At 42.5% G+C, this 72,089-nt stretch overlaps 3 protein-coding genes and 1 long non-coding RNA gene across 6 annotated transcripts in view; 1 reads left to right on the top strand and 3 right to left on the bottom strand.

The window, feature by feature from the left end:
- LOC110145322 (small integral membrane protein 10-like protein 2A) overlaps nt 1–1,953 on the top strand; it is a 3,991-nt gene extending 2,038 nt beyond the window's left edge. The window contains exon 1 of the mRNA XM_070463239.1: nt 1–1,953. This exon is cut by the window's left edge and continues 2,038 nt beyond it. The gene's annotated coding sequence lies outside the window, so the exon portion shown is untranslated.
- A 19,356-nt stretch (nt 1,954–21,309) lies between these two features.
- Nucleotides 21,310–34,401, bottom strand: ZNF449 (zinc finger protein 449). Its single transcript, XM_070463258.1, is given in 9 exon segments — nt 21,310–23,979; nt 23,982–24,108; nt 24,110–24,545; nt 24,733–24,846; nt 29,107–29,163; nt 29,166–29,310; nt 30,962–31,061; nt 31,063–31,413; nt 33,668–34,401. Coding segments are annotated over 8 exon segments (1,542 nt in total). The 5' UTR covers nt 31,314–31,413; nt 33,668–34,401; the 3' UTR covers nt 21,310–23,667.
- Nucleotides 34,402–39,126: 4,725 nt separating this feature from the next.
- Nucleotides 39,127–43,412, bottom strand: LOC110140991 (uncharacterized). 2 transcript variants are annotated; one of them, XR_002314948.2, is made up of 3 exons: nt 43,328–43,412; nt 41,595–41,671; nt 39,127–39,149 (listed from the first exon to the last, which is right to left on the bottom strand). It is a non-coding gene; the product is annotated as an uncharacterized lncRNA (long non-coding RNA). The 2 variants fall into 2 exon arrangements; XR_011486224.1 differs by lacking the exon at nt 39,127–39,149 and adding an exon at nt 40,141–40,227.
- A 10,870-nt stretch (nt 43,413–54,282) lies between these two features.
- ZNF75D (zinc finger protein 75D) lies at nt 54,283–66,325 on the bottom strand. 2 transcript variants are annotated; one of them, XM_020899680.2, is made up of 6 exons: nt 66,062–66,325; nt 63,710–64,234; nt 62,337–62,526; nt 61,291–61,382; nt 60,834–60,960; nt 54,283–55,226 (listed from the first exon to the last, which is right to left on the bottom strand). In XM_020899680.2, the coding sequence occupies exons 2-6, from the start codon at nt 64,154–64,156 to the stop codon at nt 54,517–54,519; spliced, it is 1,566 nt and encodes a 521-aa protein (XP_020755339.2). In that variant the 5' UTR covers nt 64,157–64,234; nt 66,062–66,325; the 3' UTR covers nt 54,283–54,516. The 2 variants fall into 2 exon arrangements, with proteins under 2 accessions (XP_020755339.2, XP_020755340.2); XM_020899681.2 differs by lacking the exon at nt 66,062–66,325 and adding an exon at nt 65,962–66,053.
- Between the last annotated feature and the right edge of the window lie 5,764 nt (nt 66,326–72,089).

Here is a 72,089-nt window from a genome sequence, read left to right as displayed (position 1 = left end):
GGGGAGGGGAGCACAGTCTCCCAAGGGACCTAGAGAGAAAGGCCCGTGGTAGGGAAGGTGGGGTGTGTGGCAAGTCACAGGGAAGAACCGGGGGACAGTCTGAGCTGAGATGGTCACAGGAGAGATGAGTTTCAGAACCCCTTGGGGAGCAAGGCCCTCACACACGGTCAGGCCTCCCCACCCCAACCCAAGCCCCACCCAAGGCTTAAGCAGGAGTCCCTTGGTGTTGAGTGGCATAAACCTCTCAATTTGGGTGGGGGTGTTGGCTGGCTCCTGGGGCCGAGTGTAACAGGAGGGAAGGGACACATGTGGGTGGAGTGGAGCTGAGATCCACGCATGACCCCGTGTCTCTGTCCCCAGGCTGCCCCTCCTGCTAGGATCACCCAGGAGCAGCTGCTCTGGATGGGCCTGCAGCGGTCCTGGCTGTGCTGCTGACTGGTGCACCAGGAGTGGCACTGAGGGGAGCCGGGAGAGGCCCTGGCCCTCACCCCCCATCCCAGATCCACATCTGCTCCCTCACTGATTGCTCGGGGTCCTGGTCCTCAGTTCCTGGGACTAAGAACCACAGCAGCCTGGTTGCCCCAGCACAGAGGGGCAGAGCCTCACACCATGTGCCCTCCTCAACCACCCGGGTCTCGGCTGAAGATCTCTGCCTGCCTCACCCCGAGGCCTGAGGCTGCACCCAGGCCACCACATGCCCCCCGCAGATTCCCACAGACGGAAGGGTCCTGATGGCTTCCTCCCTTGTGCCAAGTTGCCTGGAAACCCCTGGTCTTGGTGGCCCCTCCTCCACCCCAACTGTGTCCCTCCAGGACCACTTCTGGGAGACTGCCAGCCTTTGGACTGCATCCCTGGAGCTCTGGGGACAGCCTCTGAGAGACTGTGACATGGGGCTGCAGGGGAGGAGAGGAGCGGAGGACCAGGGGCCTCCTTGGGGCTGATGCACAAATGTGTGCGCTTTTCAAGTTCACATCTCACCGTCTGGGTTACTGTATCCCCAGCTGTAACCTCTTCCTGGGCCATTTTGAGAGGGTCTGCAGAGGGCACTAGGGAGGGTCTTTACTTAATATGTGTGTGCCTGTGTGTGAATGTGTGTGTGAGTGCGCATGTTGAGTGCATGTGTGAGTGTGGGGATGTGTGTGCAAGTTTACATGCACATGCGTGAGGGCTTGAGTGTGTGAGTGTGGGGATGTGTGTGTGGGTGTGTGAGTGTGGATGAATGTGTGGGTATGAGTGCAAATGCATGAGTGCATGGATGTCTGTGTGTGAATGTGCAGGTGTGAGAGTGTGTGTGTGGGTGTGAATACATGTGTCAGTGTGAATGCATGTGTGTGAGTGCACTAGTGTGTGAGTGCTTATACACACAGGAGTGGCTGTGCATTGCAAAAGGCGCTGAGCTGTTTAGTGGGTGTGCTCTGGGGGACGGGCATCCTGTCCTCCCCAGGCTCCCAGCTCTGTTGGAGCTGCCTGGGCCGTGGGAGGCCACTTCCCAAAGTGGAGAAAGTATGTTGGAGATTCAGGGGCCCCAGGCTCAGAGACCCATCATCATCTGCAGAGAATCCCCTCTCCCCATGGGGCTCTGACTGGGGCTGTCTGCCCCCAAAGGTATTGGCCGTGGGAGGGGCAGGGACATGTCCTCAGCATGTGTTCCTGCCACTGCTTTTCTTACCATTTTGATCTTGAGTAGTTTGCTGCTTCTGCTTTCCCGCTTCTTCCTCATCTCCTCACTGGGCCTCTGCTGCTCTCTATGCACTTTATTTATTTGCAGTCTCTTTTTCAGGCAGTGGAGGTTCTACGCCATCACCGACTTGAATAAGACAGCTTTCCCTTTTATGTGTGTGTTGAACTCTGCACCAGTCAGTGCAGTCTGGTCAGAGAAATGTTCTTGTTTCCAGTGTTATCAAATCTTGTGTCTATCTAAGTTAATAAAAAAATTATTTGAGTTCAATGAAAAAAAAAAAAACAGAGGCCTCTTATTTCTGGTGTGGTGCCCCCTTGGAGGAGAGGGGCTGTTGGTGAGCTCACCCCACTCTGGTGGCCAGAAGCTGGGGGAGGGGAGCATCCTGAGGGCTATAATCGGGTGGGGTCATGGCAGGAAACAAATGAATGTTATACTTCATATTAATAGAACAAAGGGGTAATACATAATCATTCCAAAAGATTTAGAAAATGGATTCAGTGAAATTCAATACCCATTCATGATTTTAAAATCTTTTAACAACATTGGAATTGTTAGGAACTCATTCTCCTGGCCAATAGTCTATAAAAAACCTCAGTGTACATAATATTTAATGGTAAAAGAATGTTCCTAATATTGGGAACAATTCATGGTGTCTACTATTGCCATTTCTATTCATCATTGTACTGGAAGCTTGAGCAAATGGAATAAGCCCCCTACCCTAACAAAATAAATCCATCCTGATTGGAAAGGAAAAAATAAAGCTTTATTTATTCACAGATCATCCTGTATGGAGAAAATATCAAGTAAAGCACAGACAAAAAAGCTACTAGACCCGTAAACAAATTTAGCAAGGCCAACAGGACACAATATCAACATCAAAATATCAATTATACTTATACATACTAGCACCAAAAATTCCAAAAATGAAATTAAGAAAGCAAATGGATACACAATAGCCTTCAAAAGAATAAAACATTAGGGATAAATCCCATAAAATATGAATAAGACCTGCAAACTAAAAATTACTAAAAAATTATAAGACATAGCTGAGAAAATTTAAACTTAATAAAGATAGTTCATGGATTGGCAGACTCAGTGTGGCAACCTTCCCCAAGTTTATTTGTAGATTGAGCTCAATATCTACCAAAATCTCAGCTGAATTTCCTGTAGAAAATGGCAAGCTGATCTTAAAATGTATGCAGAATATACATTTATATCACCTTAAACAGCCAAAACATTTTGAAAAAGGAAAACAGAGTTGAAGGATTTATCATACCTATTTCAGAAGTCATAAAGCCACAGTAATCAAAACAGTATGAATCTTGTACAAAGATAGTCATGTAGATCAGTGGAACAGATTGAGAAAGTATGAACAAATCCTTAAATTGATGATGAAATGGGTCTTCTATAATGGCAAAATACACATAACAAATGTTGCCATTTTAACCATTTTAAAGTATAGAATTCAGTAGCATGAAGAACATCCCCAATGTGTAACCATCACCATTATCTAATTCTAGAACATTTCCATCACCACAGATGAGAACACCATGTGCATTAAGTGTCAGTCTTCATTACCTCCCTACCCCACTCCTTGGCAAATACAAATATGCTTTCTGTCTCTATGTATATGCTTTTTATGGGTATTTCATACAAATGGAATAATATGATATGTAACCTTTTATGCCTGGCTTCTTTAACTTGGCATAATATTTTGTAGTTCATTCACATCATTGTATGTTCCTTTTAATGGCTAATATTCCATTTAATGGATATACGACATTTTATTTATCCATTCATATGTTCATGGACATTTGTGTTGTTTCTACCTTTTCACCATTGTGAATAGGGTTACTATGGACATGCAAGTACAAGTTTTGTTTGAACACCTGATTTCAATTTTGGGGGTCCACAACTAGGAGTAGAATTGCCGGATCACATGTTAATTCTATGTTTAACTAATTGAAGAACCCACCAAACTGTTTTACATACAGGCTGCACCATTTACAGTCCCACTTAGTAATGTATGATGATTCCACACTTTCTCCAACAGTTGTTATTTTTCTTTTCCAATTTATGGTTATCCTAGTATGTGTGATAGAGAAGGCAATGGCACCCCACTCCAGTACTCTTGCCTGGAAAATCCCATGGACGGAGGAGCCTGGTGGGCTGCAGTCCATGGGGTCGCTAAGAGTCAGACACGACTGAGCGACTTCCCTTTCACTTTTCACTTTCATGCATTGGAGAAGGAAATGGCAACCCACTCCAGTGTTCTTGCCTGGAGAATCCCAGGGACGGGGGAGCCTGGTGGGCTTCTGTCTATGGGGTCTCACAGAGTCGGACACGACTGAAGCAACTTAGCAGCAGCAGCAGCAGCAGTATGTGTGAAGCAGTAATTTTCATTTGCATTTCCCTAAGGCTAATGATGTGAAATTGGACTTCCTGGTGGCTCAGACAGTAAAGAATCTGCCTGCAATGCAGGAGACCAGGGTTTGATCCCTGGTTGGGAAGATCCCCTGGAGAAGGGAATGGCTACCCACTCCAGTATTCTTGCCTGGAGAATTTCATGGACAGAGGAGCCTGGTGGGCTACAGTCCATGGATTGCAAAGAGTTGGACATGACTGAGCAACTGACACTTTCAACTTCCAATGATGTGGAACATCTACTCATTTATTTGGTAGCCATTTATATGTTTTCTTTGCAGAAATATTAGTACCTTGGGATAAATTTGACAAAATTTCTGGAAGACCTGTATACTGAAAATTACAGAAGGAATTAAATAATACAAACATAAATAAATTGACTGATATATCATGCTCACAGATTTGAACACTCAATATTGCTGGATGTGAGCTCTAGAAAACTGACCTATAGATTCAATGCATTCCCAATGAAGCAACAGTTCAGTTCAGTTCAGTTCAGTCACTCAGTCGTGTCCGACTCTTTGCGACCCCGTGAATCACAGCACGCCAGGCCTCCCTGTCCATCACCAACTCCCGGAGTTTACTCAAACTCATGCCCATCGAGTCAGTGATGCCATCCAGCCATCTCATCCTCTGTTGTCCCCTTCTCCTCCTGCCCCCGATCCCTCCCAGCATCAGGGTCTTTTCCAATGAGTCAACACTTTGCATGAGGTGGCCAAAGTATTGGAGTTTCAGCTTCAGCATCAGTCCTTCCAATGAACACCCAGTACTGGTCTCCTTTAGGATGGACTGACTGGATCTCCTTGCAGTCCAAGGGACCCTCAAGAGTCTTCTCCAACACCACAGTTCAAAAGCATCACTTCTCCAGCTCTCAGCTTTCTTCACAGTCCAACTCTCACATCCATACATGACCACTGGAAAATCCATAGCCTTGACCAGGCGGACCTTTGTTGGCAAAGTAATGTCTCTGCTTTTTAATATGCTATCTAGGTTGGTCATAACTTTCCTTCCAAGGAGTAAGTGTCTTTTAATTTCATGGCTGCAGTCACTATCTGCAGTGATTTTGGAGCCCCAAAAAATAAAGTCTGACACTATTTCCACTGTCTCCCCATCTATTTCCCATGCAGAGATGGGATCAGGTGCCGTGATCTTAGTTTTCTGAATGTTGAGCTTTAAGCCAACTTTTTCACTCTCCTCTTTCACTTTCATCAAGAGGCTTTTCAGTTCCTCTTCACTCTCTGCCATAAGGGTGGTGTCATCTGCATATCTGAGGTTATTGATATTTCTCCCAGCAATCTTGATTCCAGCTTGTGCTTCTTCCAGCCCAGCATTTCTCATGATGTACTCTGCATATAAGTTAAATAAGCAGGGTGACAATATACAGCCTTGATGTACTCCTTTTCCTATTTGGAACCAGTCTGTTGTTCCATGTCCAGTTGTAACTGTTGCTTCCTGACCTGCATACAGGTTTCTCAAGAGGCAGGTCACAGGACTTTTAAGATAAATTGACAAAGTGATTCTACCTTTCCATAGAAATACAGAAGACTAAGGAGAGCCAAAATTTTTGAAAAAGAACAAAGATGCAGGATTTATACTACTTCATTTCAAAACTTGGTATAGATCAACAATAATCCAGTGTGATCTTGGTATAAAGATAGCTTTATAGATCAATGGAACAGAACAGAGAGTTCACAATATAATCAAAACTATATGGACGATTGCCTTTTTAAAAAATTAATTTATTTATTTTAATTGGAGGCTAATTACTTTATGAAGTGGATGAAACTGGAGCCTATTATACAGAGTGAAGTAAGTCAGAAAGACGATTGCCTTTTGACTGAAATGTAAATTCAGTACCACAGAGAAAAATAACATTTTCAGCAAAATACTGGAAACATTGGAAAAGCACATCTTTAAAATAAAAAAACTCACATAACATACAAAAATTAATTAGATATCATGACATGCATATGAGAAAAAGCCAAAATACATGCCACCTGCAAAGTACTGCAGTTCATTGTCCCACTTTGGGTTGCCTGTTCTTATAATAAAAAGATTCTATCACCCTGGGAATCACAGTGAAATGGCTAAAACAGAGGCTCTACAACCTCACATTGACATCTACTCCCCCTCCTACCTTCCTGTTCCCCAAGACTTCTCTTCTCTTTCTTCTCTTGCCCTTAACAAAACTATCTGTGCGTGGTGACTGTCCTTGTCACTGAAGGCCTTGGCAACACAACACCCCTAGGGCTTTCTGATGTAGTTCAAGTAATCAACCAGCAGAAGGCGCTGCTCCATTAGCATAGAAATCGGAAGCGCATAATCAATTCATAGGTTCTTAATCACTCAATATTGCACCTCGTAAAACTCGATAACCTAGTGGATCAGCCAATTCTGTAGTCCATGCTTGCTTGTTACTCAAAGTGTGGTCCAGGGACCAGCAGCATAAGCATCACCTGGGAACTTGTGACTCTGAATCCTCCACCAAAGACCTATTGAATCAGGACTTTCTCTTTCATAATACGTCTAGTGATTCCAGTGCACATTACAGTTTGAGAAACACTACTCCCTGGAAGCTTTAGGGCCAAGAGGTTGACGTAAGTGAACTGTGTTTTACAAACAAACTAAGGAAGATTCATAACGATGTATCCAAAGCTACAAAACCAGTGGGTGGGAGATCAAAGGTAGCAGCCAGGTTTCCTGACTTTCGGCTTAGGCTTTTCTGCACTATTATGGTCAGTTGCACCCTGTGGCAGATTCCCCTCTCATCCCAGAGGACAAGTTCATGCCTTGTTTCTGGGACAAAGCCCCTGTCACATGTCCTTGCATCTAAATCCATGACTTGTGGGACTTTCCTGAAGGTCCAGTAGTTAAGATTTCACCCTCAGGGGCTCCCCAGGTGGTTCATTGGTTGAGAATCAGCCTGCCAGTGCATGACATGTGGCCTCGATCCCTGGTCCGGTAAGATTCCACTTTCCACGAAGCAACGAAGCTGGACTCCACAACTATGGAAGCCCTGGTGCCCTAGGTCCTGTGCTCTGCAACAAGAGAATTCATGGCAATGAGAAGTCTGAACACTGCAAAAAAGAGTATCCCTGACTCACCGCAGCCAGAGAAAGGCCCCCCACAGCAACAAAGACCCAGCACAGCCAAAGTAAATAAATAAATAAAAAATTATAAAGAACCTATGAACTGATTATGTGCTTCCGATATCTATGTTAGTGGAGTCATCTGCTGGTTGATTCCTTGAACTACATCAGAAAGCCCTTGGGATGTTGTGTTTCTAAAGGCTTCACCACAGACACAGTCACTGCTGCACAGCCAGTTTTGATAAGGTCAAGAGAAGAAAGAGAAAATAGCTCTTGGGGCACAGGAAGGGAGTGGGGGTGGTGGTGGATGTCAATGTGAGGCTATAGAATCTTGTATAACTCGAAAATATATTTGAGCAGCATCTTCTACTGGTGGATTCCTTGAACTGCATCAGAAAGGTCTGGGGGAGATGTGTTCCCAAGGCCTCAACAACAGGGACAGTCACCTGAGAAGAGCCAGTTTTGATAAGGGCAAGAGGAGAAAGAGAAGTGAGGTCTTGGGGCACAGCATAGGAGTGGGAGGAGCGGATGTCAATATGAGGCCGTAGTGCCTAGTATAACTCGACAACCTAGTGTAACAACGCCATCTGCTGGTGGATATCATGAACTACACCAGAAAGCCCTGGGGAGGTGTTGGCAACTCATTTTACATCAATGAACACTGACCAAGGGGAACACTGACCACGTGGAAGCAGTCTATCTGCTAGGATCAGTCTTTGTTAGTGATCAGCTTGATTCAGAGCTGATCAGACGAGCTCCACAGTCTCAGAACCTCAAAAGGCAAGGCACTGGCTGAAGCTTGTGAGGGTGTGATGAATAAAGTTCTGCCTCTGACCTTCCATCCACACCAGCAGTGAGAGCCCTTGAGCCACTTTTGTAGTGTATGCTTGCTTGCTACTCAAAGTGTGGTCCCGGGACCAGCAGCATTAGCATCACCTGGGAATTTCTGACTCTGAGGTCTCCATCACAGGCCTATTGAACCGGGACTTGCACTTTCATAATGTACCTGGTGATTCCAGTGCACATTAAAATTTGAGAAGCACTTCTCCCTGGTAGCTTGAGGGCCAAGAGGTTAACATAAGTGAACTGTATTTTACTCACAATGATGTACAAAAGCCATAGAACTAGTGGGTGGGAGATTCAAGGTTAGCAGCCAGATTGCCTGATTTTCAGCTCAGGCATTTCTTCACGATTCTGGTCAGTTGTACCCTGTTCATGCTTTGTTTCTTGGACCAAGCTCCCGTCATATGTCTTTGCATCTAAATCTATGACCTGGTGGGACTTCCATGGTGGTCCAGTAGTTAAGACTTCACCTTCCAGGTCTTCCCTTGGGGTCCAGTGGTTAAGATTCCACCCGCCAGTGCAGGGGACAGAGGTTCAATTTCTGGTCCAGGAAGACCCTATATACCATGGGGGAACTAAGCCAGGGTGCCACAACTATTGAAGCCATCACACCGTAGGGCCTCTGCCAGGAAACAAGAGAAGTCACAGCAATGAGAAGCTCATGAAATTGAACCAAGAGAAGTCCTGGATCACTGCAACTATAAAAAAGTCCGCTGAAGCAAGGATGACCCATCACAGTCAAATAAAAATACATAAGTAAAAAATTAAAAAGAACCTATTAACTGATTATGTGTTTCCAATTTCTATGCTAGTGGAGAAGAGCCATCTGCTGGTGGATTCCTTGAATTACATCAGAAATCCCTTGCAGTGTTGTGTTGCTAAGGTCTTCAGACACAGACAGTCACCCTTGCACAATTTTGATATGGAGAAGAGAAGAAAGAGAAGAGAGGTCTTGAGGCACAAGAAGGGAGTGGGAGTAGATATCATTGTGAGACTGTGGAGCCAAGTAGAACTCGAAGAGCTAGTGAATCAGTGCCTTCTGATGGTGTATTCCTTGAACTAAATCTGAAAGCCATGGAGGTGTTGTGTCAACAAGGCTTTCAGCGACAGGGAGAGTCACTCCTGCACAGTCACTTTTGATTAGGGCAGGAGAAGAAAGAAAAGACAGGTCTCGGGGCACAGGAAGGGAGTGGGAGAGTAAATGTCAATGTGCGGCTGTAGAGCTGCATAGAATTCAGAAAATGTAGAGGAGCAGCACCATCTGCTAGTGGATTCATCGAACTAAATCAGAAAAGCCTGTGGGTATTGTGTTTCCAAGGCCTTCAATCACAGGGACAGTTCCTCCTGCACACCCAGTTTTCAGAAGAGCAAGATAAGAAAGAAAAGAGAGGTGTTGGGGTACAGGAAGAAAGTAGGGGGAGTATATGTCGATGTGAGACTGTAGATCCTTATATAACTGGAAAAACTAGTGGGCAGCGCCATCTGCATGTGGAATTCTTGAAGGACATCATAAAGCCTTGTGGGTGTTGTGTGTCCATGACCTTCAGGTACAGGAACAGTCATCCAGCACAGGCAGTTTTGATATGGGCAAGGTAAGAAAGAGAAGGGGGATGGTCCCAAGATGGTGGAGGAACAGGATAGGGAGACCACTTTCTCCCCACAAATTCATCAAAAGATCATTTGAATGTTGAGCAACTTCCACAAAACAACTTCTGAACACTGGCAGAGGACACCAGGCACCCAGAAAGGCAGCCCAATCTCTTCAAAAGGAGGTAGGACAAAATATAAAAGATGAAAACAGAGACAAAAGATTTAGGGACAGAGACCCATCCTGGAAAGGGAGTCGTGAAGAAGTTTCCACATAGTAGAAAACCCTTTCATAGGTGTGTCTGTGGGGAGTTTTGGGATCTCAGAGGGCAACGTAACAGGATGGGGGGATACCCTACAGAATATGCACCTAACCACAACTACAAGCAGAGATGGAGAAGTGGCACAGACATTCACTTCCTCCACCAGCAAGTGGGGGCTGGGCTGGGAGGTATGGGCTGCATCATCGGTCCTTAGGGTAAGGACCAGTCCTGAATGCCCCGAGGACAATCTGAGGAAGCCAATGTGAGATAGCTACCTAAACCATGGGATTGCTAGAGAGATGAAAAAAAAAATCTCTCCTGTGAAAGGCTCTAATGCCACACAATGACCTCTGGTGTGCTCACAGAAGAAAGAATTGAGCGAATACCAAATGAGAGCAAGCCAGCTGCCGTTTAGGGCCCTCCCTCCCCAGAGGCAGAGAGGCAGGTGTGTGACAGCCAGAACCAGAAGGCAAGGGGCTGCTGCAATCTCAGCCCCAGAGACTGCATCTTCCACCAAACTGTGAGCAGGCTCCCAGTTGCTAATCATGTCTTCCTGGGATCCTGGAGGTTGACATCTGCCAGGAGTGTCACAACCTGAGATCAGCTCCCCAGAGGAGATACACAGCATACCTGGGGCTGTGCTCTCACGGTGCACCTAGGAAACCAAGTGGCCAGGACCAGGGAGGTGCATAAGATGCATGGCCCACCTGGGACAGTGCGCTCACCAAGCACTCAGTCACCCGAGCTGCTCGGACCTGGGAAAGGCACAAAACGCACAGCCCATCTGGGTCTGTGCCCGTGCAAAGCACCCAAGAACCTGAGCGGCTTAGACCTGGGAAGTGCACAAAATGCAGGGCCCACTTGGGACAGTGCCCTTGCAGAGCACCCTGGAGCCTGAGCAGTGTGGACCCAGGAAGTACACGCTGCCTTGAGCTGTGGCAAACCCAGTGTGGTCCATACACTGCAAGCACTCCCCACACATGCCAGTGGTATTTGTTTGCAGTGTCCCTCCCTCCCCACAACACAACTGAACAAGTGAGCCTAAATAAGTGGCCACCTTCACCCCCTTGTGTCAGGGCAGAAATTAGACATGAAGAGACTTGCAAACAGAGGAAGCCAAAATAAACAAAGAAGGGGGAACCACTCTGGAAGTGACAGTGCAACAGATTAAAACCCTGCAGTTAATGTTGAGACTGTGCACTTGAGAGACACCTATAGACCTTGAAAACAAGGTCTCAAGCCAGAGATAAGCCAGAATATATATAAGATATATATGCCAGATATACAAGCCAGAATAAGGGGTTATCTGACACTGAACTGACCCCACACTGCCCACAAAAGCTCCAGAGAAATTCCTAGATATATTTTTACTATTATCACTTTTAATTTTTAAAAATTTTAGTTCTTTATTACTCCTTTAACTTTCATTTTTATAGCCTACTATTACCTTTCTTTTTTTAAAAAAAACTATTTTTAAAAAACAATTCCATATATATTTTTTTAATTTTTGTGATTGATTTTGTTTTGTATTTTTTATATTGTATTTTTGAGAGTCTAACCTCTATTCTAGGTTTTTAATCTTTGCTTTTTGATATTTGTTATCAATTTTGTACCTTTAAGAATCTAATCTTCAGTATCCATTTTCACTTAGGGATTTGATTACTGGCTTGATTGCTCTCTCCCCTTTTGACTCTCCCTTTTCTCCTCCTGGTCACCTCTATCTCCCTCCTCCCTCTTCTCTTCTCTATATAACTCTGTGAATCTCTCTGGGTATTCCTGGCTGTGGAGAGTTGTTTCACCATTAACCTAGGGGTTTTATCTTCTGTGCTGTATGGATGGAGAAGTCTTGAGGCTACTGTAAGAGGAGGACCAAAACCCAGAGGCAGGAGGCTCAACTCCAGAACTTTAGAACATCAGAGAACTCCTGACTCCAGGGAACATTAATAGACAAGAGCTCACCCCAAAAGTCTCCATACCTACACTGAAACCAAGCTCCACCCAAGAGCCAACAAGTTCCAGTGCAAGACACACCATGCTAATTCTCCAGCAAAACAGGAACACATGCCTGAATATTTAAAGATGGCCTGCCCAAAGCATACCAAACCCATAGACACCCCCCCCCCAAGCTCACTACTGGACACTTCCTTGCCTCCCAGAGAGAAGAGATCCAGCTCCACCCACCAGAACACAGACACAAGTTCCCCCAACCAGGAAACCTTGACAAGCCACTGGTCCAACCCCACCCACAGGGAGCAGACTCCACAATTAAGAGGAACCACAAACTTCCAGCCTGCAGAAAGGGCACCCCAAACACAGCAATCTAAACAAAATGAAAAGGCAGAGAAATATTCAGCAGGTGAAGTAACATGATAAAAACCCACCAAACCAAACAAAAGAGGAGGAGATATGGAATCTACCTGAAAAAGAATTCAGAATAATGATAGTAAAGATGATCCAAAATCTTGAAAACAAAATGGAGTTACAGATAAATAGACTAGAGACAAGGATTGAGACAATGCAAGAAATGTTTAACAAGGACCTAGAAGAAATAAAGAAGAGTCAATCAATAATGAACAATGCAATAACTGAGATTAAAAACACTCTGGAGGGAATCAACAGTAGAATAACTGAGGCAGAAGAGAGGATAAGTGAGGTGGAAGATAGAATGGTGGAAATAAATGATAAAGAGAGGAAAAAAGAAAAAGGAATGAAAATAAATGAAGACTACCTCAGAGGCCTCTGGGACAATGTTAAATGCCCCAATATTTGAATCATAGGTGTCCCAGAAGAAGAAGACAAAAAAAAAAGGGCATGAGAAAATACTTGAGGAGATAATAGTTGAAAACTTTCCTAAAATGGGGAAGGAAATAGCCACCCAAGTCCAAGAAACCCAGAGAATTCCAAACAGGAGAAACCCAAGGCAAAACACCACAAGACATGTCACGTATTAATCAAACTAACAAAGATCAAACACAAAGAGGGAATATTAAAAGCAGCAAGGCAAAAGCAAAAAAATAGCACATGAGGAGATCCCCATAAGTATAACCATTGATCTTTCAATAGAAACTCTTCAGGCCAGAAGGGAATGACAGGACATAAAGTGATGAAAGAGAAAAACCTACAACCAAGATTACTCTATCCAGCAAGGATCTTGTTCAGATATGAAGGAGAAATCAAAAGCTTTCAGTTCAGTTCAGTCACTCAGTCATGTCTGACTGTTTGCGATCCCATGAACTGCAGCATGCCAGGCCTCCCTGTCCATCACCAACTCCTGGAGTTTACTCAAACTCATGTCTATCAAGTTGGTGATGCCATCCAGCCATCTCATCCTCTCTCATCCCCTTCTCCTGCCCCCAATCCCTCCCAGCATCAGGGTCTTTTCCAATGACTCACTCTTCGCATGAGGTGGCCAAAGTATTGGAGTTTCAGCTTCAGCATCAGTCCTTCCAGTGAACACCCAGGCACTGATCTCCTTTAGGATGGACTGGTTGGATCTCCTTGCAGTCCAAGGGACTCTCAAGAGTCTTCTCCAACACCACAGTTCAAAAGCATCAGTTCTTCAGTGCTCAGCTTTCTTTATAGTCCAAATCTCACATCCATACATGACTACTGGAAAAACCATAGCCTTGACTAGATGGACCTTTGTTGGCAAAGTAATGTCTCTGCTTTTTAATATGTTGTCTAGGTTGGTCATAACTTTTCTTCCAAGGAGTAAGTGTCTTTTTATTTCATGGCTGCAGTCACCATCTGCAGTGATTTTGGAGCCCCCCAAAATAAAGTCTGCCACTGTTTCCACTGTTTCTCCATCTATTTGCCATGAAGTGATGGGACCGGATGCCATGATCTTTGTTTTCTGAATGTTGAGCTTTAAGCCAACTTTTTCACTCTCCTCTTTCACTTTCATCAAGAGACTTTTTAGTTCCTCTTCACTTTCTGCCATAAGGGTGGTGTCATCTGCTGCATATCTGAGAGGTGATATTTCTCCTGGCAATCTTGATTCCAGCTTGTGCTTCATCCAGCCCAGCATTTCTCATGATGTACTCTGCATATAAGTTAAATAAGCAGGGTGACAATATACAGCCTTGATGTACTCCTTTTCCTATTTGGAACCAGTCTGTTGTTCCATGTCCAGTTCTAACTGTTGCTTCCTGACCTGCATATAGGTTTCTCAAGAGGTAGGTCAGGTGGTCTGGTATGCCCATCTCTTTCAGAATTTTCCACAGTTTATTGTGATCCACACAGTCAAAGGCTTTGGCATAGTCAATAAAGCAGAAATAGATGTTTTTAAAATTAATTAAATTTAAAATCCAATTAATCAGTCAACAAAAAAGAATTTTTTGATGTGGACCATATTTAGTCTTTTTTTCATTTTTCAAGACTTTTTAAAATTTGCTATGATATTGCTTCTGTTTTATGTTTTGGTTTTTTGGCTGCAAGGCATGTGGGATCTTAGCTCCCTGACCAAGGGATCGAACCCACACCCCCTGCACTGGAAGGCAAAGTCTTAACCACTGGACCACCAGAGACCTCTCTAAATGTTATTTAAAACCAGTGCTATCCATGGCAAAGGGGAAAGATGGGACCCATGCACCTAATGGGGAGTGGGGACCATGCTCTGCAAGTCTCCCCCTGAAATGGTGTGGTAGGCATGTGGTTGGAGTCCTGAAGGCACAGATCAACAATCAAAGTACTATATACATCAGTATTACTCCACATCTTTACCTTTGATACACTGTTGTCCATTCTTGCTTTGCAGACATTGCTGAGATCACAAACCATGTCCATCTATGAGTCTCCATTATCTGAGTTGGAAATGAAACAGAGCAGTACCCTATGGTCCTTCTCCCCATGTCCTCCACCTGCCTTTTGTCTGTGGAAAAACTTTAGCCAAAGAATAAGTTTAATCAGAGAAGTGAGAAAATGCAGAAACAAAGGAAAACAGTCAAACAGGACAAAACAATAACAGTTTAGTCAGTAAGCAAAGTCAAGGACCTTTAGTTCCTTCTCAAGGGCTACAGATAATATTCTGAGCCATATCCTGTGAGCTGTCTTGTAGATACTGAAACCCCCACCAGGTGGAAGAAGTTAACTACATGATGACCAGACTGTAGCCATAGCATATGCATGCTAAGTCCGTTCAGTTGTGTCCGACTCTTTGCGACACTATGGACTGTAGTCTGCCAGGCTCCTCTGTCCATGGGATTCTCCAGGCAAGAATATTGGAGTGGTTTGCCACACCCTCCTCCATGGGTTCATAACATAAGCTGCCACAGGTCTGAGAAATGGCCTCGAGGAAATGGGAACAAATCGACCCTGGAACTGAAGATTGCGTACTAAGTCACTTCAGTCATGTCCAACTCTTTGTGACACTATGGACTGTAGCCCACCAGGCTCCTCTGTCCATGGGGATTCTCCAGGCAAGAATACTGGAGTGAGTAGCCATTCCTTCTCCAGGGGATCTTCCCCACCCAGGGATCGAATCTGTGTCTTTTATGTCTCCTGCATTGTCAGGTGGGTTCTTTACCACCAGAGTCACCTAGGAAGCCTGGAACTGAAGATTAACTATACTTAAAACAATCAAGATGATGCTGGTCAGACCACCATGGCCAATTTCAAGATGACTGTCAGAGCTGACTGTGCTGTTTCTGCATGTAGCTCCTCCCTCCATCTATAAAAGCTCTTGCCCACTGGTTGTCAGGGGAGGGGGAAGTCAGCCTTTGGACAGACAGATATCCACCCTTCCCCCATTCCCACCTCCCCCACTCACCTATCTCCCCACCTCCCACCTCCCATTGACAGCATCCAAAATAAAGCAAACTTCCCTTTCTACCCACCTGTCCTCTTTATTGGTTTTTGATCAGCGAGCAGCCAGACCCCCCAGTTTTGGTAATAGAAGGACCTTTGGCTCACTCTCACTAAATCTAATCTTCAAGCCTGAGTTTCCTCAGCCACAAGATGGGAACCATACTTTGCCATCAGTGATGTCCTGAGGATCAAGTGCTATTATCTTTATAAAATGCTCAGCACACAGGAGATGCTCAAGGGATTAGTACGCTATATCCTTATTTTGGAGCAGAACATTATGGGGCTTGTTTTAGCATTTCTTCGTATCTGATTGTCTCCCCATCCCTCAACTCTCTTCCCACTTCCTTCCAAGCTTTCTAGACTTTTTCATCATTTCCTTTCATTGTTTTCTTTCCCAGAACAGCAAATTTCCTCAGAGATTACATGGGCTTCTCTTTGGAAATCACGTGTATTCAGTCCTGCTGTGAAGCAAGAGGCAGCCCAGGACACCAGGCTTTTCCTTGCTGGGAGCGACGTTCTGCTCTGGTCAACTCAGACACCTTACGTGGAGGCTGACATGGCTTCACATCCACACCTGTGAGAACTTTTCAGAGTGTGAACTCTGTGCAGGCCAGAGGGTGCCTGTTACCTGGAAGTGCTAGAAAGGTCTCTACTCTTTCTCTTTTTATATAAAGTTACTTTGTGACACTATGGACTGTAGCCCACCAGGCTCTGTCCCTGGGGATTCTCCAGGCAAGAATACTGGAGTGAGTACCTATTCCCTTCTCCAGGGGATCTTCCCCACCCAGGAATCAAACAAGCATTTTTTATATCTCCTGCATTGTCAGGTAGGTTCTTTTCCACCAGAGTCACCTGGGAAGCCTGGAACTTTTCCAGGCAGTGATTAATTAGTTGAAGACTGGGTGAAGATTTTTGCCAACTTGGGGCAAAGCCATTGACTTCAACTCTCTGGATTATCTATGTAGAATGCAATTTTGCTAGTACTTGAAAAAGCAAAACACACAAAAAAGGCTGGATGTGTTCAATTTTTATTCTTTTTGAAACCACTTGTCTAACTATAGATGAAATATGTACTTATGTGAAAGGTCTAGAGATTTTGAAAGTGTATAAAGACATTTCAAATCACCAAAAAATCCATCCACCTAGAATATACCCACTGTTATCATTTTAGTGTATTTCTTGTTAGGTTTTCATAACTCCCTGACTAGACAAAGAAGAAGGTCTAGTTGTCTCTGCTGTACTGTTGTATAAAGTGGCACAGACTAGCCTAGGAACCACTAGATTTCCAAAGAGCAGAGCTGTGAGCTTCTGTTAGAGCTCTCCTTCCAGTCCGACCTGGCTTGTATTCTTCTCCATCTGATGACAGTGATTGATGTCTGTGCAACAACTTCACTAAAGGAGACAGGTAAGACATGTCAGCTGGAAGCATGGTGGGAAAGGAGTAGTGAGAGAAGCAGGACTATTCATATTGCACAAAGGACTCTGTGCAGCCTCCCACTCAGAGCGTAGCTTTGTTCCTTGTCTAAATGTACTGTGTACACAACAGACCCAATTTATCGTTTTAACTGTTGGCTGCTCAGTGTCTGTCTCTCTCAGGATCCTTGTAAAGTCAGGATTTGTGTATGTGTGAGCAACAGAAAGTGAAAGTGAAAGTCGCTCACTCGTGTCCAACTCTTTGCGACCCCATGGACTGTAAAGTCCATGGAATTCACCAGGCCAGAATACTGGAGTGGGTAGCCGTTCCTGTCTCCAGGGACCTTCCCTATCCAGGGATCGAACCCAGGTCTCCTGCATTACAAGGTAGATTCTTTATCACCTGAGTCACCAGGGAAGCCCAAGAATACTGGAGTGGGTAGCCTTTCCCTTCTCCAGGGGATCTTCCCAACCTAGGAATCGAACTGGGGTCTCCTGCATTGCAGGTGGAGGGAGAAACCTTAATTGGAAAAAGAAATTAGAGATAGGGAAAATGTACCCTACCCTACCCTCAATCCCTGCTGGAAACTTCATGCCTCTCCTTCCCAACTTGAACGCCATCTTCAGTCCTCCAAGGGACTGTGTTGTTTCTCTGGAGCCTAAGTTCTGACCACAGATGGGAGTCATTAGCCACTGAAAACAATGTAACTGTGTGTCTACTTTCCTAAAAGAAGGGTTCTTGTTAAATCCAGCCAATAGAGGAATGCAGGCGGCAATAGTCATTTTGAAAGAGGCACCAGTTTGCTGGCACTAACCACTGTGATGGTGCTATTGGTGGGGGTGGAAGTGATGATCCTAAGAAAATGATGACTTAAAACTTACTAGGACTAAGATCTGTGCTCAGCTTTTTTCATCTATCTCACTTAATCTTCTCAAACATCCTCTAAGTACTATTAATACTTCTATCTCCACCTCTACAGATGAATTGATTATTCCAGCATTCATGATCATATTTAAAGTCACAGCTTATTGCTGACATTTTCCTGCTTGTCACACACTGAAACTTACACTTCTCCAGCAGTCACCTTCTTGTTCATAGCCCCACAATGAACCTAGAAATCATTCCAGTAGCCATCTTCATGCTTATTACATTACACTGAACCTTCACCTTATCCTAGTCTTCATTGTCATGTTGGTCATTTCACATTGAATCTTAACCTTATTTCAGTAGGCATCAGCATGCTTTTTGTCTCACACTGAACATTATCCTTACACAAGTGGTCAACATCATGTTTACTGTCTACATTGACCAGTGACTGTATTCCAGGAGCCATTGCTCTTCTTGTTAGCTTGTTGTTTAGGACACCGAACTTACACATTTTCCAGCTGGCATCATCATGCTTGTTGTCTTACACTGAACCTTGACTTTATTGCAGTGGGAATCTAGTCTCACACTGCAGTATACTCCTTCGAAGTTGTCATATTCATGCTGCAGACACGACACAAAGATTTTAACTTTTTTATTTCTTCTGCAGCTGGAAGAAGGATAAGCTTGAAGTCGCATGAAGAAGGGTGGTATAGTTTCTCTATTTCATGCTTTTGAATTCTCTAGAAGCATCCATTCTGGGTCAGTTTATGTAGGAGTCAGGGAAATGAATAATTGCCTTCTATCAGCATTCATCATCATCTTGTGGCCATATATATGCTAAAATGTAAGCTTACTCCAGTGGTCATCTTCAGGCTTCTTTTTTTTTAATTAAAGCATAGATAATTTACACTGCTATTTTCAAAGGGAGTATGAAGAAGCAAGAAGTTTAAGGGCTATAAAGTGTGGTGTGAAGTACAGAATATTATCCATCCTGCACAGTCTTCTTGTAAGCAGCTCTTTTGTCCCTTTTCTGTCTCCCCTCAGAACTTAATTAGAAAAATGAAATCACTGGGTAACATTTAACTTAACTCCTGACTTATGCTCTACTGAATGTACACAATGCCTTTCCTACCTTGGTGAGCCCTTTCCCAGATTATAAGGAGTAAGAATGAAGAATTAAATAGTTGAGGAATGACTGACTTTCTATCCCTAGTATCCCCCTTTGCAAATTTGCAGGCAGACCATGTGGGCAAGATAGCATTCAAAGGAAGAGCATGAATCAGCAGATTTGCACACAACAGAAAAATGACAGAATCCAATGCCCCTACCCTAATGATTAACTGAGATTGTTTCCCCTTTATCCCTTTAAAAATTTTCATGTCCAAGCTGAATCTGGAGTTGATTTTGGAATATGAATCCACCCTCACTCTGGGTAGCTGGTTTCCTGATGAAAGCAACTTTTCCTTTCCAACCAACACTTCTCTCTCGAATATTGACTTTCTGAGCAGTGAGCAGCCAAACCTGAGTTTGATAACATTTCCTTTAGTACTAAGCACTTCAAAATGAAGGCCACATTGAAAGGTGAAGATAGCAGTAGGATTATGCTAGAGAGAAGACCATGGACAGACTCATCATCATCATATTGAAAGAAAACTCTCAGTGCAGCAGTAAGTTGTTGCGTACAATCCACACAGACTACTAACATCATTTATTTGTAATAAACTTCTAGGGGAATTCTTCAGTGACTCAGGTGTTATATCTTTTGAATGTAAAGTGGTTCTCCAATATATGAACCAGGTTTCCAGGTACTCCTTGGAGATAAAATATTGTTTTTGTATCATGCTGGGGATTATAATGGATTTCACTCACTCAGAGGAACGATATGTAATATTTTAATACCTGTGAATCCTTAAAAAATGTGAACTTAGGTCATGCTAGACCTCTGAGAAGTCCTGTCTGACAATGCAACCTGGAAAAAGCTAGACAGAGACTAACTTTTACATTACTCTGGTAAGAAAAGAATCTACCAACCCCACCTCAATACCAGTAGTTAAAATTCCAGAATTAGGGGGTTGAGTAAACTGATTATTAATCCTGAAGAAAGACTAGGAGATGAGTTGTCTTCTCATCTGTTCCATATCTGTTACAGAGGACTAGAAAAGAACCAGGAGAATCTGGATTCTCTAGGGTCTTAGGACACTTTGCAAATTTTATTAAATATGTGTCTTTAAAAAAACCTAAATGAACTTTAAAAGTAGAAATAAAGTGAACTTCATTTTCTAATCACAGTGCAAGAAAACCAAAAATTAAGAGGAAAATGGCAATTCTGTACAGTTCTTAGGTCAAAGAGAAATTATAATGAAAACTGTGATAATAACTTTGAATCATCAATAACAACATGGTGATGGTTAATTTGATGTGCAATTTGACTGAACTAAAGGATGCCCAGATTGCTGGTACAACATGATTCCTGGGCATGTCTGAGTGTTTTCAGAAAAGATTTGCACTCATTCAGTGAACTGAGTAGCGTTTCACCTTCACTGATATGTGTAGGCATCATCCAATCTGTTGAGGGCCTGAATAGAACAAAAAGGAAGAGGAAAGGCGAATTCCCTCTTCAGCTGGAATGTCCATCTTTTCCTGCCCTTGAACATTGGAGCTCCTGCTTCTCTGGCTTTCAGACTCAGGGATCTACACCTGCAGCTCCCCTTGCCTTGCCTCCCCCCATCTCCATTCTCAGGCTTTTGGCTTCGGACTGAGTTAAACCATTGGCTCCCCTGGTTCTTACATTGTCATACCTGGAATGAATTACACGACCAGCTTTCCTTTTTCATCTGCTTGCAGATGGCAGATTATGGGACATAAGCTTTGTAACTATATGGGTGAATTTCTATAATAAATCTAATTATATATAAAATATATATTATGTATACACAAATTTTATGTATACATTTCCATCTATCCATCCTCCCTATTTCTCTGGAGAATCCTGGCTAATACAAGCATTATATATAAAATGTATGGAATGTGACCAAAGCCATATTTAAAGGAAAATTCATAGCCTTAAAATACTTTTATCATTAAACAACAAATACTTAAGATACAATATGCTGGATATTTATTGCAAGTGTACACTGTGCAGGGCCTGAACAAAATATATTTTATCTTCATAGTACTTAGGAGGTGGGTACCATGTTTTGCCCTTCATAATACTTAGGAGGTAGGTACTATATTTTGCCCTATTTGAAATGCTCAGAAGTATAATTAGGCATATCCATACCATGTTCTAACTATGACATGTTTCTAAGAGTTCTTAGAATTTCACATAATCCTTGATCCAATGCCACAAATATTTATTAGTGCTTATTATACACAGGATACTATGACAAAGAGATGAAGAATAGATGTTCTCTACCCTATAAAATCCAGTCATGTGTGTTCCTGATGTAGATGATACAGCTCCATTTATGATTGCAACTAACTCTACTAGCTAAAATTGATTGCATTAAATGCTAAAACTGATACATAAACCCATGGTTGCAGAGAGTAAAGATTCCAACTGAAGTCGGGGCAGGAGTCCATTGTGGTGCTTGTTGCCACTGCTCAGGGAAGCATCTCTAAGTTCAAACAATTAGTTAATGTGATCAAAGCAGGAAGAGCACATACGTTTTCACTTTATTAAAATATTGCATAGATACAGAGCATTTGGGCACATCCATTCTAAGGCACTGTCCTGGTTTGAATGCAATTCCACAAGAGAGAAAAGAGAAGCCATTACATTCAGTATTATTTACCTCTACATTCAGACTCCTCCCGTGTTCCATGTTTATTGCTACTGGGATCTCAATTTTATCCCCAAACTTATAGCAGCATCATACTGGGACCTGGATGACAAAAATGAAGGACACATCCTGGCTCTAGTACTTGGTATGAATTGACACTTAACTACAAACTCTCTTGCACTGCCCTCCATTTGTTTCCCAACTCTTGTTTAACTAAAGATATTATAAACTCTTTATGAATTAATTTTTAATAGTTTCCATTAAGCCTAGAACAGGACTAGTTAGGTACATAGTACATACCCCCACAATGCTTATATTAAACATCAGTTGCAAGAACTTTAATGGAATAGAAAAAATATATACTTTCCCTAATTCAAGTTTAAGGAAAGGATGACTGGTATCTTCACAAAGGAAAATACTTGAATGTCCTATTGCTTGCATTTTTTAACAAGGAACTAGGCTGAATGAATATTTTCATGTATTAATAGCTTTAACTGACAAAGAGAGTTCTTCCTTTGCTATAGGAACTTGAGTCATTACCACTAGTATATGAAAACATTTATATAAGTAGCAATGTGTGTGAGATTATAAGTAAAATTCAAAGAGGTTACAAATCAGTGAGCAACACATAAATATCTGAATTACTGACCCTCACCTCCTTAAATGATGTGTTTATGTTACATAAAAAAAATAAGTGTAAAGATTTTTTCATAACACCCTTGAAGCAACTGGAAATAGCTAGGCTTGGGAACAATCAGGTTATACAGATAGCTTTAGAAATATGTGTTAAAGGCAGTGTGTTCCAAGAATATTTGCAGAATATGAGCTCTGTGGGTTATTATTGGGTATACATGAAAACAGGTCCTGGGGTCAAACAGGATTGCAAAACACTGAGCCAAAAGAGGTACTTTTTCCACCTTCATGAGAGGACCTCTCAGAATCCTCATAGGCTGATGTGCACTGTGAACCTACAAAGCAGAAACAGCAGGAAGGGATTCCCAAAGTTATTTGCAAACTATCTTATAGAAATAGGTGTTCTATGACACACACTTATGGAGACACTGAATTAAAGAATGGGTAAAATTTTAAAGCACTGAGAGACACACAGTTGAATAGCAAAGGAGAATGAAAAGCAATGGATACTGGTTCCTCAGTCAGTGTAAATTAAATTAGAGTCTACTTGTATGACTTCAACTGGCAAATGGGTTCTTCCACAAAGAGTTGACTTATCCTGGGAACAAAATAAATCATCAAACCAATACTCAGCTCTGAGCAGCATCACCCCAGACTGCCAACTAAGCAGATTAGTCAACTTTGCAAAATTCAAAAGTAAAGATTAAAATTCTAATTTCTTCAAAAACAAAAATTTCAATGGAAAGAACCCAGTTCATAGCAGGCAAACGAACTTCTCTTCATCCATGTCTTCCTAACACATTTTTATTATTTCATAAAATACACTGTCTCCTTTGTTGCCACTTGGGACACACATGAAGTGTTAAACTAATATAATCACTTTTAATAATGACAGCAGAATAATTATGGTAATACTGTAATAGATATGCCAGATAAATATGATAATCCATTATGTTGACCCTACCCTGAAAAGGATTGCCATTATTTTTATGCTGACATTTATGATATGGTTGGCTTGGTTCACAAAAATTGTCAATGTAATAAAAAATGAGTTGCAGAGACAGAATAAATCAAATCTATGAAAACTGAAAGAGTAGGTAGATACTCTAGAATTCATATAACTTGGAAGATGGGTTTTTAAAGTAGAAAAAAAAAGCTTTTCTTTTCTTACAAGCTCAAACAAAAGAATTCTTCCAAGACAAAGAGGCTGCGGCATGTTTAAGGTTTTGTTTTGGGGTTAGTTATCAATCTCTGTAGGATTTGTTTCCTTTAACAATCCTTAAAGACGTCCTCTGAAGTGGGTGACCTGGTGCATAGTAAGGCCTGCTCTCTCTCTGAAGCTTTTAGAACAATGACTACACTTGTGTGGCTTCTCCCCGGTATGAATTCTTAAATGAAGAACAAGGCTTGGGCTCTGTCTAAAGCTTTTCCCACAATAATTACATTTAAAAGGTCTCTCTTCAGTGTGTGTTCTCTGGTGCAAAGTAAGAGCTGTCAGCCTACTAAAACTCTTCCCACAATTATGACATCTATGAGGTTTCTCACCCGAATGAGTTTTCAGATGTCTCTTAAGACTTGATCCATGACAAAAGGGCTTTTCCCACACTCAAGCCATTTATATGTTTCTTCTTCGGAATGGGTTCTCTGGTGCCCTATAAGGTGTGACTGCCGACTGAATCGCTTTTTACACACAGTGCATTCATAGGGTCTCTCCCCTGTGTTGGTGTCTGTAAAGGTCTGAACTGCGGAGGAATCTCTCTCCACATTCAGGGCACTTATGAGTTTCCTCTCCTGAATGAATTCTCTTGTGCCCTGTAAGTTGTGACTTTCGAGCAAAACATTTCCCACACTAACTTCGGTGAGGTTTGTTAACCGGACTCTTCTTCTTATGGGGTCTTGGGTTGAGAGGTTCTTCCAAGTTGGAGCTCTCAGGTTTCTCTCCTGCTGAGGGGTTCTGATGCTCTACAAGTTTTGTGAAATCTCTCTGTAAATCCTCTGGAGGGGTTTCCCATTGATTTTCTAACTGTACATAGTCTTTTTGCAAAATGGGGCCATGAAGAGCATTCCCCTCTGAAGTAACAATAAATGGATACATATTCTCCAGTTTTTTCTGTTTTTCTGAAGTATCTTCTTCATTTTCTATTCCAATCTCAAAACCTGAGAGAAGAAACAGAATACAGATCTCACCATGTCCCACATGGAAAAGAACATGAGGGAAAATGAAGAGTTTATATTAAACCATTCATAGAAATAGAGACGTTCCTTAGTAGAATCCAAAACTCTTTACCCTGATCAAGGTTGATTTCTTTTCTTTCTTGTGTGGTATCAATGAACACTTACTTACCTAACTTGGAATCAAGTAATTGCTTAATTTCTTTGGAATCTTGCAGTTCCTTCACCCATGCCTCTTCTCTATGTTCCAATGGAAAGCTCACGTCAAGTTTTGGTATTGGGTATCCTTGCCAGAAGAAAGATGAGAAGCATAATAGTTTGGGTTATCAAAGGTTTTTACAGAGTTAAACATGATATCTTGGACATGTGGCTGCTTAATATTCACTTCCTCCTCAATTACTATTACATCACCTGGAATCTCTTGCAAGAGTCTTTTTCTTTAAAGATAAGAACAAAAAATGAGAGAACAACCTTTTGTGTTCAACTTAAGGCACTCTTTCTTTAACCTATGGAAGGGGAGTGAATCAATTCTGTGCTGAAATCAATACACTAAATTGCTACTTTATCTATTTTGATAATAGAATTATTTAGGTTAGAGCCAAGAGAGTGAAGTGAAAGTGTTAGTCACTCAGTTGTGTCTGACTCTTTGTGACCCATGGACTGTAGCCCACCAGGCTCCTCTGTCCATGGAATTCTCCAGGCAAGAATACTGAAGTGGCTTGCCATTTCCTTCTCCAGGGGATCTTCTCGACCCAGGGATTGAACCTAGGTCTCCCACACTGTGGGCAGACTCTTTACCAACTGAGCCACCAGGGAAGACCCTAGGTTAGAGCCAAAATATGAAATAAATCTTCATAAAGTTGGTATTAAAACTGAGAAATGCTGATATTGAGTACTACATGAAGAGAAAGAGGTAAAGCCAGAAGTTTTGCAACTGCTTATTGGAATAATTTCAATTGAGATTTCCAAATTATAATGGAAACTGACTTGGCTGACAACCAGAAAAGCAGTTTATGTTTGCTTCAGCTGAAATCTGGAAGTGGATTGATTCTCCTGAAATTACCCCAAGTAACCATTAAAGAGTGTTTCTCACTATCAGGCTAAGGACAACCGAAGAAATTTCTCCATCCAGTGCCCCCTCCCCATGTCCTATTACCCTCTCCTTACTGAGAGCCTCTCTGCTCACAGTCTCTCTCCACACCCCTTCCTCGCCTCCTCTGCTCTGCCCAAGTTAACTGGTCCGTCATCAAGTGTGGGTTGGAAGTAGCTCATTTGAGATAGAAATGCAGCAGGATGTTTAAATATTAGCACCATTAAAATAATATTAGCAGGTTAATTTGATGAATTTTAACCATTATATCAAAACATAGGAAGTAGAATAAAACATCTTATTTTATATTTTCATGGAAAAAAAGATCTTTAAAGATTAAGAAACAAAAATGTGCTTCATATAAAATTCTGTTTAAATTCACTATATTTTTTGGGGGGGTTTCAAAGCTAAGAATAGGATGAGAGGGCAATGAGACCAAGGTCAAGTAAACTGGAGGTCACAGGTCAAAGGAAAGCTGCCATTATGTATTAAAAATGGAAGCAAACTGAAACTTGAAATAAGCAGAGAGAGTAGCAAAGGCCTACTTGTGAAATACTGATGTATAACCTAAATGCAGGAAGGGAGACAGATTTCCAGTATGATACCATGAGTAGCTCTGTAGACCTATTTCCCAGTTTAACTGGTGAAAATTATTAAAAATAATACAAGAAACATTTAAAGTCTAGAAAATTAAGAAACATCTATATTTAATACACCCAGAAGGGGGAAAATGGAATAGAGTTACATACAAGAAATATTTCTACATCTCACTGACATTAAGTCAGTATAAATCTGAAGCTGATTATAAGTCAAGATGTACATGTTAACTCTAGAGTAACCACTAAGGGAATAACTAAAAATTGTGAAAATTCATTAAAGTCAGTAAAATGTTACATTTAAAATATTTACTTGGTGTCAAAGAAAGCAGTAAATGACAGATAGAGGGACAAAAAAAGATATGAGACATAGATATGAGACATATCCAAAAATGAAAACTAAAATAGCAGATATAAATCCAACCATATCAAAGATAAGATTAAATGTTATGAACTAAACAACTCAATCAAAAGGCAGAGATTGTCAGCCTGGATTTTTAAAAATCCAACTATATGCTGTCCAAGGAAACACACTTTAGATTCAAAGATACAAACAGATTGAATGTAAAGGAACAGAAGAAGATATGTCATGCAAGCAGCAAGCAACCATAAGACAGCCAGAATGACTATATTAATATCAGACAAAATAGATAGTAGAACAGGAGAATCACTTCATAATGATAAAAGGATCAATCCACCAGGAAGATGTAACAATTATAACCATATGTGCACTTTGCAGTAGCAAAATATATGAAGAAAAAAATGTAAAAAGAAATAGATAATTGATAACAATAGTTGTGGACTTCAATACCTCTTTGCACTACTAGATACAAAATTTAGGCAGAATATCAACAATAGAAGACTTAAAAATACCATAAACCAACTAAACATCACAGACATTTACAGACAACACTCCACAGCGAACAATAGCAGAATATACATGCTTCTTAGGTGCCGAAAAAATTGTACAGGACAGTCGAGATGCTATAACATAAAACAAATGCTCAAAAATGTTAAAGGATCACAGTTACAAAGTACATTCCCCCACTAAAATGACATCATAAATAAGTAACATAAAGAAAATTGGGAAAGTCACAAATATAAAGAAACTGAACAACACATTCCTAAGTAACCCATCAGTCAAAGAAGAAATCAAAAGGGAAACTAGAAATAGTCTGAGGTAAATGAAAATGAAAACTTTGGGAGGTAATACCAGTGCTTAGTTAGAGGGAAATTTATAGCTATGAATGCCCATATTAAAAAGGAAGAAAAATCTCAATAACCTAACTTTACACCTTATACCATACCCTGGATGCAGACAGGAAATGTGTGCTCAAACTTGAGCTTCTTCCTGAATGTTAACTTCATGCAATTTTTAATTATATACCAACTCCAACCCTACCCACCTCCATTATCCTGCATAACACACAGATCCTTATGCCTCTGGGGCACTCAGTCTCCTCTTCCTGGACTCTCAGAGCCCTGCTTCTGACACTATCACCAGTTTGTATTCTCCAACCTATGCTCAAAGCCCATGTCAGTAGAGGCCACTAACCATTCCCCTTGATCTGTCTCCCACCCTTCTGACCTGAGTTCCCATCCTCAAGTGACTGCAGCCATGAAATTAAAAGATGTGTGCTCCTTGGAAGAAAAGCTATGACAAATCTAGACAGCATCTTAAAAAGCAGACATTACTTTGCCAACAAAGGTCCATATAGTCAGAGCTGATTTTTTCAGTAGTCATATATGGATGTGAGAGTTGGACTATAAAGAAAGCTGAGCACCAAAGAATTGATGCTTTTGAACTGTGGTGTTGGAGAAGACTCTTGAGAGTCCCTTGGACTGCAAAGAGATCAAACCAGTCAATCCTAAAGGAAATCAATCCTGAATATTCATTGGAAGGACTGATGCTGAAGCTGAAGCTCCAATACTTTGGCCACCTGATGCGAAGAGCTGACTCATTAGAAAAGACCCTGATGCTGGGAAAGATTGAAGGCAGGAGGAGAAGGGAGCAACAGAGAATGAGATGGTTGGATGGCATCACTGACTCAATGGACATGAGTTTGAGCAAGTTCTGGGAGATGGTGAAGGACAGGGTAAGCCTGGCGTGCTGCAGTCCATGGGTCGCAAGAGTCGGACACAACTGAGTGACTGAACTGAACTGAAAATATAGAAGCAACCCAAGTATACATTTATGGAAAATGGATAAGCTAAATGTGATATATACATACAAAGGATTATTATTCAACCTTTAAAGGGATGGAAATTCTGACATATGCTACAACATGGATGAACTCTGAGGACATTGTGCTAAGTGAAATAAGCCAGTCATGAAAAGACAAACACTGCATTATTTTACATGAGGTACACAGAGTAGTCAAATTCATTAAAACAGAAAGTTGAATGGTGATAACCAGGAGCTGGTGATGGGGTGGGGGGCAGGGTGTGGAATGTAGAAATAAGAAGTTGTGTAAATGGGTATAGAGTTTCAGCTTTACAAGATGAAAACAGTTATGGAGATGGATGTTGGTAATGTCTTCACAAAATTATAAATGTATTTAATACCTCTGACCTGTACACATAAAAATGGCTGAGGTTGCAAATCTTAGGTTGTGGGTATTTTATCATAATAAAAAAATTGAAAAGAGAAAAATAGGCTTCCTGAGCAGGGTCATTAGATTAAGGGATTTTCAATCCCACTCGATCTAAGGTGCTTTGTGACCAGCTATTCCCAGAGAGATATTTCCTCCTTCTACTCTTGATCAGAGTGGCCCATTTCCATCAGGCATTCCCCAACCCTAGAGAACTCTTGAGCTCTCAAAACAGAAACCAAAGAAAGGAAATCAAACCCTTGCCTTACCAGGGTCGAGAAAGGGCTGGCCTTCCCCAGCAGCACTGAAGTTCAGCTCCTGTGGCCGGCTTGTGGGATCCATGCCTCTGCCACTGGGACTTCTGGGGCAGGTCCCATTACTTGGAGTGGGGGTGACTCCAGGTAGATGTTTGGTGGTATGTGTGCTATTCCCACTGGTGCCAGTTCTTCCAAGAGCATTTCCTGCCTATCGAGCTGGAGGAAATGCCAAAACCATCACTAAAAGTCCAGACCAGCCCTGCCCAGTAGCAATATAATGCAAGCTACCCATGTCCTTTTAAATTTACCAGAGGCCATATGAAACAAAAAAGGAAACAAAGTTAACCTTAACAACATAATTTAACCCAATATATCTAAAATATCATGATTTCAGAATGTAATCAATATAAACAATTGTTAGTGAGATATTTTACCTACTCTTATTATTATTTTTTTCATTTATTTTTATCTCTTGTTTCATATTAAGTTTTCAGAATGTGCTGTGTATGTTATACTTAGAGCATATTTCAACTTGGAATAGCCACATTTCAAGTGCTTAAGAGCCACACTTGGCTATTGGCTACTGTGCTGGGTAGTGCATGATTAGACCATACAAAGATAAAATCTTATATGGTAAGCTAAACCAGAAAGACAGAGAAAGGGAAACCATAAATTCATCCTATCCTAGGAGGCAGGGAACCTTGGATGACTTCTGCTCAGGCAGGCTAACAGCAGAGCCCCATTGACAACCCCTGCTGGAGTGCCCCTAATGCCCACCCACAAGTACTTCCTGCCTTCTCCCAAAGATTCTGCCTCTGCTCAGCTATGGGTTTCACTCGATGGTTCTGAACAGAGACCAGTGCCACCACCCCTATAGGGCATTTTGCCTAGGATGGTAGGTGGTGGCTATCAGAATGTACTGAGCCAGAGATGGGAGTCAATATAATTCACAGGGAAGAATCACTCCACTTCCAAAACCATTTAGGAATGTTCCCTCAAACACTCACGTAGGTAAAAAGAACCTGTCAAGGATCTCACCCTGTTGGTTATATAAACACAAAATATTTTTGCATATTTTAGCATGATTTGGATTTTCTAGAAAAGCATTACTTTGGCAATCAAAGAAAGACTATACTACATATTGTTCCAATTGACCAAGAGTTGTTTGTCACTTTGAGAAATCATATGACCAGCAGCAACACCACTCATAATGTTTGAGTGTACCATATCACTCAGAAGTTCTGGCTGTCACATTCCCAGTGTATCTATGCATAGAGTCAAGCAAATGATAACTCCCTAAAGTTTTGGTGCAGTCAAGCCCAAATACATGCACAAAAATGCTTATTAGTTCATAAGAAATCACATTCCTTTTCCTTTATATTCCTTCTAGACTCTACTCAACTCAGGGTTGGCAATATGTTTTTGTAAAGAGACAGATAGTAAATATTTTAGGCTTTGTGGGTAGTACTCGAGTACTGGTCTGTTGTCTCTTCTTTTTTTAATCATCCTTCAAAAAGGTAATAACCATGACTATTTCGTGGGTTGTATAAAAATAGGCTTTGTGTAATATTTGGCCCACAGGGCACTTATTATATTGATTTTTTCCATAATTTTGTATATGTAATTTATATTATTCATAAATTTCATTTTAGGATAGTAAAAGGGACATTACCAAATATTTGTTATAGAAGTGGAGTTGGGTTTAATAGTTGAGACTGTCTGGAGCCTATGCTCATTCCAGCAGAAGGAAAAATTGGAAAGCTCCAGCAGGGAAATTCTGTGGTACCAGTCAGAAGGTCTGATCCAGTCCCAGCTGCCTTGCTACTTCTTTGGGTCTAATTACCAAGATTCCAACCTCTTTTCTCACCTGCTGCTCTGGTATCTCAAGTTCTCTCTGTAAGTCTTCTATCAGTGACACAACTCTTTCTCTGTTCTCTGGGCAATGTTCCCTCACCCAGGTCTCTATCTGTGGGGAGAATCGTTCGGAACTGCTCCAACACCAGCAGCTCCAAGATTTGTTCCTTAGGACGCATCTTTGGCTTCAGCCATTGACAGCAGAGCTCCCAGAGTTTGTTGAAAGCTTCTTGAGGCCCAGCTGCTTCTTTGTACTGGAACTGCTGGAAGCGCTGGTGGAAGACCTCACAGTCGGTATCATATTCTTGAAACACTGAGCCCTGATTCAAGGAGGCCTGGATTGCACAACCCAGGGCCACAGCCATTGCCCTCTTCCAGCAATGTGCAATTTATATGGAACTTGAAGTGGCAGATTCCAATTTCTTTACTTCTGTTATTCTCCAGGTGGAGCCACCGATGTATATGCTGAGGTCGGGACAAAATGAGAAAAGAGAAACAGTAGTGGTTACCAGAGGGCAGATTTACCTCCCTTAACTTGCTTACTTTTCTCTAAAGCCCTGAGGAAGCAAACCAATCTTTGAGGGGGGTGGAATTGAGAATCTGATGAAAGCCATGAACTCTCTTCTAGAAAAATACACATCACATGAAATTCTGCATTTAATTTCAATAAGGCTACAAAATCTTTAAGAACATCTATGGATTCTCTAGAAATGTACTCTCCAATCTGGTATTCAATAGTCCCATGTGAGTTGGGGGGAGAGATAAATTAGGAGTTTAGGATTAACATATACACATTACTATATATAAAACAGATAAACAACAAGAACCTACTGTATAGCACAGGGAATTATACTCAATATCTTGCAATATCCTATAACACAACATTGTAAATTAACCACACCTCAACAGAAAAAGTGGGCTTCCCTGATAGCTCAGTTGGTGAAGAATCCGCCTGCAGTGCAGGAGACCCTGGTTCAATTCCTGGGTTGGGAAGATCCACTGGAGAAGGGATAGGCTACCCACTCCAGTATTCTTGGGCTTCCCTTGTGGCTCAGCTGGTAAAGAATCTGCCTGCAATGTGGGAGATCTGGGTTCGATCCCTGGGTTGGGAAGATCCCCTGGAGAAGGGAAAGGTTACCCACTCCAGTATTCTTGCCTGGAGAATTCCATGGGCTGTATGGGGTTGCAAACAGTCGGACACGACTGAGTGACTTTCACACTTTCCCTTTCAACAGAAAAAAGCAGGCCTACATGGATGCTTAAATTAATTAAACTAAAAATTCAATTTCTCACTCATACTAGCCACATTTCAAGTGCTCAAGTGACATCTTTGTGTGGTACATATATATACAATGGAATATTACTTAGCCATAAAAAGGAATGAAATAATGCCATTTGCAGCAACATGGATGGATCTAGAGATTGTCATACTGAGTGAAGTAAGTCAGACACAAAGACAAATATCATATGATATCAAATGCGGAATCTTAAAAAATGATACAAATGACTTATCAACAAAACAAAAAGTTACAGATGTAGAAAGTAAATGTATGGTTATGAGGGGGTAAGGGGGGGGATAAATTGGAAGATTGGGATTGACATATACACACTACTATATATAAAACAGATAACTAATAAGGACCTACTGTACAGGGAACTCTACTCAGTACTCTGTAATGGCCTATATGGGAAAAGAATCTAAAAAAAGAGTGGATATATGTATAACTGATTCACTTTGCTGTACATCTGAAACTAACACAACCCTGTAAATCAAATATATCCCAATAAATTTTTTTTTAAAAAGGAGAGACATCTCTGCAGAAAATTCTATTGGACAGCTCTGCTCTAGAATTCCATGGACCTAAAGCAAAGAAACCCTTCCCTTAAATGAACCCCTCCAGATTCAGTGGCTTCTGAACCCACTTCCACCTAATTCCCACTGTCTTGTGGTTTTGCATACAGCTAGGCCACAGAAGAAATGGCAAGCAATATTTACAATGGTGAAGAACCCTAAAAGTTCATCTACCTTTGAGGAGCCCTTAGTCATCTTCAACCATGGGGATCTGAGCTAGACTCATGCCTTGCAAAGAGAGTAAACCACCAATCCCTTATTCCTCCCCGCTAGGGGTCACCTGTAGTTCAGCCAACACCACAATGACCCTCACCCTGAAACAGCATTCTAAGTGACTTTCTCATGAGGAAAATACAGGGCAACAGGGCAGGCCAGCAGGAATCAGGTCTGCATTAATAACCAAGAACATTTCTCACATTTGTCACGTCTTGTGCCAGGTACTGTTCTACGCCTCCCACACATACTGGTTCATTTAGCCCTTACCCAACATCAGGAAGTGGGCTCTAGTACCGTGTCCTGAACACAGGTGAGAGACTGAGGTAAGGATGAGGAGGACTGAATAACTTATTCCAAGTCACACAGTAAATGCCAGAGGGGAGTGGCAAAGAGTATGGAACCGACCTACTACTGCAATGCTAAAGTCTAAAAACATCCAAATGTTCTCAGTGTGATCTCTGAGGTCACAGAGGCCCTCACATACATGTCTCCACAGATGCCAACCCTAGTACCCACCCGGGCACTGTGGCTCTTCTCTGTCTGTATTTTCGGGGGCACCTCATGTGCCTCTCCTCCTTCTTGGAGTGGGACAAGGAAAAAATACTCATGATTCCAGTCAGTCATCCCAAATGGACACAGTCCCCATCTCACCTTTATCTTGATGGTAGTCTGGGTTTTGGCGTCAGACCCATCTAGTGATAACCTGCTAGTTGTGTGATGCTGACACCCAGGGCTTCTGTCGTTAACATGAGAAAATCATAGCATCTCTTTTCTAGAAGTTCCCTCAGCAGAGCCCACTGCAGGGAACAACAGCATGCTTGGCACAGAGGAAGCGCTCAGGAAAGGTCATTTCCTAGGAAGCTTCTATTTAACCTCCACCCTGCCAAGACACCTAAATATCTCGGGGGCACCCAGGGACGTGCCTTGAACGTGCTCCAGCCTCGCAGCTGGGCAGCCCTCCCCCGCCGGTCCCAAACCTTACACCACGTCGACCAGGGAACTGACCCTCCGGGTTTCCCCCGCGTCGGCCCCTCCGGAGAAAAACTTCACTCCATCCCAGGGCGGATGGCTCCTCCCCAAACCCTCCTGAGTGAACCCGGGCCCACAGGGCCCGTGGATGAATAAGGGTGTAAAGAGAGGGCACTCGGGAAAAGGATCGGGGGACAAGCCAAAAAGCGGGTTGAAAATCGGGTACCCGCGGTGCGGCGCGGCCCCAGCGCGCTCCCCGGAGAGGATGTTGCGCTCCCCGCCCCGGAGAAGCCCGGGAAGGCCCGGTGGGTCGCAGGGGACGGCGGCAGGGACCCGGGCCGGACTTGGGCCCTCTGCCTGTCGCTCCTTCCCGCGCCCGCCGCCCGATCGGGACTGGAGGCGGCGGGTTAGCTCAGCCCGAACGAGATGGGAGCCCGGCTCCCCGCGCCCGCGCCCGCGCCCCAGGGACGGCCACGCCCTCTGGCCGCTTCGGGACTCACCGCCTCAGCGCCCGCGGCTCTCCCAGGCTCACCGGGTGCAGCTGCCCATGGCGCAGGCGCGTGGTCGCGCTGCGGACTACAACTCCCGGCAGGCTCCACGCCACTCGCCCAGCGATCTCAGTCTCTAAGGATGCTGACGCGGGAGAGGCTGGGATTTTCCTTGGCCTCCCTCGGCCCTGAGGCCGCTTTGGAAGCGATCCCATTTCCGGTCTTAAACGCCTGTACATTCCCGGGGATTGGGTGGGGCTTGCCGCTGTTCTAGACCCTAGCGGTGGCTTCTCTCCCATCAGCCCTAGAGTAACTAGAGCGGCTGGGGACTTCCTGAAATCCGTTATGACTGGATCAATGCTTCTCAAACCTCTTTTTAGGAAGAATTTCTTGTGAGGACCTGTTAAAAATTCAGCTTTCTGGGCTCTCCCCCGACACCCGTACGCACTGGATCTCGCCCCCGACACCCGTACGCACTGGATCTCGCGTGAGCTGGAGGATTCGTATTTTAATAAGCTTTCCTGGGGATAATGACCCTGATCTTTCCCTTCCGCATCATAGTGCCGTTGAGCTATCTTTGTATTTTCCTCTTAAAGAACTAGGATTTGAGGAAGCTCAGTTCAGTTCAGTTCCGACGCTCAGTCTTGTCCGAATCTTTGCGACGACCGCAGCACGCCAGGCCTCCCTGTCCATCACCAACTCCCAGAGTTTACTCAAACTCATGTGCATTGAGTCGGTGATGCCATCCAACCATCTCATCCTCTGTCGTTCCCTTCTCCCGCCTTCAATCTTTCCCAGCATTGGGATCTTTTCAAATGAGTCAGTTCTTCGCATCAGGTGGCCAGAGTATTGGAGTTTCAGCTTCAGCATCAGTCTTTCCAATGAATATTCAGGACTGATACCCCTCTCTGATTTCGGCCGCCACCAGAGAGCTCTTGGATCTTTAAGTCGCCAACATGGCCCCGCCTCTTGTCTTCCAATTGGTCTTTCGCCGTTCCCGCCCCCGGAGTCAAATTTTCACTTCTGGGAGGTAAGCGGTGAATTTTGGCCAGGCCAGAGCCAATGATGTCATCCGGAAGATGTAGTCCTCACATTTGACCCGAGCTAGTTTGTATGTGTGTCCTCACATCTGACCTGAGCTAGGGATGTGTGTGTGTGTGTGTGTGTATGTCTTTGGACGCCAAACTTTGGTGTTGGTCCAAGACAGAAAAGAGCTGCTAGCAACTGTGCCTCCCAGAGGCGCTGGTGGGAGCTAGGCTGGAGGCAGGTACCCCACCATCCCGAACCCACAGAGGCCAAAGCGCTTGAAACAGCTCTATCTGAGCTGGAGTTGGGCTCATGGACTGGGACTTGGCATCAGGAACACTCTGACTCCTGCAGATTTTGTGTATTGTTGCATGGGGCGCCAGGTGCCTTCACCAGCTATTTTGGATGGTTTCCCGGGCAAGATGGTCTGCGTTTGACCCCAACTCCCAAGAACAAAAAGTGGTCCTCATTGTGAAACCAGAGTAGTTTCTGTGGCTAGAGCCAAAGGAGGCCCAGCTCCAGGGCCTCTCATCTGCACTTCTATGGATTCTGCTGCTGGTCCCCAGAATCACTCAGGCGACTCCTTGAGCTTTGCCATGGATGTGTGCCTTTGGCTGGAGAAGCGCATAGAGCAAGTCCTGAAGCTTCTGGTGATGGAGCAGTTCCTGACCATCCTGTCCTAGGAGACCCACAGCAGGGTGCACATGCAGCTTCTGCACCATGCAATAAACTTACCAAGAAGCTGTGACTCTTTTAAAATGCATACAGACAGAACTTTCGAGAATGAGGGAAGAGGTGACTGAGAGAGAGGTGTTTTATGTGGGCTTTGGTGGCCCCGACTGGAACATCACAATGTCTTACTTCCCCTCAAGAGTCTCCTGAGTAGAATGACATGGGCAAGTGACTTTGTAGTTTAGTCTGGAACTTTCACCCTACAGATTCCACCCCCAACCCAAGCACACAGAGGAACGGTGTAGAGTGCCTGTTTCCACAGGGAGGCAGGTCACTGCTGCAAATAGTCAGTGTCATGTTGGATCAGAGGGATTTGGATCCTGGCTCTGCCTGCTGCTCAGTGGCAACGTGACTTGGGGCAAATCACTTTCCTCTTTGGGCCTCAATTCCCTTTTGGTAAAATGCCATCTGGGATTTTGAGGATTTAAGGGAGACCAGCGTGTACATTTGGATCACATAGTCGATGCTTAAAACTGAGCAGGCCTGGTGTGATTTCTGCTTATGGCACATCCTGCTGCTCCTGAGGCTGACACAGGAGATCCTCTTGAGCTCAGGACTTCTGGGATCCAGGGCACTCTGTGATCGTCCACAAGGGAACATCCCAGCAGCAGGGGACCACCAGGTGGCCTATGGAGGGGTGAAGCCGCTCGGGTCTGAAATGAGGCAGGTCAAAATTGCCCTGCTGATCAGTACCACATTGTGCCTGTGAGTAGCCACTGCCCTCCAGCCTGGGCAAAATCGCAAGACCCTGTCCCCCCCACCCCCAAACAAACAAACGAAGTTGTTAGCTGTTGTATTAAGGTCAGCAGTCTGTGGAATGGCCTCCCTGATGGGCAGGATGGAGCATGACTGCTAACAAGAGAGTTTCTGAAGTCTGAAGTCAAGGTGGAGTGAGTGTGGAATGAAAGACCTCAGAAATGGTGGTTTGGGGTCTTTCTGGAAGGGAGGAGCATGTCTTAGAGTCCCTCTTTTAAATTAAACTTTTCATTTTGATGTTACTGTAGATTGACAGGCAGTTGAAAGAAATAGAGATGTCTCTTTCCCCTTTCCCTCATTTCCCTAGTGATGTGAAGTGAAAATCGCTCAGTCACGTCTGACTCTTTGTGGTCTCGTGGACTGTAGCCCACCAAGCTCCTCTGTCCATGGGGATTCTCCAGGCAAAAATAGTGGAGTGGGTTGCCATGCCCTCCTCCAGGGGATCTTCCCAACCCAGGGATCAAACCCACATCTCTTATGCCTCCTGCATTGGCAGGCGGGTTCTTTTTTTTTTTCCATTTATTTTTATTAGCTGGAGGCTAATTACTTTACAGTATTGTAGTGGTTTTTGCCATACATTGACATGAATCAGCCATGGATTTACATGTGTTCCCCATCCTGAACCCCCCCCCCACCCACCTCCCTCCCTATCCCATCCCTCTGGGTCATCCCAGTGTACCAGCCCCGAGCACTTGTCTCATGCATCGAACCTGGACTGGCAATCTGTTTCACACTTGATAATATACCTGTTTCGATGCTGTTCTCTCAGATCATCCCACCCTCGCCTTCTCCCAATAGAGGCCAAAAGTCTGTTCTATACATCTGTGGACAGATGGGTTCTTTACCACTAGCACCACCTGGGAAGCCCCAAACAAGCTGGTATGAACATTTAATTGTTTGTTAAATTCTTTTTATGGTTGTTGCTTTAAAATCACAGTCAGATAATTCTGATACCTAATTCATTTTGTAGTTAGTGTCACTTGGTTGTCTTTTGTCATTCAAGTTGTGAATCTCCTGCTTCTTTGTATGAAGGGTAGTTTTCCATTGTGTCCTGGACTTTTGGCGTCATGTTAGGAGACAGTGGGTTCTGTGGAAGCTTGATAGTGTAGCAGGCAGTCTCCCTGTTTGGGTTTGGAGAGCAGGCCCTGGCCTCCTGCTGTGGGCTGCGGTTGTGAAGACAGGGTGATTTTCAGAGCCTTTGTGGGGCCTTTGCCTTGCTTGGTTTATTGCAGGCTACTGGGGCTTCCTTGAGTTCCTGGGGAAATGGAAGGAGTTTCCCCAGGCCAGCCCACCTTGGGATTCTAGGTGAGGGAAAGGATTCCCCCTGCTGCCCCCAGACACAGGAATGCTTGCTGTGTGGGGAGCTTCTGGAGGCAAAAGGCAGGGACCAGTAGGGATGGGGAGTATTTCCTGGGCCTGGGCTCTTTGTGGCCTGATTCCCTTTGCTGGTGCCTCCTAGCAGCAGAGTGTCTCTTGGGGGAGTGGGGAGGGCAGTTTCAGGCCCAGCAGAGAAGCAGTGCACTTCCTTGGCAGTGAATGGCAGTGAATGTCTTTCCTAGGGGACAGGAGTCTTGGGTCCTTGAGTGACCTAGGACTACCCAACTATTGCCTTGATTGTTTTTTTCAGATTAAAGCTGAAAGAAGTCTGATATGAAGTGTGATCTCACCATCTCCATTGTGTCTGAGAGCCCCTGCAAAGACTGTTAGAATGAATAGAATTTCCTCTCCAGTGTAACCCAGGAAAATTATATCAACATAAAAACATATCAAACTAGAAGGACTGACAGGCATCTTTTATTTTAACCAGTGAAACAAGGGAGGATTTTGTTATTTTACTTTTTTTTTTTGCATTTTCCAAGATTATGGACAGGCATAAGCAGGTAGGTTATATGACTTTTTGGCAATGGCCAACTCCACCCTGGTGCAGCTCGTGTCAGCATCCACAGCCATTTGGACAAATCCAGATCATTTCTGTGCCTCCCCAGTTGCCTACCAAGTAAAAAATTCACTGTGTTTTTGGAAGTCAGTGTGGGTTTTAGGTATTTATCTGCCAGCCTTCTGATGATTGGTATGGGCGTGTTAGGACTGACTTTAGAGGTTCCTTTATCCATGACTGGTTGATTCCATAGACAGCTTTCAGAAGAGAGCACAGCTGAGAGGGCCTGAAAAAGATGAGGAAATCCACTTAATCCAGTGAACCTAGGGACTTCTTGCCCCACACCCCTGCCACCTCCCTGCTACACACACTTGCTTTCAGGAAGTGGTCATAAGATATTGCTTTGGGGCATAGTATAATTTGAAATGTCAACCTTATCATTTCCTTCATTCTGTCATATACATGGGTCTGTATTGAGACTCTCTGTTCCGTTGACATATTTTTGATTCTTGTTTTAATTGCTAAATCTATAGTGTAGATCTTCACATCTTGAAACAGCTCACAATCATGGCTGTTTCCACATGTTGTTTAGTTGCTCAGTTGTGTCAACTCTTTGTGACCCCATGGACTGTAGCCTGCCAAGCTCCTCTGTCCATGGGATTCTCCAGGCAAGAATACTGGAGTGGGTTGCCATTTCCTCCTCCAGGGGATCTTCCTGACTCAGGGATCAAATGCGCAAGAGGATTCCTTATCACTGAGCCACCTGGGAAGTTTTCACATAGATTTTTTTTATTTGATTGAATAATATGTTCATTTCATGGCAAAATCCTGTTGAGGTTCATGACTGTGCTTGCACTGAATTCAAATATGTATTTTGGGACAAACTGATAGGATGGCAGTAATTAATTTTCCTGTCATGCAAGAAATGGTATTTTTAGTCTTAAAACAGAAAACAAAAAGCTTCAAGCACATTTCTCTCTAGTTTTAAAAATTATATTCATGTGTGTTTTGTAGTCAGTGTGAAACTGACACATCATTTCTGCTATTTCATATTTTATTGTTAGAGCACATAATATCTTCTTTTATGTATTTAACTTATATCCAATAGTTTTTATAAAATATATGGGTTAATGACTTGTTATTCCAAAGAGACACCCACTTAAGACAAAGGCAATTTTTCTAATTTCCTTATGTAAATAAATTATAGTATATCAATAATATGATATAAAATGCAGCTATTGAAAATGGTGAAGGGGTCCTCTATGTACTGACCTGGAAAGAATATCCAAGAAATGATAGTTGAAGAAAGAAACTTGAAAAACAATATGTGTCTTAGTATCACATTTGTCTTTCTTCAGAGTCATCTATTTTGATAAAAATAAATGCAAAGAATAAAATCTGAAATGTTTACAGCAAGCAAATGGCAGTTCTTCTGGGGTAGGAGTGTAAGATGGGGGAATAAAGAAAAGGGGTGGAAAGATGGATTACTAGTTGATCTCTGTAGATGTAATTCTTGTATTTTCTACAACAAGAATCTAAAAATGTGAGTCAATTCTATAAAATTATTTAAATAAAGAAAGCTTCCTAGAAGCATAAATTTGAGACACAGAGAGGTGCAAACATCAAGGCAGGTTGACGCAGATTCAGCCTGTTTTCTCCAAGAAAAGAGCACTGGGGCTCAGAAGAAAGATATCATCAAAACCCCCAAACAAACAAACAGTGAACCAGCCTGTAACTAGAGTTCAAAGCAAGGGCACAGACTTTGCCAGGGAAGACTCTCTACCAGTCTGTGGCTTTAAGAGGGTCTCATTCAGGAGAGAAAGAGAAGATGATGATATGCATTCTCCAGTCTCAGGCTTCCATTTTATGAGGAATACATTCCTGATAAGAACAGTGGCAGCAACAGCAGACCTCTGCTCAGGGTGTCTGTCTGCCAGGCACTTCTCCAAAGGGCTTAACATACTCTGGCTCATGTAATGTCATAACAGTTTTGGTGGGTCCATTGTCATGCCCACTTACCCAGAAGAGGGCACTGAGGTACAGAAAAAACATGTAATTGGCCCAAGGTCATACAGCTGGTATGTGGCAGAACCAGGAAGTGAACCCAATTTGTTTGGCAAAAGGGCCCCAGCCTTCTACCCCTTCAGTTTGTCTCCTCTTGATCCTTGTGGAAGACAAGGAAACAATTCCCATCCCTCTATTTGTTCTGAACATTGAAAACAGCATCCTAGTGCCTTTACATGGTCCTACATGGGTGAGAGGAAACCCGGATGGCTGAGCCTTCCCTGCCACTCAAGGAAGGGGGCACATGGCCTGGGTCCGTTGTCCAGGCATCCATATCTCGGTCTCCCCAGTTGTCATGTGAGACTGAGCAGGGCAGCCAGTGTAGGGCCAAGTCACATTTCCTCATAATAGTCATTTTAGTTCTTAAACAGTAGCACTGTAAAAAACACAAAGCCCGGTCTTCACTGTTAATAAAAACATCCTATAAAAGTCTATGTCCTACTTCAAGACAATATCCACATGGGTCACACACTTTTAACATTAACTATCTAGTTGTTCTATATCAGAGACTCACAGGGTAATATGGCATGAGAAGTCTGACCACTCACAACTATATTTTCTACAATTTAACACCCCATTTATGTGAATTGGTATTTAACAAAAAGCAGTAATTTGAGACTCACTGCCAAGGCTGGCAATGAGATCAAGGAAGTATAGAGAATCCTACCTTGAATTGAATTACCTTGAAGCTTTCACTGGATGATTGGATCTTGAGACCACAATCACTGACATTACTCAGCAGACCTGTTGAAATGCAATGAACATAGTTAGGACACTTTTTGTATTTCCTCCCATGGGAGAAGTTTTAACAGAGAGATTTTGCTCAAGTCCAGGAAGAGCCAGGACTTCTCTGGTCATCCAGTGGTTAAAAATCTGCCTTCCAATGTAGGGGACAGGGTTTGATCCCTGGTCAAGGAACTAAGATCCCACATACTGCAGGGTAACTAAACCCACATGCCACAACTACTGAGCAAACACACTCTGGAACCCACAGGCCACAACTAGAGAGAAGCCTGCCGGGAGCCGACACACGGAGACCCTACCCTGACCCTAAAAAGGCCATAGGGGAGAAAACCTGATGGGCAAGGCGAATCAGGTTTTCAGGGGTTTTCGAAAAAGTCAGCTCACGAGACCCTACCCCTAACAAGGCCGTGAGGGAGAAAACCTGACGGGCAAGGCGAATCAGGTTTTCAGGGGTTTTCGAAAAGCTGCCCCCGGCTCTCACCTTAAAGATGATATCTGTCTTTCTGATGCCTGCCTCAATGGACTACTCCCTAATTTCTCTGACACAGGCAGGAAGGCCTTCCCCGATCTCTTCCCAAATAAGAATCAATTTAGAACTTTAATCAATAAGTTTCCCAGGTGGTGGTATTTTTTATGAGATTATTTAGGGTGAAAGGAGTGTTTTAATTCAAACTCCTTTGCTGGTAGTTTGTTAGCCAAATGCATTCTATGCGCTTGGCACTAATATGCATGATTGCTTATAATATCCTAATCATAAAATAGCATAAAGAACCTGATTATATAAAAGCCCTAATAGATAGAGAGCTCTTTTAAGGGGTAAAGGAGTCCTATTAGAAAACATAAGAAAATTTATCCTATAGGTGGTTATTGGGTTGTGATTTGCTTGCTGTGTTTTGCTTGCTGTGTTTTGCTTTTAATGTGCTAAGGTAGTGTTATAGAAACCATTGTTAATATAGTTTAAGATCTAGAGAAATAAGAACTTAGCCCTAGTGTGGTAACAATGAGATGGTTGTTAATTGTCAGTCAGGAGTGCTAGGCAAAAGCTGCCTCACTGAAGCCGCAGAGTCTGTATGGGGTAAACTTCTTAGATAAACGCAACTGACAACTTTTGCAGAAAGATTAATTTTTGTATTAACAAGAATATAATTCTACTCTGTACTATTTCCCTATGACCCTGTTACCTTTCAGTTAGAGTCACCATAAAAACAGAAAATAGGTTTACATTCACCTGACCTGCATAAAATGTTAATAGGCCCCAAGGCCAGAAGATAATGTACAAGACCCTCATAAACAAAGAAGTATGCAGAAAACACCCTGGTTTCGTGAAAAACAAGCTGATGTAATGTTAAACTATCTTCCCCTTAGAAATGTACTAACTTAGGGTATAAAAGCTATGGTAAAAAATAAAGCATTGCCAGACTCTGCCAGACCCTGCAAACACCCCCATCTGGTCACTCTCTCTCTCTCTCTCTCTCTCTCTCTCTCTCTCTCTCTCTCTCGGACACAACCACATAAATAATTTTTTTTTTTAAGAGAGAGCTACCAAAAATAGATAAATAAAAAGAAAGAGCCTAAGACAAGAAAACTGAATGTCCAGGGAACAGATACACAGATGGTACCCAAACATAGGTGGTAGTCTGCCCTGTCTTCCAGCACCTCTAATTCAGTGTGTTCATGCTTGAACACGGAGTAATTCAGGCGGTGGCAGCCATGGTCGGATCTTACCACTGCACATGACCAGAGTGTTCTGAGCCATTGTGAGTCATCATGACTCCTCTTGGTGCCTAACCAATCAGGTCCTGGGACTTAGAGAAAGGTAGTGGGAGAAGGGAAAAAGTCATTTCTTCCCCTTTTTTGCTCTCCCTTCCAGACCAATGGTTACTCCTGTGAAAAATGTGGCCTCTCAGAATAACCTCCATGGTAAAACATTCAGATACATTTAGCTAATGTAGCATCTTTAGCTGCCATCACAAAATAAATTGGCTTGATGAACTCCAGCCCTGCTGGGTAAAAGTTATGTGACTACCATTTGCCCACATTAGGAAAATGTTGCTGCACATAGTAGTGTTTAAGAGTACAAGCTCAGGAAGCAGGCTGTTTAATTTCCAGTGCCAGTTCTGTGGGACCTTGGACAGGTCCTTTAAACTCTCTGATCCATAGGTTCCCCCTCTGTAAAGAGAACAACAACACTTCCTTCCTTTAGAGTTGTGAGGATTGAATGAGATGATACTACTGAAGTGCTCAGAACAGTGTCTAGCACACAGGGAGTGCTCGGATGACCTTAGCATTCATCATTGTGGTCATCTTAGCCACAATGATTTGATGCAGCCTTAGTTGGATATACTGTATATTGAGTCCCTTCAAAGTTCACCTCCCCAGTAACACTGTTCTCCTCCTCTTCATTGCATTTCCAAAGACAAGGTCTTGGCGTAAGGCAAAGTTCATGCTCTTCACAGCATCAGAAGGGGCAGGGCTTCTGAGTCTCAAGCTGAAATCAACGTCATGCTGATGGTCAAGTCCTTGGTCATGCAATTACTTGTATTCTCTCAAGAGAGAACATTCCATTTGTATCCCTGAAAGTTCTGCTAGCATCTTTGAAAAGCATTGCTGGAATAACTTGGCATGGGCCATAGTCCCAGAGAGCTAGGACAACTACTCTTGCAGCCATGCGTGAGCTCAATTCCAGTTCTCACTGGGGCTGGGGATCCCGAGGTCTGTGTGTGACCCAGATGCGAGCCAGTCTGGGCATCTAGGCCAGAAGCACTGCTGCTGGTGCTACTAACGGTGCTTATTAGTCCCTGATTAAGGAGTCATTGCCCCAAGACAGGCACAAGACCATGAAGTTCCATAGCCTACAGACACACCAACTATGGTCTATGTCTACAGTGTTGCTGGTGGCAGAGAGGGACGTGTGCTTTCAGACCAGGACATTTTCATTAATGTAGTACAAGGCACTGATGTAAAGGTGAGCTTTGTGTCCAAATGGAATAAGGATTCATATACCAGCAGTAACATCCTGAAATTTAAAGGGTAATTGTATACTGTAAATAATTAGTACAACATTTTTCATTCATTTACAGGAATCCAGACATAATAACACTCTGCTCACTTGCTTTGGAAATCAACTTGTTAGTGCAAATGCTCCCCTACTTTACCTTATATCAAAGACACAAGCACTGATTGACATAAAATAAATGTGTGTTCAAATCCCTTCACATTGAGAATTCAATTTAAGCCACATTTCTTCATCTGTAAAGTGAAGATCATAATTGCTCCCATCCCAGAGTTTGTCAAGAAAATGTTGATAGTAAAGGATATCACTTCAGTGTTAATGTTTGCTGACAGATTTCAAGCCCTGCTACTACCCCTTCCCCTTCTTCCTACATGTGTGGGCAAGCTGATAAGAGTAACTGAGTATTCCCTCCTTTTTTATGTGTCTATTTTTTATTAGTTATTATTTAGCATTTTGTGTACATGGATTATGCATTCATTGTGGAATATATTTCCCAATTCCTCCCTCTTATTACAACTTTTTAAAATACATATCAATTCTTTTTCAAATTCTTTCCCCATTTAGGTTGTTACATAATATTGAGCAGAGTTTCCTGTGCTATACAGTAGGTCCTTGTTGGTTATCTATTTTAAATATAGCAGTGTGTACATGTCCATCCCAAACTCCCAATCTATCCCTCTCCTCCCTCTCCTTCCCCCTTGGTAACCATAAATTCATTCTCTAAGTCTGTGAGTCTGTTTCTGTTTTGTAAATAAGTTCATTTGTATCATTTTTTTAGATTCTGCATATAAGCAATATATGATATTTGTCTTTCTCTTTCTGACTTACTTCACTCAGTATGACAATCTCTAGGTCCATCCATGTTGCTGCAAATGGCATTATTTCATTCTTTTTTATGGCTGAGTAATATTCCATTGTATATATGTACCATATCATCTTAAAGAAGATTTGGGACACATATTCCCTCCTTTGATGCAAGCCAGAAGCTCAAACCATGCCAGCCTCATCCAGTGGTAGCAAAATCCCTCACCCCAGCTCCATCTCCTAGGCCCAATAAAGCCCCAAAGTCAATTTTCTTTCCATGTTCGCTCAAGCCATTTTCAGATCTGCCTACGGAGCCTGCCCTACTCTCTCAAGAAAGCTTCAATATGTGAGTAGTAATCCTGTTACCAGTGCTTTAATGCATGTAAGGCATCATCAGGCTTGATATCTAAACCAAATTTGGGGTTGATCAGGATAGAGTGGACCCTGGAAGTATCCAGTAACTATTCAAAAAACAAAACATTGGATGGTGAGGAGGACAAAAAATTAAAATAGAGGTCCATAGTTTTAACCAATTTGAAATCTAAAATTTACTAAAAGAATTTTTATTCAACAAAAGATTAAATTATAATAATTGGCTTTTGTACCTCTACAATGTAGGTTCTAAATTAACTTTAGGATCTGTTCATATGCACCAATTGGCAAAGCTTCACAGCCTTAATCAGCACCAGGCTTAGGAAACAAATACAGTTATACCTGGGTGTCTTCACTAAATTTTAAAAAGGAACCTATTATACTCTTAGGAGAGAGTTACCAAACACAAAAATAGAGGACAAAAACTATGCCTCACTGTAACCATCAGAACTGTTGCCTTGCATAAATTCCCCCATAGCCCATTACCCTAAAATATGCTCTGATTTAATGAAAAATAAAGTCTTTGACACAATTGGCTCTATAAAATGGAAGACATTGAACCTTCAATCCCACATAAATAGTTAATACAGTCCAATACAAATTAAAACAGGGTGTTAGGGGTTGAATTCCACCCCCCACCAAGATATGTGGAAATGCTGACCTTCTGTGTCTGTAATTTCCTGCCAGTTGTATACAGCCAGGTGCAAATTATAAGTTAAATGTACAAGGACATAAGTGTACCTTGCCCTGGGATCATCCTCACACACAGTTACTCTAATGAGCCATTATGCAGACCCGGAGCTCCTAGAATGCCAGGGCCACCTGAGGAAAGGACCTTTTATAGCTTTTGTGAAGACTCCTAGTGGTCTGCCCCCAAATTCAACTGAGTATATTGACTAGCAACCGTGCCATGAAAGGGAAGACAGAAGCAAAAGTTTCAGAGACTGATTGGTACTAGGTGTGACCCAACAATGATGACTGGAATTAATCAGTTTGATCACATTAATTCCTTTTTAAGTAAAAGTCTAAATCCATATTTAACACAGAGGAAAATATTAATGTTCCTTTGGTAAGTATAATCAAGTCTAATATTTCTTAAAATATTAGTTATAACTTAAAATTTTAGAACAAGCTTATTTAGTATTGGAGAGATGTTGTTGCAAATGAAAGCACTAACCAAATCAGTACCGTTCAGTCATTACAGGATATACCTTTTGGAGATGCTTTCCAGGCATAGTAAATATTACATATGATCAAGTAATTAATATGCAATTAGAAGTTTCTTACCTATTACCTTTTTCTTCTCTGCCTTCTTTACAATTGGTCTTATAGTGGATTTCACAAGGCCTGGAATATGGCCCACCCAGATCTACCTGATGTTTATCTACTTAAAATCGGCATTTTTAAACAGACCTTAATCATCAAAGTAATTCCTTCTTTGATTATGCAAACTATGTGTGTTCATGGATTGAAAGATTTATTGATAGAATGACAATACTACACAAAGCAATCTATAAACTCAGTATGATCTCTATCAAAATTTCAACAGCCATTTTTGCAGAAACAGAAAAGCCAACCCTAAAATTCCTATGGAATTGCAAGACATGCCGATAATCAAAACAACATGGAAAAGGAGGAACAATGTTGGAGGACCCCCACTTTCTGATTTTTTCAAAATTTGTCATAAAGCTATAGTAATCAAATCAGTATGAAACAGATCTCCAGTCCAGGTTGGATGCATGAGACAAGTGCTCAGGGCTGGTACACTGGGATGACCCAGAGGGATGGGATGGGGAGGGAGGTGGGAGGGGGGTTCAGGATGGGGAACACATGTAAATCCATGGCTGATTCATATCAATGTATGGCAAAAACCACTACAATATTATAAAGTAATTAGCCTCCAACTAATAAAAATAAATGAAAAAAAATCAGTATGGTACTGGCATAAAGACAGACATATAGACAAATGAAATAAAATTGAGAGTTCAGAAACAAGCCCATACATCTACTGTCAAATGATTCTTGACAAGGGTGTCAGAATCATTCGATGGGGAAAAATAGGCTCTTCAAAAAATAGTGTTGGGACAATTGTATATCCACATGAAAAAGTCTGAACTTGGTCCCCTACCTTACAATACAACCAAAAATTAACTCAAAGTGGATCAAAGACCTAAATGTCAGAGCTAAAACATAAAAATTCTGAGGAAAACATAGGTCAAATCTTCATGACCTTGTGTTTGATAATGGTTTTTAGATATAGCACCAAAATTATAAGCAACTAAAGAAAAAAATAGGACTTCATGAAAGTAAAAACTTTTGTGCAAGAAAGTGATGCATTTCTCCAGAATGGGAAAAAGTATTTGCAAATCACATATAGGATAAGGTTCAAGCATCCAGAATATATAAATAACTATTATTTATTATATATAGAATATATAAAAATAACTATTACATATAATAATAACAGAATATATAAATAATAAACAGAATATATAAATAACAAACTGCAAAAGGGCAAACAACCCAATTAAAAATTGGCAAGTGGCTCAAACAGACATTTTTTCAAATAAGATATACATATGGCCAACAAGCACATGAAAAAATGCTCAATTATTAGTCATTGGGGAAATCTAATCAAAACCACAATGATATGTACTACCTCACATCCACTAGAATGGCTATAATGAAAAACAAATGGACATTAACAAGACTTGGTGAAGATGTGGAAAAATTGGAACCCTTGTATTTGGATGGTGAGAATGTAAAATGGTGCATATGCTGTGGAGTTTTCTCAAAAAGTTAAACATACAACTACCATGTGGCCGAGGAATTCTATTCTTAGGTATATACCTAAAAGAATTGGTATTTTCAATTATTTTGAGGAGCCTGCCAGCCTCCTCTGTCCATGGGATTCTCCAGGCAAGAATATTGGAGTGGGTAGCCATTCCTCTCTCCAGGGGATTTTCCCGACCCAGGGATCGAACCCGGGTCTCCTGCATTGTAAGCAGATTCTTTACCATCTGAGCCACTAGGGAATCCCTATTTTGAAAAGAGGCATCCAAACAAATACATGTACATGAATCTTCCTATGGTACTATTCACAATAGCCAAAATATCGAAATACCCCTAATGTCCTTCAGTGAAAGAATGGATACAAAATATGCCCATCTATTCAATGGATTCCAGCAGCACTAATAATGAGGCTTCTTTGGCTCCTCAAACACTTTTCTCTCTGGGGTGGGGTACCATGGTGAGGTCAGGGCAGGGGAGGGTGGTGGGAGGCTTGAGGAGAAGGGAAGGTGGGAATGGAATACTGTCCTTTGGGTCTCCCCAGATCAGTTTTAGGAAGAAAAAGCTATGAAACTAAGATTTGGAAATATATTCTTTATTTATTTATTTTGGCCGCACTAGGCGAAATCTTAGTTCCCTATTCAGGGATCGAATCCTCACACCCTGCATTAGGAGTGCAGAGTCTTGACCACTGGACCACCAAGGAAGCCCCAGAAATAGATTCCTTTAAAACTATCTGTGCCCCAGTCTCCCTTGGGCAGTCTTTGGGTGCCCCCCCAGGCATAAGTGAACCTTGGTTTGAAGCCTGTTGGACTAAAGGACTCATCAGAGGTAGCTCCTCAGATAGCATCTCCAAGAGGCCTCCCTGGGCCTCGAGTACCCAGGCTTCTGCTGACTGGCAGGGCCTAGGGAACTGCGGCACACCCAACTTCTGGAGAGTGCTCTCCTTTATCAGAGGATTTTGGACCTGCCTGTGCAAGGATATTGCTGCTGTTTAGTCACTGAGCTGTGTCCGAGTCTTTGCAACCCCATGGGTTGTAACCCACCAGGCTGCTTTGTCCATGGGATTTCCCAGGCAAGAATACTGAAGTGGATTGCCATGCCCTCCTCCAGGGGATCTTCCTGACCTAGGGATCGAACCTGTGTCTCTTATGTCTCCTGCATTGGCAGGCAAATTCTTTACCACTGAGCCACCTGGGAAGCAACAACAAAACAGACCATCACTAAAAACAAATTCCTAGTCTCGTGGGAGATAGCCAAGAGATCACATTTTGAAGTGATTACACTTCCTGAGATGCCACTGCCAGGGTGAAGGTACTGTGATGTGTAGAGAGAGGGACCTTAGTCTCAAGGCTTGGGGCTTGGGAGACTCTATTCCAATCCCCCCTCTGCCTCAAAACCCTGGAAAGGAAACCACCTAAGCTCCAGTTGCCTATTCTGTAAAACCAGGGGAATGGTTTCCCTGGGTTTTCCAAGGGCCCTTCAGCCCTAATGCACTACAAGACTTGAGGAGTCAGGGACACAGCTTTAAGTAACTGCAGCAGTAATTGTGCCTAAAGGCTCAGGGGTCACGAAGACTTTCAATAACCTCAAAATTTACCGCCTAGCTTCTCAGAGAAATACCCACATACTCAGAATTTTGAAAGTCCTTTGAACTCATCCATGGACCACAGATAAAGAAGCCTTGCTTCCCAGACTTGTCAAAGACCACTGAAGGGAAGATATATTGTTTTCGTGCTGATCTATCCCACGGGGATGCCGGCTCCCAGAGGGGCCCTGGCCAACACAATGGGCAGAAAGGCTTTGGCAAGAGAGGGGCGGGTCTTTGTACAAGGACCATTAGGAGCCTGGGCCTGAGTAGGCCTGTGTCCACTGAGCCTGAAGACCTGAGAATTTTCTCCATTGTTGTGAATTTTCAGAAAGGTTTCACCCGCTGTGTCAGGATCTGTGGGAGTTAAGGGCTGGACAAAGCAGAATATGATCCACATAGACTGCCCCCTGCTGTTACATCTCTCTCAGCTCACATTCCTGCTTACCTGTTTTAAGAAGGGCCTTTTTTGAACTTTTGTTTTGGGGTATAGCCAATGAACAATGTTGTGATAATTTCAGGTGCATAGCCCAGGGACTCAGCCATATGTATGCATGTATCCATTCTCCCCCAAACTCCCCTCCCATCCAGGCTGCCACATAACATTGAGCAGAGTTCCCTGTGCTATACACAGTAGGTCCTTGTTGGTTATCCATTTTAAATACAGCAGTGTGTACATGTCCATCCCAAACTCCCTAACTATTCCTTAAAAGCAAACAATCGAGTTAAGATGGCTATTTTTCAGTCTTGGTAAGGGATTAGATGTTTCCCTTTAGGTTTACTTTTCACATACACACACACAAAATGTGCAAATAGTTTGTGCCTGTACCACCTCAACTTTATGTGAGAACCTGCACTGGCTCCAGCATGGGGAATGCCCAAAAAATACGGTGCTGACACTTCAGTGAATGGGGCATAAGGTTAAGAAGACAACCCAGAATAACACTCGTTAGGGAAGCTAAAGGGCCTCCCCAAGAGAGGCCTGGGGGTGGCAGACATATGGGTACTACCTGAAGACAGAACACTCTCAGCCATGAAATCTGTCACCAAACTCAAGTTCCTCTGAGGTGTCTGCAGCCCAGGGGTTGGAGTCAGTTCTTTCCTGTCACCCCCGGTCACACATCAGAGCCTAAGGATAGATAAGGGAAACCTCTCTTGGCATTTCCTGGCTCTTTCTCTCCACTTCACCTGAAATGCCAACCCTGGAGCAGAACTGCTTCCCAGAGCTTGCCTGGCCTCCTCCCTCCCTCCTTCCCCCAGGTGACCTGGAAGATCAAGAGGTGACAGGTGCTCACCACCGCTCCTTTCCTCCTCATGTGCTCATGACTGTTGATCCTCAAGAGGATGGCCCTCTCTCCCCTTCACTTTGTCCACAGCTGCATCCCTCGCCTGGCCCATGATGGTAGGAAGGAGCAGGTGGCACAGAGGGAGGGAAGAAGGCAAAGACAGTGACAGGAATGGACAGCCTTCACCACTACTATGTCTGGCCACCCAGCCTGGGACAGGCTTTTGTAGGGAGCCCCCTCCTTCATATTAGGAATAGCTTCCCTCCATCCCCAACAGGGTCATCATGGTGACCAACAACCTAACATCTCATGTTTTTAAAAAACTGGAGAGAAGAGGTAGCAAAGAGAGCATTTGAATCTGACAACGACAAGACCATAATTTCATTTTTCTTCTCTCCCTGCCCATTCTCAGTTGCTGTGCCCATTCCCCTGGGGACAGAGGGACAGTTTACATTCACAATTGGTGGTGGCTGAAGCAGGCGTGGCCATGGCCAAGAGAGCAAGGCAGTGATGGAGGAAGAAGCTTCTGGGATGGGAGAAGGGCTGGAAAGGACCCCCCACAGGCTCTTTGGTAGCAGCCACGTCACTGTTTTCTGGGCAGAAGTTGAAGAGACATGTCTTGCATGAACTGGCCTGCACATGAGGACAGGTCCTGGTACCTCGGTCACAGCGGGCAGTGGCACTCTGCTCCCTGAGCCCTTGACTCCCAACCTCAGGCATCACAAATACAGAGATTGGAGGGCAAAAGACCACTGCCTGCTGCTCTCCTGGCTCCATTCTCAGCCCATCTTTTCCCTGGCATCCCTCACTTGCTGTGAGTCAGAGCAGTGGTGGAAATAGGAGCCCACAGCCCTCACCCCTGGGTCTGGTCATCTTTCATCTCTTCAGTGCCGTCTCTGCCTGTGGGATCTTAAGTGGACTCTCCATTTTGTCCCCTGAATGAATATCCAGCCTGCATCTCCAGTCCCCTGGATTTTGTATGTCTCCATTGTCCTCAGAAAAGCATTGGAGTTCTTGCCTCTTTAGCCACATGCCAGGGAGGTGGCTGGTAAGTATGAAGCAGAATGATATCTTTCCTTCATTCCATCCTGCCATTTCTTCCCTTAGTGTCCACTTCTTTTTCTGAGATGGTGAGGGCTGATATGAGTGGTCAAGATGCATGGAGAAGGGGGCCCTGCGAGGCCGTGGCAGAGGGTTGAAAGGCAAGAATGGGTACTAATGAGTCAGCCAGGAGACCCAACTTCTACATTATTCCACTAGGACAAGAACGTCCTTTCTTCCTGGAGCAGTGGAGTATCTGAACTGGGAACCAGGAATCCCCAATCCTCTTCCTGTTTCTATTTACATCTAAAAGGTCTTCCTGCCATTTATGCCTTAAAAAAAAAAAGATTGACCTCTATAGCAGGTGAGAAGTTGCTGTATAACAGACCCCAGCCAGGTGCTCTGTGATAACCTAGAGGGGAGGGATGGGCGAGGGGAGGGAGGCTCAAGAGGGAGGTGAAATATGTACACTTATGTCTTATTTGCATTGTTGTACAGCAGAAACCAATACAACATTGTAAAGTGATTTTCCTCCAATTAAAAAAAAATCTCTAAAAGAAGACCCATGTTTCCTGTTTTTAACCTCTCCTGGGAATGTCAGTATAGACGAAAACCTGCAGTAGGAACTCTGAAGCTGCAAGTGTTGTGAGTGGGGACAGCAGCTTTGGGAACAGAGTGCCCTTCTGCCAACCTGTTCTCAGGAACTTTGGTGAATGGGCAAAAACTGCTGGCTCCATCCACACAGTACTTCCTTCAATTTTTGAGTCCATCTCCTTTCTAAACGCTACACATGGACTCTCCTGGCTGTCCAGTGGTTAGGACTCCACACTTCCACTGCAGGGGACACAGGTTTAATCCCTGGTCAGGGAACTAAAATCCCAACATGAACAAACCAGTTTCTGTCTGACCTGGCTTTCAGTGAGCCATCACTTCTAAGTCACAGGCCTCACCCTGCTCTGACTGGACATCCCCTCCTAGCATCCAATGTTCACAGAGGCTACAAGACCATGAGGCCACAGGGTTCTCCTTACCATTCTGAATAAATCAGTTTGCAAAATCTCCAGATCTTCCTGCAAAGCATCCATACCTATGAAGCAATGCCTGAACAGCCATACCAATTGGCCTCCTGTTAGGTCCTGGAGCAGGGTGGCATCAACTTGAAAGTCTTCAGTCCATATAATAAAAGTTAAAAAAAAAAGGCCACTCACATGCCCTATGCCTTCTACAGAGACAAGTACTCGGATGAGATTCCAGGCTGCCTCCTTCATCATTTCAGTCTAAATACCTCAGTGTTGAAGGCTCAGCAGGAAGAAAGGTATCAAGTGCTTCCAAGGCCCCTAGGCCTTTGCTTAATGCTAGAATTCCTTGACAGAAAACACTGCAGTAGTGGGTGCTCAGGGGAGAGGCAACTAGAATGGGGGTACTTCTCCCAGGGCAAACACTGAAACTTGTCTTCCTGTTTCAGGATACAGTTTCCTGAACCCTGGGCTTAGGTTGTTCATGTAGATAGGATGATAGCCACGGATACTGCCTCAAACTTAGTAATTCATTCTGAGCTCCCTTCAGAGAAACTGAATACTCTTATGATCCATCTTTCCTGTGAAAGAATGGGAGTAGGATTCCCTGCCATCATTACTTGCTGAGTACCTGATACCTGAAGAATTTAGATCATGGAGGATGGGGAGGCTGAGTAACCAGACAGATACAAACAGGTAACTTCAGATATACAAGAATGATTCCATTCTTTTATTTATAAAGAATTTTCCAGGTACTGGTGGTAGGCACTGAAGATACAATGCTGCATAAAAGAGAGAGTTTAGATTCCTTTTTGTGAAACATCCCGTATGCCCCTCCTAAAAACATTGTTGATGACAGATTCCCATCATTGGCTACCTCAACATTATGCATTCTTTCATCACAACCAGGATCTAGCTCTAAATGGTGACTTTCCTCAGACTGGGGGCACTGGACATGATTCCCTTTTCCTGTGGAGTTTCTGGTGTCTAAGAAGGCTTGACCGCCTGCTAAAATTTCTCCTGCATATGCTACAAGTATAAGGCTGCTCACCTGTATGGGTTCTCTGGTGTTTAATAAGGTGGGAGTTCTGAATGAATCTTTTCCCACATTCATAACATTTAAAGGGCTTCTCTCCAGTGTGAATTCTTAGGTGTGTGTGTAGATTTGTGTTATGACTAAAGCTTTTTCCACACCATGAGCATCTATATGGTTTAATTCCTTGGTGTGCCAATAAGTGCTTATTAAGATCTGACCTCCATCTAAACCTCTTATCACACTGTTGACATTTATACGGTTTCTCTTCAGTGTGAATTCTTTGGTGCTTAATAAGGTCAGAGCTAACTCTGAAGCTTTTTCCACATTCCTGACATTTAAAAGGCTTCTCTCCCGCATAGCCCTTCCCATGAAGATCCACAGGTTTTGGAAGCTCTTGTTTACAAGTTTTAAGTTTCTTTCTTTTCCTCCCTGGAAAAGCACGATGTCGTTTCCGTACCCTGCATGTACCACTGTGATTTTCATTGCCCTCTGTTGTCTGAGCAACTTTCATTCTGGCCTTTCTTAATACTTTGCATCCCGATGGTTGTATTTCTGATGTAGAAAGAGATACAGGTTGGTCATTTCCAGTGTCATTTTTGAGCTTTAACCCTGTTGGAATAAACAGAAGAATCAGCCATCTGTTTCCCAGAATAAGAAAACTGTAGGCATGGAAAGAAAAATCAATGCTGACACCTTTTAAAAAATACAGGAACAAGGGATTTTTGGTCAAATCTGGACAAAATGGCACAGACCCATTTCTCCCTGGTCCTCCTTGCTGGGCACAACAACAAATCCATTCAAGAATGCAAGATACAATGAACAGAGAATTCTAAAAAGTGGTAAGAAGAAGGCAAAATGGTTTGGGACCCCAGGACTAGAAGAGTACACAGTAGGTATCTTACATCCCCACATCCAAAAATGTAGGCAACCCAGATCTAGTGTTTTCTAAATCTCAACTGAGCAACAGAAGGCTACCTGAAAAGGCTTACTCCATCCCTAATCTGAAATGGGAAACCTTCTGACAACATCAGAACTCCAGTCAGTGACATCAGCTTTGTCATGCAGAACTAGCAAGACAGACCTCGATAACCAGCCACTAGTAGCCTGCCCCAGGAAGCCTCTTCATCCCTATGAGTCAGATTCCCACTGAGAGACACTCTAGCCTAAGTAAAGATCTTCCTCATTCCTCACTCTTGGTGGCAGCATGAGCAGGAGCACATGGGAATCCCAGCACTACCACGTAAATCACGGAGACCAAAATAATACCATAAAAGCTCTGAAAATTAAGCTGTCGCTAGACACATATTCTACAAAGTAAGAAAGAACTTACATGCTAAACTAAAACAGAATGACTGCCCATTAAAAGATTTAAATAGGACCCAGACTCTCCTAACATAATAGACAAAATGATCAGGATACAAAATAATAAGTCACACAGCACACCTAGAACCAAAAAAAAAAAAAAATAAAATCACAACTTGAGTGAGAAAAGGCAATCTGACAAAAATGGAATCAGATTGGTAATCAAAACCAGAAAGACAATAGAAAAATCTAAAATACATGGAAACAAATGGAAATATACTTCTAAATAATCCATGATTCAAAGAGAAAGTCTCAAGGGAAATGTAAAAATACATAATTAAATGAAAATGAAATTATAATATATCAAAATATGTGGAATGAAGCTATAGGAATGCTCAGAGGAAAATATATAGCCCTAAAGACATACAACAGAAAAGAGGAAAGCTCTCAAATAAAATCTATAGTTTCTACCTCAAGAAACTAAAAAAAAAGGAAAATAAAAGTTGAAGAAAGGAATAATAAAGATCACAGCAGAAATTAAACAAAAAACTTGCTCCTCAAAAAATTAATGAAATTGATAAACCTGTATTAACTTAGGCAAAAATTAAAGAAGATGCAAACCATCCATATAAGGAAGGAAATTGGGTCTATCACTACACATTCTACAGCAATTAAAGAGATAATAAGGGAATACTATAACCAACTTACGTTCACAAAGTTTAAAAGTTAGGGGAAAATGGGTGAATTTCTCAAAATCTACAAACTACCAGAATTCAACCAGTGTGAAATAGATAATCTGAATAGCACTCTGAAAACTAAAAATTGAATTCATAATTAAAATGCTGCCAAAACAGACATCTCCAGGTTCATATAGTGTTACTGGAGGATTCTACAAAATATCTATACAATTAACACTACTTTTGTATTATCTCTTCCAGAAAAGAAGAAGAAATATTACCCAAATCATTTCATAAGGCCAGTAATTACCCTGATAACAAAATCACACAAAGACAGTACTAAAAAAGAAAACTACAAACATCTCCCATGAACTTCAACACAAAAATCCTCAACAAAATATTGGCAATCTGAATGTAACAATATGTAAGCATTATATACCATGATCACATAGGATTTCGATATTGGAAATCAATCAACATAATCCACCATATATCAACAAGCTTTGAAAGATCATAATCCCATTAACTGGCACAGAAAAGTATTTGACAAACCCTACATCCATTAATGATAAAAAAAAAAACCTCAAGAGGGACTTCCCTGGTGGACCAGTGGCTAAGACTCCACACTCCCAATACAAGGGGCCCAGGTTCAATTCCTGGTCAGGGAACTAGATTCTGAAATGACGCTAAGAATTTGTATGCCACAACTAAGAGTTCACATGCTTCAACTAAAGATCCCAAGTGCTTCAACGAAGACCCAGCACAGCCAAAAATAAATAAATAAAAACACTAGGAAAGTTAGGAATTATATCAACTTGATAAAGTATCAATAAAAACCCTGCACTAACATCACATGTAATAGTGAAAGACATAACGTTTCCATGATAAAATTGGGAAGAAGGCAAGGATGTTTGCTCTCACCATTCTTATTCAACATTGTACCAGAAGTTGGACCTATTGTAACAAGGTAAAAAAATAAATAAATAAAAAGCACTGTAGATCATGTGACTATGTATAATAATCCCAAGAAATTTACCAAAAAAACCCTTCTTAGAACTAATAAGCAAGTTCAGTAGGGTCACAGGATAAAAGAATAAAACATAAAATTAGAGGCATACCTATATAAAAACAGTGAACATTTGTTTTAACAAAAATTTAAAATAATACCATTTACAGTTGTGCCAATGAAAATTAAATGCTTCTGCATATACTTGGCAAACATGCAGATGATCTGCACACTGAAAATTATAAAAAGTAGATGAACAACTATACTCCAACAAAAACATAAATAAAATAAATTTTTTTCTCTATCAAAAAGTTGGTGATGGGACTTCCCTGGTGGTCCAGTGGTTAAGAATCCACCTTCCAATGCAGGGGACTCAGGTTTGATCCCTGGTTGGGGAACTAAGATCCCACATGCCCCAGGGCAATGAAGCTAGTAGCTGCAACTAGAGAGAGCCCTCAAGCTATAACTGGAGAAGGCTGCACACCACAATAAAGACCCAGTGCAGCCAAAATAAATAAATAAATAAAATTTTTTAAATGATTAAAGAAATCAAAGAAAACTTGAACAAACATACTGTGTTCATTGTTTGGAAAAACCAACACAGCAAAGATATCAATCCTCCTCAAATTAACATATAGTTTAATGTAATTTCTAGCAAAATTCCAAAAAAGTTTCTTATAGGTAAGCTTATTCTAAAATTTACATAGAAAGGGACAGGCCCTAGCATAGCTTAAAATAAAAGTTATCTTGACAAAAGAATAAAGCAGGAAGAAAGACTCTGATTTAGGCTTTCTATATTGTATAGCTACAGTAATCAAGACAGTGCCATATTGGCAGAGGCACAGACACATAACTCGATGGAACAAAACAGATACACAAATATGCCCAAATGATTTTGACAAAAGTGCAAAAGCAATTCAATGGAGGAAGGCCAGTCTTTTCAATAAACAAGGCTGAAGCAACTGGACCTACATAGGCAAAAAAACAAATGAGCTTCAACCTAAATTTCGTATCTTATATAGAATCGACTCAATATGAATCACAGACTTAAATGCAAATTTAAAAAACTTTTAGGAAAAACATAGAAAATCTTAGGGATCTATGGCTAGCCCTGATACCAAAAATAACATCGGTTAAAAAAAAAAAGAAAAATTGGGCATCAAAATAAAAAACTTACTCTGTGGAAACCCATGGGAAGAGGATAAAAAGAAAAATACACAGACTTGGGGAAACTACTTGCAAACCACATATCCAAGAAAGCACTACAATCTACAAAAGAACTCTCAAAATTCAACAGTTAAAAAACAACCTAATGAAAACCATGGCAAAGGCCGTTTCACTGAAGATAATGTAAAGATGGCAAATAAGCACATGAAAAACTACAACATCATTAGCTATTAGCTAAATGCTAGTCCAAGCCACAATGAGATAACATTACATACTTAACAGAAGGCCCCAAAAAAATTTTTAATGGTAATAATATTAAACAATGGCAAGAATGTAGAGAAACTGGATCACATCCATTGCTGGCTAGGAAGGTAAAATGATGCAGTCACTCTGAAAAACACTTTAGCATTAAACATCTAATTACCACATGAAACAGCAATTTCACTTTCACTCTCTATCCCAGAGAAACGAAAACTTACTGTCTCTACACAAAATTCTGTACAGGATTCATGGCAGCTTTATTCGCAATAGCCCAAGACTGAAGACAGCAAAAATATCTTTCAATGGATGAATGGTTAAACAAATTGTGGTTTATCAATATTATGGAACGCTTCTCAGCAGTAAAAATGAATGAACTACTGATACACACAATAACTTAGATGAATTTCCAGGGAATTATTGTGAAGGAGAAAAGTTAATCTCCCAAAGCTATGTATTTTATGACTCTAATCATATATTTTTGAAATGGCAAAATTTAAAAACTGTAAGCAGATCAGTGGTTGGCATAGGGTGGTGATGAGGTAGGGTGTGGGAGGGAAGTGTGTGTTGTTATATTGATAAAAGGGCAACAGGAAGGATCCTTGTGGTAATGTATCTTGATTGGTGTGGTGAATATACAAACCTCCACATGTGATAAAACCTTATAGAACTAAATACATACACACCCACAAATGAATACAAGGAAAAATGGAAATATGAATAAGGTCAGTGGACTGTACCCATTTTATTATCCTGGTTGTGACATTATATACTTTTGCAAAAGTTATCATTGAGGGAAAATGGATAAAGTGTATACGGGTTCTTTGTATTACATTTTAAATATGCACGTGAATCTACAAATAACTCAATAAAGAGGTTAATTTTTAAAAATATATAGGAACAAAATCTTAAAAATGTTAAGCCCTTATAAAAGCTCCTATTAAGGAATTTTCTCCTCTTCCTCTATGTACATTTACCTCAAAGAGACTCTCCAAGAATGTCCTTGAACTCTTAGGGACGTCGGGTCTATGGTTCTTGCCCTTGTGCTAAACAGATCACTTTTAAGTTTAGGGTACAATGATAATGCTCTGAGAATAAAACTTGGAGGTCATTGACTGCCATCTAAATTCCAGACTACTTTCAGAAAAAGTGAATAACTCTTTATACTTTTATTTACTCCAAACGTTTAAATGGGCGGAATCTTAAACTCAGTTATCTTCTTTATATTCTACTATGGCTGTGGGTGGATGTGCAATGAGGAAACTAGGAACTAAACCTAAGGACACATGGAAACGTCGTGGGACTGGGGAGTCCTGTGGTATTCCAGCAGACCTGGTTAGAGATGAGGCGGCTGAGACCAGGATGGTAAGAGCAGAAGAGGTTGAGACATGGTTGTATCCAGAACCTATTTTGAAGACAGAACTAAGAGTACTTGCTGACTGATTGGCTGGGGGGGAGGGTAGGGTATAACAAAAGGACTGGAAAAAAGGATAACTGAGAGGTTTGGGGCCTGAACAACTGCTAAAGTGTGCTTTCTACTGACATGGAAAAGATATGGAAAGAGGAGTGGGCTTGCAGGGTAGGGCAAGAGTATGATAGATCAAGCAGTCTACTTAGGAGAAAGATGTATATTTGTAAAAAGCTCTCCAGGTGATCTGGATCTGCCTTTCCTTTCCCTCACACCATCAAGCTGAGAACCAACCCACTGCTGGGACACTGGGACACTCTCATAGGGGTGCATTTTCCATGAACTGAGGATGTAACAGATTGCTCAGTTGCTATACAAAGGAAAGGAAGACTCTTTACCTAGAGAGGTGACAGTCTCATAGATTTCCTGCATTACATCAATGTAGAGGGTCTTCTGATTAGGGTCCATTATTTGCCATTCTTCCTTGGAAAAAGACAAGGCCACATCTTCAAATGTCAACTGCGTCTAAAGAAGAGAGTAAGTTGTAGTTCAGTCCTTGCTACAACAGAAGCCGTCCTATCACTCATCTCTGAATTACCTGGGAGGCCAGTTACCAAAAAAGTTATGAGAAGATTCAAGGGAAAAAAAGTGAGATGACAGAAAAGGTGCCAAAGAGATCAGTACACAGCTTGGGAGGTGCCCCAATCCCACAGTGCCAATCCTAGCTGCCTAAGGAACATCTGGGGCTAATGTGCCTCAGAGCACCTGCTGTGCAAGGTAGGATCATGGGCAGCAGAGAAAAGCAGACAAGGCCACATTCAGGCTGCCTGAAAAAGCTTGTAAAATACAGCTCACCTGAGACTCAGGCAAGGTGAGCTCAGATGCCGTCTTCCAGCTTGGGGTGCTTTTCTGCTCACAAAAGGTTAGACTCTCTTCAGCAGGCACAGCTGTGGGAGAGAAGGAGCCAGAAAAAATATATATATTTTCTGTTTATGAATACCCCAGAACAACTTCTACAGTTTAGGACTCCTTCAGTAAAGACAGCTCACCTTCACACGTGTGTACACGTGTGTGCACGTGCGCACAAGTGCACACTCGCACATGTACACCAAAAGTGGCCTTCTCCTTGTAAATTAGAACGAAAAAGCCACCACTCCATAGAATTGGTTCCCAGTTTTCATTAAATTAAATAGGGCTTCCCTGGTGGCTCAGAGGTTAAAGCGTCTGCCTGCAATGTGGGAGAGACCTGGGTTCGATCCCTGGGTCGGGAAGATCCCCTGGAGAAGGAAATGGCAACCCACTCCAGTATTCTTGCCTGGAGAATCCCATGGACGGAGGAGCCTGGTGGGTCCATGGGGTCGCAAAGAGTCGGACATGACTGAGCGACTTCACTTTCACTGCTTTCATTAATAAAAGGAAATCCATTGTTTTTCCTATCATTAAAGAAACTGTTCAGTGAGCTGGGCAAGCATTAGGGGTGTTTGAAAATTAAAACCTCGGGTCCTCCAGTGTATGGTGGGAAACATGGGAGATTTCATTACTTTTTTCCTGGTGTACAATTCTCTTCCCATTCTGCCACTGACAGCCCATTTCTGATCCCAATTTTTCCTCTAACTTCTAACGGTGAGATGACCCCGCTTGTCCTTGCTCTACCTTCTTCTCTCCTCTCAAATTTCTATAGAGAAAGGTCCACATTATGAATACCAGCGTTCTGTGGTTTGGATGCTTCTGTACCCCAGAAGGACCTTCACCTTCACCCACCACTGACCTACTGTACTCCCACTAGAAAGATATCCTAACTGAAAGCATGACTGGGCACCTGGAAAATTCCCATGACATGCTACCTGAACCAATTACTATCACAGCTCCCAAGAGAAGATAATTATGATGAAACTCCTTACCTCTTTCACACACAGGCTGAGTTTCTTTGTGAGTATTCCAGCCCGGATCTTGCAGTATCTGGTATATATTCCAACATTCTTTCTGGAACACACCCGTTGGTCGGGGCTCTGCTGGCTTCCACTTAAAGCCTGGGGCCACTGCTGTTCCTTCCAAGAGCTCTGTGTCCTTTCCCAGTTCATGGGCTGTGACCTAGAAATAATCCCCATCCTCATTAGCAAAGAACTTTTGGTTTTGGGGTGGTGATGGAAGAACAAACAAGAGTAGAGTCCAGGTTTGGGGAGTGTGTAAGGAAGTAATTTTTAAAAATGAAGAGATATTGTGCCATGATTTTCTCACAAGGAACTGTACACATGATCGGGGGAAATCAGATTAAAATGAGAGAAGCTATGATTGTTGCTGGCCTCTACACCTCCTCGGACAGCCATGGCTCATGCCAAGAGCAGGGTAGGGGCAGGCTGCCTGTTCTCTCACTGCCTCCACTCTCTTGCTTTCTAGACCTGGATCCTTGATTTAGTGGGCTTTTATTTTCTAGTTTTCTCTAAAGAATAAGAAAATGAATAAAAAAGGGTTTTCTGTCAGTTAGATTTTCCAATCCTCCCACGTCAAGGGAACAATTTCATGGAGAAAGGGGATGCAGCAGAGGAAAAAATGGGGGAAGAGCTGGATTCAACTTTCCTCCATACACTTCAGGTGTATAAGACACTTGTGCTCCTCAAGGTGGGCTCTCAAGGAGAGAAAGTATGTTGCCATCTCCCCATGGCAGACCTGGTTACCCACTCACCAGCAAGGCCAAGGCAAAGCATGAAGGAAGGCCACGGAGGCTCTTTTCTCCTGGCCCTGCGATGTGTATTCCCAGCCCAGAGAGCACCACCCCTCAGCATTCAGATTTTCTCCATTTTTCTGTTAGCTTTTTTCTTCTTTCCGATCCTTGTTTCCCTTTTCTCTTTCCATTTCTTCTCTTTCTTTGCAGTCTCCCCAGAAAGGTTTGATTTATACTTTGGCTGCTACCCTCTCTTGCGTTTGACCTTTAAAACTCTGCATTCAGAGTTTTTTTTCCTCCCTTCCTAGCATTTTCTTGCCTTTTATTTCTTGGCTGCTAAGTCCTGTCTCCTTGGCCATGCTAGGTTAGGCCCACCACCTTCAATTCACCCTGGCCCTAAAGAGGGCAAAATGCATTTTTTTCTAAGGCCAGGAAAAGACTCTCCGGAACTCCCAAACCTGGAAGCTGTCACTGCAAGTCTGTGATTTCAGATTGCACTTAGTTATTCTAAAGGAACAACAGTACAGTGACTTAATCCATCTCATTCTCCAATTACTGCCCCCCACTTTCACCCTCTTTCACAGTGTACATGTAAGGAATCTTTCTGCTCACCTCATTGCTTATTCCACCAGATTCTCTCTGAAAGCGGTCTACCAGGGCCACAGCCTCTTTGACGCTCTGTGGATGATACTTCTGCACCCAGTTCTGGATATGACTGGGCAGAACGTCCAGGAACTGCTCCAGCACCAGCAATTCCAAGATTTGCTCTTTTGAGTGGATCTCTGGCCTCAGCCACTGACAGCATAATTCCTGCAGTTGGCTGACAGCCTCACACGGTCCAGGTGCATCATGATAACAGAAGCTCCGGAAGTGCTGGCGAGCACTCTCAGGACTAAGACTGCCCATCTGTGGGCTGGATTTCTTACTCTGATTGGAACTCTCTTTCACAGACCTCTTAGTCCCCTGCAAAACCTCCACATGTGGGTACAAGCATGCATTCGCCTTCACATGGCTCATCATTATTTGCTCTAGGAACTGTTTTTCTCCTATGTGTGACATCCTCTTGGGGCCACCTGATAACTGAGGCCTTGTCAGGCTTGGTACAAAACCAATGAGTGGATCTTCTCCCCAAGGGCACTGAGAGAGGGGAGGAAAAAAAAAGTACACATCAAGAAGAAAGCCACATGACACACATTTACTATTTATAGTTATCAGAGAAGGAGGAACAGAAAGTTATCAGAAAAGAAGGAACAGAAAGCAACTGTTCTGCCTCCTCTTTAAAATTAACTGCCACTCCTGAAGACTCAAGACTCAGGACATGTCTTCACCCTTTCCTTTGTTACCCAACTTTGAAACAAATTTACAGCTCTGGAAAGACAAATGTTAGTTCATCACTTTTTCTTTAAGGTTGATGGATGAAAAAACTTGCATACATTTGCTAAAAGAAGCTTTGATGTTATCCAATACTTAATCTATGTACTTCCTGTCCCACCTTTATAAACAGGGGTATTTGACTTTCTCTACATTTTAATAGATCATTCCAGTTTCTTATCTTCAGTGAGATGAGGGACAACTTCTCTGTCCCTTCATCTTCTTATGCAGACTGATTCCTTTGCTTTATGGAACATCTATATTCTCTTTTCCATCATATTAATACTGGAAGGGAAACTGAGACACCCAGATCAGAAAAGAATTAGAGAAAAAGTAACCTTATTCCTTTCAGCAAGTTTACCCCCACTAAGCTATCAGATGGCATCAACATTGCTTCTTTGGCACCTCCTGGGAACACTTATAATGGTCACTGTGTCCCTTTCTACCTATGTATGAAAATTTCTGCTCACTTTACTAGAAAAACTGACAGCTGGCTTTGTTTACAAGATATCCGAACGTCACACTGTTTAAAAAAAAAAAAAGGAGAAATAGTGACGATTAAGGTTCTTCAGAGACAAGAAAGGTAACCCTTGTCTTGACTTTACATTTCCTCAGGGTCATAGAGATTTTTAAGCAAGGCTGATGATGGTCTTGAGAGTCTGATTTTCTCAGAGGTTACCCAAGAGAAACAACAACAAAGCTCTTTCAAGGAAGCCACAGGTATTCAAATGGTTGGTTCCTGCTGCCTATCTAGGCTCAGGAGGTACAGGGACACTTCCTGCATTTCTCTGTCAGCAGAAACTAATGTCTTGGAGGCTGAAATGACCCCTTTCTCGGAGCTTCCCTGATAGCTCAGTTAGTAAAGAATCCGCCTGCAATGCAGGAGACCCCAGTTCGATTCCTGGGTCGGGAAGATCTGCTGGAGAAGGGATAGGCTACCCACTCCAATATTCTTGGGCTTCCCTTGTGGCTCAGCTGGTAAAGAATCCGCCCACAATGTGGGAGACCTGGGTTCGATCCCTGGGTTGGGAAGATCCCTCGGAGAAGGGAAACGCTACCCACTCCAGTATTCTGGCCTGGAGAATTCCATGGGCTGTATTCGAAAAGAGTTGGGACACAACTGAGCGACTTTCACTTTCACCAGTAATATGCTCATAAGCCAGCAGAAACGGGCAAGTTTCGCTGCGTGCACTGGTAGGCCTTACTGCCATATGCCCCACCTACACCTTCTGGGTCGAAAGTACCAAAAGCTCTCAACACACCAGCTTCCGAGTCTACTTCAGCAGCATCCCTGGGTTTTATTTGCACACAGTGTACAAAAGTTTGCTTCCGGAGGTTAGATGTGGCTGTAGGTGCCTGCCTTGAGTACCGGCCTCCTCGAGAACAGGTCCCGCCGGTTCTCAGACTGACCCGCCGCCCAGCAAAGAAGCCACAGCGAAAACGAAAAGGCTGCGCCCCGGCTAACTCCCGCCCTTCCCCCCATCCTCGCTCACCACAACGCAGCTGGCATGTGAGGTATCTCTAAGGGTATCTCTCGGTATCTCTCGGGGGTCTCCTGACCAAACCCAGAAGGAAAATCAGGTTCTCGATTACCTCCACCCAGCTCTGGCTTCCGTGGACACCACTTCCCTCTTTCTGGGCTCGGCTATGAAGTCACCACACCTCACGCCGTCGCGGGGAAGAAGGCAGGTCCGGGTTCCCGCGCCCCCGGGGACGATGTCGGGAAGGCGCGAGGTCCCGGGAGCGCACGGGCCTTGGAAGTTCAGTCCCCGGCGCGATCCCTCTAGCGCCTCAAGACCGTACCCCGGCTCGCCATTTTGGGGTCTCGTGCTGTGGGCCGGGCGCCGACCGGAAAAGGAAGAATGCGCTTCCGGTGGCTGCGTGACAGCCACGCCCATCACCGACCTCCCTCCACCTGCGGAGTCGCAGACGCGCGAGTCCGGAACTGTCTCGCAGGTCCGCCCCATCCTGGGTTCAGCCCCGGATGAAAAAAAAAAAAAAAAGACAGTTCAGATCACCGAGTCTCGGATTCACGGGAGTCCTAGCGGCGCCGCAAAGGAGGCTGTCTCCTGTGAGCGTTGTAGCCGGCTAACGCCCAGCGCCGTGATCTCGGACCCCCCGACTTGCTGCGTGTCTTGTGCCCAGATTACTACTACATCACGTTCCAACAGCCGGTAACCTTTTCTACCGGCAAGTTCCCCTGGTTAGGACCCCTATCTCCGAAAGTCGTCACTAGGCTTGTCCCAGGACTCGAGTTAAGAGGGTTTTTGGTGCTCCTGGCCAGACCCCTCGCTGAATCAGGAGCAGCAGTCCCTGATATTTTTAAAATCCTTTTCTGGTTTGCAGGCACGTGCTTCCCAACTGTTATTGTTTATTCTTGTTAGGTAGGTTTTAACCTCATGGTGTCCCTTCCATTTTTATTTCTCTTTGACATATAAAGAAATTCAGGTATAGGACGTGGCATCTGCAGTCACGTAGATTACAGGTGGCAGATTTTAGACCGGTTTAGGTCTCCTGTTGTCATACCCCATGCTTTAGCTACTATATTGTGCTTCTCTGAAGGACGGGAATCTTGTTTCATCTTACACTTACAGGATCTTACACATCCTGTAGTGCTTAGCATAGTTCTTTGAAGAAGGCATCTTTCTAAGAACCCGGATATCTCGGGTTTCAGTGTCTCCAAATTTTCATTGTTTACCTAGTTTTGAGCCATTTGGACAAAGGTTATCTATAAGAATCGAAGAGGAGAAGCTATGTGTAGCTCAGTTGTACAGTGGAGATAAAACTGACGTCAGTGTGAAAAATCAGTGTGAGAAACTACTCTTGCAAGGATACCAGAGATCTGCATGACAAGGAGGAAAATAAACAAGGAGTGCTTGTCCGCCTTTTAACTTGCAAACTAAGATTACGCTCAAAAGAAAGGTTAATCCTTATTTGCAGAGCAAAGCTGCCCGAAAGTGTGAGAGGACACAGTGCATTATTTGTGACTGTAAAACTAGTAAAGATGTTTACTTCACCAGGGGGTCATTTTCAGAGTGATTCTTTCAAAGCTGTGTTCCTGAGGTCAGGCGTTTTCAACCGAATGTTTTATGACAATGGAAAAGAAGTCAGAGTATTGTTGCTTCTGGATAATTCCCAGGGTTACCTTTCAGCTGAGGCAATAATCAATGAGGATGATCCGATAAAGGTATTTTCTTTTTCTTTTCTTTTTCCTCTTTGTTAAATAGTAAGATTTTTAAACCATGTGAAATTTAATATTAATCTGCGCAAAGTTATTCCTTATAATTGTCTTCAATAGAAATTAGATTATACAGTTAGCCATTTAGAATGAATATGGAAATAAGTATAATGATCTCTTCAGTTTTCCTTATAATCTACTATAGTTTATATGCTTATATGCTTCAAAGAAAAGAAAAAAAATTTTTTAAATGACTATAGACTCCTGGAAGACAGGTTGTAATTCACTTAAATTTCATTACATTTTATTATTAATATGATTAGTGGTTTAAGCATACATTGACCCATGTTTTCTGTTATAAAACTCTACATAATTAAAGGTTTATAATTTACTTATAATTTAAATCCATAACACCCAGATCCCATCCATAGTTATGTTTTGGCTAATATGTTTGAAACACTAAGTAAAAAAAGAGAAACTATGTAAAATCTGTGTAAAAAGGATTTTCTTTCCCCTAAACACTTCAACTTTCAGTCATCCAAGGAATCAAGATGCAATCCTGAGCAGCAAACAACTTTATAGGTGGAAGCAAGAATACTGGAGTGGGTTACCATTCCTTCTCCAGGGGATCTTCCTGACCCAGGGATGGAACCCGTGTCTCTTACATCTCCTGCATTGGCAGACGGGTTCTTTACCACTAGTGAAAGCTTACCAGAAGGGGGGCTGAATTGGGGACTAGGTGAAGACCCCTGTTGGAATGCCTTTGTAGTGCCTAAGAGCAATTATATGGGCCTCCTCTTTGCTCCAGCTTCAAGGGAAACATTCCAAGTAGGAGCAACATCTGTTTGGTGACATCACAAGATCTGTATAGGGGCTATTACAGTGGCTGCAGTGGGGAGAGGGTACATCCCTCTGAGACTCATCATTCACATCAATTACCATCTTACCCAGAGAGAACTGCATGCTCACTAGTTCCAGTTTTGTTCCCTGTGACTTCTGCACTGATGTTCTGCAGAACCGTGCTGGTCACCCTAACTTTGCCTCACTCTAGCAGGAACTGCCCAACACCCCCACAATATATGAGCATGTATTGTGGCCCTCATGTAGTAGGCAAAGGATCACTTCACATAGGAAGGTGTCAGATTACCTACCACCTTTCTTACCTTAACAAGGGGAGAACTTCAATTCCAGCCTGGAGACCCCTCCCCCGTCACCCACCACCTCTCATCAATGCCCAGATTACTGAGCCCAGAGTCCCACTCGGTACCTGGTGTGATGCCCACGCAGAGCCACATCTTCATCTGTCGTGCTTGTAATCATCACAAATAATAACATCTGCAAGTGGGAGCTTTTTCAACATACATATCTTACTGAAAAACATAAGTATTTTACAAATTCCTCTGCCAACTGGGTTTGCCTCCTCCAAGACACTTGGGAAAGGGCTTGCATGTATCTTTTCAAGCTAGCATTTTTCTTTTTCGATATGTTCGCAGGAGTGGAATTGCTGGATCATATGGTAGCTCTATTTGTTTATTTGTTTGTTTCTGAGGAACATGCATATTGTTTTCCATAGTGGCTGCACCAATTACATTTCCACCAGTGGTGTAGGAAGGTGCGTATTTCTTCACATTTCTGTCAATACTTGTTACAGCTCATCTTTTTCATAATGGCCATTCTAACAAGTGTGAGGTGATATCACATTATCATTTTGGTTTGCATTTCCCTGATGGTTAACAGCATAGTGCATTTTTTTCCTTCTTATTTATTTTTTAATTAAAAGATAATTGCTTTACAGAATTTTGTTGTTTTCTGTCAAACCTAAATGAATCAGCCATACGTATATATATGTCCCCTACTTCTTGAACCTCCCTCCTATCTCCCTCCCCATCCCATCCCTCTAGGTTGTGGGTCTCAAACAGAGATCCTGTTTGAGTTCCCTGAAACATACAGCAAATTCCCATTGGCTATGTCTATTTTACATATGGTAATTTAAGTTTCCATGTTACTCTCTCCATACATTTCACCCTCTCCCCCCCTCTCCCTGTGTCCATAAGTCTGTTCTCTGTCTGTTTCTCTACTGCTGTCCTGCAAATAAATTCTTTGTTACCATCGTTCTAGATTTCATTTATATGCATTCAGTTCAATCGCTCAGTCGTGTCCGACTCTTTGTGATCCCATGGACTACAGCACGCCAGGCTTCCCTGTCCATCATCAACTCCTGGAGCTTACTCAAATTCATGTCCATTGAGTTGGTGATGCCATCCAACCATCTCATCCTCTGTCGTCCCCTTCTCCTCCCACCTTCAATCTTTCCCAGCATCAGGGTCTTTTCCAATGAGTCAGTTCTTTGCATCAGGTGGCCAAAGTATTGGAGTTTCAGCTTCAGCATCAGTCCTTCCAATGAATATTCAGGACTGACTTCCTTTAGGATTGACTAGTTGAATCTCCTTCCAGTCCAAGGGACTCTCAAGAGTCTCCTCCAACACCACAGTTCAAAAGCATCAATTCTTCAGCGCTCAGTTTTCTTTATAGTCCAACTCTCACATCCATACATGACTACTGGAAAAACCATAGCCTTGACTAGACAGACCTTTGTTGGCAAAGTAATGTCTCTGCTTTTTAATATGCTGTCTAGGTTGGTCATAGCTTTTCTTCCAAGGAGCAAGTGTCTTTTAATTTCATGGCTGCAGTCACCATCTGCAGTGATTTTGGAGCCCAAGAAAATAAAGTCTGTCACTGTTTCCATTGTTTCCCCATCTATTTGCCATGAAGTGATGGGACCAGATGCCACAAGCTGGGTTTCCTGAATGTTGAGTTTTAAGCCAGCCTTTTCACTCTCCTTTTTCACTTTTATCAAGAGGCTCTTTAGTTCTTCCTCGCTTTCTGCCATAAAGGTGGTGTCATCTGCATATCTGAGGTTATTGATATTTCTCCCGGCAATCTTGATTCCAGCTTGTGCTTCATCCAGCCTGGCATTTCTCATGATGTACTCTGCATATAAGTTAAATAAGCAGGGTGACAATATACAGCCTTGACATATACTCCTTTCCTGATTTGGAACCAGTCTGTGTTCCATGTCCAGTTCTAACTGTTGCTTCTTGACCTTGACATTTTTGATATATGCGTTAGTGTATGACATTTATCTCTCTCTTTCTACTTACTTCACTCTAATAGGCTCTAGGTTCATCCACCTCATTAGAACTGACTCAAATGCATTCCTTTTATGGCTGAGTAATATTCCATTGTGTATATGTACCACAACTTCTTTATCCATTCATCTGTCAATGGACATCTAGGTTGCTTCCATGTTCTAGCTATTGTAAATAGTGCTGCAATGAACATTGGGGTACATGTGTCTTTTTCAATTTTGGTTTCCTCAGGGTATATGCCTAGGAGTGGGATTGCTGGGTCATATGGTGGTTTTATTTCTAGTTTTTTAAGGAATCTCCATACCATCTTCCATAGTGGCTATATCAATTTACATTCTCACCAACAGCACAAGAGGGTTCCTTTTTCTCCACATTTATTGTTTGTAGACTTTTTGATGATGGCCATTCTGACTGGTGTGAGGTGATATCTCATTGTAGTTTTGATGTGCATTTCTCTAATAATAAGCAATGTGAGCATCTTTTCATGTGTTTATTAGCCATCTGTATGTCTTTGGAGAAATGTCTGTTTAGGTCTTTTTCCCACTTTTTGATTGGGTTGTTTGTTTTTCTGGTATTGAGTTGTATGAGCTGCTTGTATATTTTGGAAATTAATCCTTTGTCAGTTGTTTCATTTGCTATTATTTTCTCCCATTCTGAGGGTTGTCTTTTCACCTTGTTTATAGTTTCCTTTGCTGTGCAAAAGCTTTTAAGTTTAATTAGGTCCCACTTATTTATTTTTGTTTTTATTTCCATTACTCTAGGAGGTGGGTCATAGAAGATCTTGCTTTGATTTATGTCATCAAGTGTTCTGCCTATGTTTTCCTCTAAGAGTTTTATAGTTTCTGATCTTACATTTAGGTCTTTAATCCATTTTGAGTTTATCTTTGTGTGTGGTGTTAGGAAGTGTTCTAAGTTAATTCTTTTAGATGTAGCTGTCCAGTTTTCCCAGCACCTATTGTATATTCTTACCTGCTTTGTCAAAAATAAGGTATGGATAGATGCATGAATTTATTTCTGGACTTTCTGTCTTTTTCCATTGGTCTATATTTCTGTTTTTGTGCCAGTACCATGCTGTCTTGATGACTGTAGCTTTGTAGTATAATCTGAAGTCAGGAAGGTTGATTCCTCCAGCTGCATTCTTCTTTCTCAAGACTGCTTTGGCTATTCGGGGTCTTTTGTGTTTCCATATGAATTGTGAAATTTTTGTTCTAGTTCTGTGAAAAATGCCATTGGTAATTTGATAGGGATCACATTGAATCTGTAGATTGCATTTGGTAGTATAGTCATTTTCACA

Source organism: Odocoileus virginianus, unplaced genomic scaffold (genome assembly GCF_023699985.2).
Source record: "Odocoileus virginianus isolate 20LAN1187 ecotype Illinois unplaced genomic scaffold, Ovbor_1.2 Unplaced_Contig_1, whole genome shotgun sequence".
In the NCBI taxonomy this organism is placed as follows: Eukaryota; Metazoa; Chordata; class Mammalia; order Artiodactyla; family Cervidae; genus Odocoileus; species Odocoileus virginianus.
The sequence above is the reverse complement of the archived record's forward strand: the minus strand, read 5'-3'. Positions and strand labels throughout refer to the sequence as shown.

Excerpts from the sequence above, each read along its gene's own strand:
- ZNF75D (XM_020899680.2), bottom strand. The coding sequence starts at position 64,156 with ATGTCACACATAGGAGAAAAACAGTTCCTAGAGCAAATAATGATGAGC. Across the intron at positions 61,383-62,336 it reads TCAGCCTGTGTGTGAAAGAG|CTGTGCCTGCTGAAGAGAGT; the intron begins GTAAGGAGTTTC and ends TCTCTCCCACAG. Across the intron at positions 60,961-61,290 it reads TCACCTTGCCTGAGTCTCAG|ACGCAGTTGACATTTGAAGA; the intron begins GTGAGCTGTATT and ends TCTCTTCTTTAG.